Raw genomic sequence first — 60,948 nt, forward strand, 5'->3', positions numbered from 1 at the left:
AATTGGAGATGCAGCAAATACACAGATGAGATTAAAAGAGAGATGAGGCACTGACATTATTCTTTTTCCAGCAGGAGTAAACAATGTAAATTTTAGACTAATCAACCTACTTTAACATTACCAGAAGTATTTTTGGTGCCTGAGATTAAATTCACAGCAGCAGGACAGTTAGCACATGCAGTGCAGTACTGAATGGAAAGCCAAAGCTGGGGGCCAAGTAGTTTATCTTACATTTAACAAAATTCACAAGATCCTTCAAGATCTTTCCTCCATAAAAAGGCTGTACCGATTACATGAATGCTCCCTAGGCGCACTCATATGGATGCAGACAAAGAACGGATTCACAGCCTGAGACACTCAGAAACTGAAAAGCACATTCACAAACAACCCAGTAAATCGGGTTTAAAATAGACTATAAAACAGATTTCAGTGAATTAGAAGTTCAATGTGTTCATTCATTGACATACACTTTCCAAAGCAGCATATTCACAGATTAAAGCAGCGCCAACCTCAGTGTACCACAAAAGGTGTAATTACCTGGCAGTAAGTCACATATATTTTCTATGGCAGGTAACTAAGGTTTTTCATTAACACCTGCGTAGGCACCACACACTTTAAATGAGATGAAGGTTAAGCTTCTTAAATTCATGTAGAAAAACAACGGCACATTGCAACACCCACATGGTGCCTCATCCCACGCAGCCAAAGGACCAGGATTTTCTTCACTGGGATCTGGTGAGCGTGGGGACCCCCAGGAGAATGGAAGGAGGACAGGTGTTGCACCCAGAACAGGCTCTGTCTCTCCCTTCTGGCAGAAGACACTAAATGGACATGATTCGGAACTACAGTTTTAGCCAAACACCAACACGTTTCAGCCCATCCGAAAGAACCAAAACTATACAGAAACATGTAATCCACATAACTGGTTTCCTTTTTGTGGTAGCTTTTCTGAACCCTGTAAAGAACATTTCCCTGCTAAGAAGTCCTGCTGGTTTCAAACTAGAGAAAATTGACAATGGTTTCAGAAGACTCCCTGAGGCAGTTTTTCCACACACACAATTTCTCAATGCAAAATTTCACTGCCGTGCCTTTACCCCTTTGCCAGTTCTGTGCTCGTGGCACAGTCTTAACCTGCTCATACTTCTCAGAAAGGACAAGCACAACAAAAACTATCCATCATTTAAAGGAAAAATGCAGCTGGGACCAAGACCATCAGATCGATACGGGTAATGTGGTAATATCTGCTCTGTACTCAATACTCAAAAAAAATGGTGGTCCTTCTGCCCTCAGCTCTGCTGATTGACTAATTAGGCGAAGTGAACTCCTGGGCTATGGGATTAAACGTCAAACTGAAAACAGGTTCATGGAGCTTTTTCTTCTGATGGCATTTCTCTTGCCAGTGAACGGAAATCTACTCAAACTGGGGTCCCAGGCCAGGAAGGGAGCATTTTCAAAATGTAAATGAAGGGAAAGATAGTTTTCTCACCATCTGGAACATGAAGTAACTGGCTGGAACTACTCAGTGCCAAGTCAGGCAACATGAGGAGAGGCCTGACAAAGTATTAAGAATGGCCATATTCTCTGTGAAGATTTAACTTTAAATGGATCCAAGCGTAGCCAGAAGTAAACTGCAGTATACCTGTACAACACTGATGAAGCTGAGGCAGGGATGACAGTAGCAAACTTTTCACCCAGGAGAAAAGAACACAGCTGCACAGCTGGGCACCAGCAGGAACAACACAGTCCTGATTGTGACATCATTATCACAGGCCAAACAGATGTCTAAACAGAATGGCAAACACTTCATAAAAAGAAACATGCGATCAGAAGAGCCCAAATCATATTTGCTGTTTATCCCTATTTTCTTTCGCCTGCATGAAGCTTTCCGAGTTGGCATTTATGCAGTGTCTAATCTCTTTTAGGAACTAAGATAATCTTAACCTTCCTTCCTGAAATAGGTAAAGGGAGACAAGGCCTTCAGCACACTGAATACTCCCCTTATTCCCATAGCTCTACACCAACTCCTTCAGTCAACCAAGTGTACCTACAACATTTCTAATCACTATTGCATGTTCAGGATCACATTGTGTTAATCCCAGCATTTGAAGTTAGAGATAAGTGAAGTAATTCAAAAGACTCAAATACTGGTGAGGTTTTAAATACCATTATCTATCAACACTATCTTAATTTTACAGGGTGCATGCATACGCATTGTAAAAAAACCCTTTGCCCTTGGGAAGGACTGCAATTTGCTTTAACGTCATGGCATCATGGATTTTCTTAATCTTTCCTCAGAGCGTTGGAATGATTCTATAAATTTCCTGACTTATCTTGCAAATTAATTCAGGGCTGCAAATATGGCTCTAGAGGCTGATTCTCGCTATGTCTTCACTCAGTTTAATTATGCTCAAGGAAAAGCAGCAGCAGCAGCTGCGGACAGAATGCTGCTGCTCTGCCAGGGTAGTGTTCACCATCACTGGGAATAAGAGTAAACGCACTGCAGATGACAAGATCTGACTATTTTAACAAACCTCTACAAAACAACTGGAGAGGGCACTGCAAGTGCAATGGCAGGTCCATATACTCTAATGCTCTTGGTCTACAGATATTTTTAAGTCTTGGAATAATTCATGGAGAAAAGGCAAATGAAGTTCAGTACCCCAAATGGTTTGTCTGACATTTTGCAGTTTGGAAAAAAGACACATGACAAAAAGCTACAATCAGCAGTTTGGCATTGGGCCATACAGCAATAAGCACGATGGATATTTCATTTGGCTCCATCAGACACTATCCCTATAATAGAGCTATCAGCACCTTAGGAGCAAAATGTCTTTTCTGATGCAATTTTCAAGGTCACCTTTGTAGCACGCTAGAAGTTTTAATTGATGAAAACTTCTGTTGCAGGTCATCTGCCTCAGTGGGATTCTGATTCTTCAGCCTGAATTGTAGCCTGTCCCCATTTTCATGCCACACTGATGTTTCCATTGTCCACATTTGTCTCCCATGCAGTTCATTTGCTGACAAATCACCCTCTGAGATTCGTGATGCTTAAACAATTTTCCACCTGCTCCTTGAGTTTTGTTTCATTTGTTCATTAAAGAGCTTTTATAACAGTCCCTTTCTAGATGTTCTAATTTCTCCTTTAAATCATCTTTTTAAAATGGCTTCTCTATGACCTGCTATGTTTTTTAAAGGTACATAACTATTTATTCAGCATCATAAACAGATGTGAAGGTTGAATTAGGCTTAGCGCTTCTGAGATCAGAACTGTGACATTCTTCCAAGCTTCTTAATCTGTCCTGGTTACCACTTTTTCACAAGTCCAGATCTCAAACTAATAGGCAGAGGGAGATGAGGCAATTGTGAGAAATAATTTTAGAGCACCTACACCTTTACTTGAGGCAAATCTGTGTAATCGGGAAAACTTCAGTGATGCAAAGTATAAAGAGCTATCTGTGTTATGCTAAAGAAGTGTACAAAACTACTATTTCTGAAGCTGAGCAAATGTCACAAACCAGGGGCCTGGCTTGCATGGGCACTATTTTACTTGCCCTGGCAAGAAAAAGAAAACATACCATTTTCCTATTGTCTATACTAAGCAGCATTTGTCGTTAATTATACTGGATCAATTCTACTTGGAGAGACCTCCAGCTCCCAAGGAATAACCACTCTGCACCATTCAATATTGATTAAAAACTGCTTCATTGCAACAACACTTGTTCAAGCATCATGTGACCAATCATCTCATCTAAAGCCAAATCCATTCCCCAGGAAATCCTATTTTCTAATCCTTTATACTATACCTCCACTTTCATATTTGTAGGGCAGAGTTCTGAAGTTGCCGTAACACGTACCTTTCATTGCCAGCAGCTTTCCAAAACCTTCCTGATGCTACCCAAAGACAGGAACTGAACTCTGACCTCCACAGATCAGGATGTTTGCTATACCTGAAGCACACACATGATTACTCAGCATCACTGGGAAAACAGCTACTAGCTGAGCCCTGAGCAATGACTACCAATGCCTGTGTGTGGTACGATCTACAGAAAGGTGCAAACGCACCAACCACAAGATCACTTTGACAGTGACGTGCAGAGCGATACACTTCACAAATGCCTGCACCAAACGTATGAGGCTATTTAGAGCCAAAAGCTGACATTCTCTCATGGAATATTGCTTTTGGCTTAATTAACTATTGGGTTTTTAGCTACATCTACTGACTACTGTGAAAACACAATACCTATTAAAATACTTCAGCAATAAGGAATATAATCTGAATCCAAACCAAAGCAGATGACTTTCTTCCATATGCTCAGTCTTTTTGGTTTCTTGACACTAACAAAATTTGCCTTTTACTATCACCTATAATTTTGCTTGTTTTGCAGTCCTGAAGTCACAAACTCCCAGTAGTCCCCATTCTGCACTTTTTTTTTGGTTTTTTTTAATGACAGCCTGAAAATGTTTTTAGCTTAACTTCTTCAAGGTAAAAAAGGGTCTCAGTGAGCATAAGATGTAGCACTAAGGTGCACAACTTGTTTTTGTTCTTCCCCCAAATATAACCTGTCCCCTGTGAATACTCTTTCTCCAATGGAAAATACAGCCCAACAGTGAAATGCGAAGGCACAGCAGGAGATTCTGGAAAGGCAGTTTCTGATGGTGAGCAAAATATTAAGTGTAAAATTCACAACAGAATTTGTCCCAGTCACTAGCTCTTATTTGCTCAGTTTTCTCCTGAGGCTGATTTTAGTTCTCCCGTTCTGTCAGCAAAATTCCTACAGCTCTTTTGCAGACGATCAACTAAATTAATTCCTATAACGTTTAAAAAAAATCTAGGTGAAACCTGTTTTCCCAAAGAGAAACTGGGGGACAGGGGGGTGTGCTGGGGAAGGCTGTCTTCTATTATGTATGGACAACACAGTTGAACAATAGTCTGCTAGCTCAGTACGTCCTTCTGTTGCATTCTCATCCCTGCCTTTTAATTTACGTATTTGTTGTTTTCTTCAATAGCTTTGCTCAAGAAGTATATTGTCAAATCCTTGGCATTTACACCAGAGCATTTCAGCAACTCATCACATCACCAGAGGCTGAACAATGTTACATCTCTGTGTATTTTGTAATTGCTTCATAATGCATTTACACCAATTCCAACACTAGTCATCACATCCATTTAAAAGTCTCTTTAAAGAGCTATTTCAATAATAAAAAAAAAAAAAACAAAACCTCACAACATAATTCGAAGCTTTGAAGGACCATGAAAATCTTAAAGAAAACAGCTTCTGTAAATTTCCAAATTTATTTTCAAAAGAAAAAGCAGTTGCTTCTGCATATTGTGGTAAACTAATTCAATCTCAAGGACAGAATAATGTGTGTTATTATACAAGGCAAACCAATTTTAGAAAAACAAGTGCTGAGACATTTTTGGCTGAGTTGTGGCACCAAACTATTAGAAAATAAATGTTAAATCAATTTAAATGCTAGCTCCTAGTACAATCTGTACAAGGCAGCATTTGCTGAGCTAACAGTTTACAGACAGATTCATATGTTGGTCAACATTGGTCTGATTCAGCATATTATCCAACAATCGATACTTCCCTTTTGTGATATTGCAGCAATTCAAAAACTGTATTTGAATGCCACCCACTTCTACGCATTGCCAAATCTGACCCCATTCCACATTAGTCACTGCTTTTTAGGCCAACTCTTCTTTCCCATGGGTAACATAGGTTAATCACTTATCAGTTACATCCATATGAGACCAAGAGTTGATAAGACGTTATAGAATCATAGAATAGTTTTGGTTGGAAGGGACCTTCAAAGCTCATCTAGTCCAACCCCTGCCATGAGCAGGGACATCTTCACCCACATCAGGTTGCTCAGAGCCCCATCCAGCCTGGCCTTGAATGTCTCCAGGGACGAGGCATCCACCACCTCTCTGGGCAACCTGGGCCAGTGTTTCACCACGTTCCTTATTTTCTTCCACCAGCCATGGAGAAATACCCCACTGTAATACAATTATATAAGGCTGCATATTGTTCTTGCTACTACTACCTCTCAAATGCAAACTGGTCAGACTCAGTTACACTCTAAGCCCTGAACTTGCAAACAATGAGGAACAAGTGCTCCTTCCTCAAAGAGAAATGTTAAGTGTATTACATACATTTACATATATATGAGTATATAAATATACACACACAGATGTATGTCTGTATCAGGACATACCTACTCAAGTATAAAGCAATATCAATGCATGACTTGAAAGATTCAGGACCTTTATTTGACAGTTTTCACAGTAGTGTTTAATAAATAAACAAATGAACAACCAACCAAACCAACCCCACCTCCCCACAACTCAGTAAATATTCCACCAGCAACGCAAGACCACCACCTCCACATGTCCACACTGAATGCCTGGAAATATTTGTCATATACTCCAATTAGCAATTTTCCATAAAGATATCTGAACATCACTCCTAAAATCTGTAGCGAGAAGCTACTTCTGCTCATTTCTGAAAATCACAAAGGGATGCTTGTATTCAGGGGACGTTACTGGATTATGTTCCTTTAACTACAAATTTACCATAGCAGTAAATTCCACAGTTACAAATACGTGCATCTCCTTAGACACCTGGGGAACTACTTTCAACAAACCTGTGAAACAAGAGTGAGCGCAAACCAACTGACTGCTGCAGCATCAGTAGGAGGGAACTGTGCAGTTAGATGAATTCTAAAGATTTTTCAGGTGTTTCAACCTGTTAACTGTGAAGCTACAATCAGTAATTCCTCATGGTCTAAATGATAAAATGACTGCCTTATGTGATCCTTGTCATCTTCAGGTATCAAAACATTTTCCAGAGGACACTGGTATCCTTTCATTTCACAGGTGAAAAGCAAGAAGTGTGCAGGTTAACAACAGGCACCCACTAAGTCAATAGCAAAGTTAAAAAACAAAACAAAACACAAAAAACCTTTCTTCTTCTAGAAATTCCACTCCCAAACTTTGCATTTAAGAACACAAATATTATTGGAAATACTATTTTGATGGAGTCTACATCAATTTCTGTGACCTTTAAATTCTAATACTAACAGCATGGGCATTTGAGCCTCTGCTCCCACCCTTGGCCAGCTATTTGATTCATACATCAAGACACATAGTGGCGTATTTTTGTAAACTTTTTCTGTTGCGCAGACTTCGGAACTGATTTGGAAGGAATTTTTGCCTCACAGCAAAATTACATGCCAGATTACAATAACATCAAGTGTGCTTTACTGAGCTTCCTTTAAGGTTTAGAGATGGTTTTTTCCTCATATCTATCTCAAAAATAACTATTATTTTCCAAGCATCACAATTCTTCCATAAGAGTGTTTTGTTATCTGCCATTCCTAAACCCAGCATATATATGTGACTTCACATTCATCTATACATGAGACCATGTACATAAGAAACCACTTTAAAACAAAGAAGTACCTGAATCCTTCTTGATCCTACAGATCAGAATCAAAATTAAATCCATGTTTCCAAACACACTTCTCAAAACAAATATTCCAGCCAGGGCAGCTTTCCAGACATATTCTCAAGGTCCATCCAAGAGCAGGAAGAGACAGCAAGGCTACGACATAAATCTAATGTCCATCCAGGAGATGTGGCCAGAGACAAAGTGGCAGACAGACACTAGCACAGGTGTGCCCAGGACTGAGCTGAAATTGGGCTCCACAGCAGGGGTGTGGGTGAAGCCTCCAGGTGAGGCTAGTCAGGGTCAGTTTGAGCTATTAGCGCCTACAGAGTTCATGGAATCAACATTTGCAACAATTAGGATTTTTCATTGTCTCTTTTTTAGGAGCTCAACTTAAATATGTGATTTTATATTCTTTTTTTCCAGCGAGAGCAGATTTATGTTTAGAGCAGTGAGGGGATCCTACAAAGTGTGTCTCTTTGCTTGCTTTGAAGTTGATCAACATCACCATCTGCCTTGAGAAATCTTAGCCTAGTTATTTACTCTAACAAAGAGAAGAATGAGAAGTAAAAAGTTTGCCCCATCATTCATCATTTATACTCACCAAATGAATGAGAAAAAAATAGAAAACCTTTAAAAGTTATGCATACCTGAGTACTGAATTTGGTACTGTGGGAAATTCATACTTGATGTATGCTGGAGTGTAAAGGGGTGAAATTTTTCAGCCATTTATATATAGTCCCATAGGTTCTATTAACCCTGACTCCATCCAATTAACAGAAATGACCTATCAGGAACTAAGAGGTATCATCATATTAAAAGTAAAATTTGACCTTTCAGGACATAAATAGAAATGGTTGATTCAGTATTGACAACCTGCAGAAACTTACAGGAAATCCAAGGGTTTGGAGGATTTTTTCCCTTATGTGTTAATTCACATAATCTCATGAAGAACATCTGAGTCATTCTGGAAATCCATTGTGTGTTATTTGCTGGACAAGAGTTGAAACAATTTTTCTTTAAATTTTAAATCACATCAATTTTTTAAAGATAGATCTTGTTGCTCCCTTTGGCAGTGCAGTGAAACAGGCATTGACAGGCAGTGAGGGCTTCGACATGGTTTCAAATGCATAATTTCATAATATAAACTACAGCAGACTGGTGCTAGAGCATTCATAGAGCACTCGTAACAGAACAGCCCCTTTCCACCTCTCTCTACTTGCCCCCCAGTTCAGCAGTACCTGATTTGTCTGTGTGACTTCTGGATAGTTTTATCATCTCTGAGCAATCCCAGGCAATCCAGTTACTTTGATTAATTTTTAATCTTTTCCAGATTATACCTTTTTCAATAGTTCACCTTTATGAAGCAGAAAAGCGTCGTTTTTAATGACTGCCAATTTATGCTGCCATTTTAATTGCAGAGTGTGTTTAAGACTCTTGCCTGCCAGCATAAAGGCTCAAGCCTTAGACTATCCCATCAGCATCTGGAGACTTTCTTTAAAAAAAACAGCAGAAGGGCTGCCTCAGGCAAGAGGACCTGTGCATCAGAGCTCAGCAGCAGTCTGCTTCTCTTCCCATTAGTAATGTTTCAGGAAAAAAAAAAAACAACAGTGTTGGAGCAATGCAGAGCTTGCAAATAGAGGAAGAAACTCAAAAGCACTGCTCCAAAAACCCTTAAAATGATCAAAATGATCTTAAGGTGGTTTTGTTCTGAATAGCCTCAATGTATAAGAAGTGGCACTGGCTTTGGGACCAGTTATTGGTATAGCTGAGGGTTCTCAATATTTTCTTGTGTATCTCCTGCTGACTTGTTGGGCATATCTACAGACTTTCCTATGACTGGTACAAATGCAGCTGAGGAGGAGCTTCCATTTGTAGGAGCAGATTGGCACATCTCCATCGGACTGATGTTAGACTTCCTGACTTAATCTCTTTAGTCAGATTTACACTAGACGGGGCTGGAGGATGCCAAGTCACACTGTAAAAAAAATGCACACCCTGAAGACAACATGCAGTTGAAGTATTCTGGGGAGCACTGGTCCTTTGACTTTCAAAGTGTAGTTTGAAATTGCTCTTCCTTAGCAGGGGACAGAGTAAGTTCCTTGCCTCCCGAAGGTCTCCTTCACGCAATGTTTCACACATCACGTCTCTGCCTTTCTCACTAACTGGACTGAAATACATTTATACATGGTCTAGTTTTCTGTGGGCTTTAGCAAATGACCTCATAACTCAATCGGCCAAACAGAATAAACACACAAGCAAAAAATGTTCCTCTGCCCAGGAAACCAATGCAGAAAGCTCAGGAAAATCCATTTGCCTTGGCAGAAAGGACATTGCTTTATGTCCCTGTGTAGTAGGAAGGTGGCAACTTTTCATCATATTTCTTTCATTATATTTATTTTTGGCTAAAGGCTGTGTCAGGTTCAAAAGGGAGCTACAGACCTGGAATACACAACTGGCTCTAAAAGCAGCAAAAGGTAGAAAATAGTATGGTGAAAACCTCCAGCAGTAACATTTCAGGTACGGGATTGAAAACAATCTGCAATGATTTGAGAAAAGGTTAGTAAGTCTGCAAGGGAAATGAGCCTTAAAAAACCTTCTGAATGGTACTCAAATACCCAATCTGTCATCCTTTTCTCTTCAAAATGAACTCCCTGCAGCAAAATTACATAAATTAGGGTACTTGGAAACTGTACATATTTTATACAGGTAAGTGTCTTTACAGGTGTCCCTCCTGGTAGCTAATGACAACAAACTGGTTAATAAAAAATTTCATTTGAAAAGACCAGCTGGGCTTATATTAAACATTTCTTCTGCGAAAAATTTGGGCTTAAAATTTCAAGCTCATTTAAACAAGAGCTTGCTTAGAAGAATACTGTGAGGAAAGAGCAGGCTGCCCAACAGCAGGCTACCCAAGTACATCCCCCAGCCCAAGAGCTAATGTACCAGGCTGGGAGGGCTTATTTCCCCTGCTTCCATCTCCAGTGACATGGACAAAACTCCTCCCAAGGGTATCTCACGGCAGCTAAAGTATGCTCTGATTCACAAACAGCATTAGATCCATTACGCTGGCCTTTGTGCATTATATGCCACAGGATGATATTTTTCGCAATGAGCTCCTACCAATTTACTTCAGTATCAGTAGTCAACAGATAACTTCTGAACACATAAATTTCTTCCTACGAAAATTCTAGAGATTGCATTCTAGCTGATTAATCCATGAAGCTGAGAGATGCCAGTTTTGGCTGAACAGCCCATTCCTTCTGAGTTAGTTTTGTGGCGTTGTGACTGTCACAGCCTCTGTACAGCAGGTCTTTTAAGATGTTTACAATTAATGAGGTTTGATTTCAAAAGGGCAATACCATTCCCTGCAAATTTTGGTGTCTATCCAATATAACTAACAGTAGCCTTAGAAAAGGTTGGGAATTAGTTTACATTTTATTCCTCAAGGATTTGTAATTCAGGAACTTGAGAGCCGCCCCTTCCCACACAGCTGTAGCCATGCCACATTCTCTATTGCCTCTAATTCGATCACGTTGTCTCTATTAATAAATATTCCATGAAAAGCAGACACCAGGAGGTGCTAATTTGCTGTGATCCCAGTGAGCAAGGCACTCCGACTTTATGAATTCTCACCTAAAATGCCATTCATTAGAGCTAACACTACAAAGAGGATAGTATAGATATTCTTAGTTCCTCTGAGACTGTGGCTCCCCCGAGCTGTGTGGTGTTGGATGAGTCTCCAACCGTGGCACAGCACACCATGCCGATGCTATCTGTAGAACGCTTATCCCACTTTGGTCTTTTGAACTTGAATAGGATTTTCTGAAAAGGCAGCAATTCTGTTTACCATTCTTATTATCAAAAAAAAAAAAAAGCATGTTTACATCAGAACTCATTGCTGCACTTTTAGTTACAGACAAGGATACACAGGTGGTATAAATGCCAGTACTGCCCGCAGGCTCCTTCACTACAATCAGCCAAGTGAGACTATCTTGCAGCAGGGGATATGTGCAGCACAACACAACCACAAAATCCGAGTTACAGGTGGGGCACAGGGCAGCATAGCACAGTCTACACTTACACAGGTTCACCCATGGCAGCCAGCCTTGGGGTGCCTGTGGGCCACAGCCATCATCCTAAAACATGGATGTGCACCTTCTGGGATGGATCTGCCTCATCTGCACCTAGTTTGGTGAGCACAGACAAACCTTTCATCTCCTGTCAGAGCAATCACTTCTATAGTGCTACTCTTAGGCTTCAAAAATATTATGAGAAGATGGCTGCTTTGGCCCCGCAGTTTTGACACCACATCAAAGAACCACAAAACCTTTCCTGAAGTCCAAAATAAGGTGTGATAGCAGCTTTTCATGCTTCATCCTGACACCAAGATTGTGGTTTCATGGTCTGAGTAGCTTCAAACAAAACTACTATTAGTCATTATTCTGTTGGGTTAGAATTCTTTTCAAGTGTGTACAGAAATAATCAGCATAGGTTACAAGCAATAAAGCTTTCACAGTATATTAATCCCTTTCTCAGACTGATAATGAACCCTGACAGCCCTTTAAATCTCAAATCACTTGTGAGAAAGAAAAGTATTTACTTTTAATGAAGTGCCAAAAAATTACTCAGGTGGTAGAATGGGACATGAGCTTTAAATACTTCATGTCTTGCTATGGGGAGAAGCTGGGGACCCCTCTCTGCATGTGCCTAAGCAAGCCACACCTCCACAATTTACACTGCTTGATGCAGAAGTGCTTTGTAGTGACACACTCTGGTCTGTATCTGCTTATTGTTGAGATGGTAGGAATAAGGAAAAGGACGGCATCTTTTAGGTAAAAGTGGAATTATGGGAACCACACAGGGAAATTCTTGGAACCTTTCTGCCTGCCATAGAAATACAGGGTGAAATGCCGAATTGCCAATTACAAATGGCAATGGCAAAGCCATCACAATATTCAAAAGCGGAGACATGAAGAAACAGGATTCTGTCTGGCAAATGAATGGAAAGTAATGTTCACTGAATAAAAGGAGCAGAAAAAAGAAGACGCTGAAAAGATGAAAATACAAATCAAAGAGCTTTGTCAACAGAGAGTAGTAGTGGCAAAGGAAACTGCTGACAATTTAGCTTAAATTTGAAACTATGGATGAGAGTTAAATATTTAAGAAATGTAGCATCCAGCTTCTCCTACTTAGACCACCAAAGAAGTCAGCAGGTTTTCAGAAGGATATGTCTCCTACTGAGACACTGCAATTAAAAAGCTGCTTCATTTCCAAAAGCATTCTGCAGCTCATAGCACCCACTGCAAGAGAAGATGCACTAAGTGTATCTTTGAGTAAGATCCAAAATAAACAAGATTGTCTCTGAAAATCCAAAGGAGTGACAAGGCTCACTAAGATACAGGACATATTAAGCTCCTTTTAGATATTTCTAAATGCAAAGGCTTTTGAAGACAGCGTATGAGTAAACCAGTTCCTGAGGAGGAGGCCAAATGCAGACTCCAGATCTGGATCAGAGATATTAAAATGAGGAATTTAAAGCAGGACCATTAAAATTCTATCTGGTGCAGCTAAGAAACATTTAATAATCTCATACAGAAGACATGACCTCTACATCACAACATTTCTTCACCAACAGGGCTGACAGCCGTCTTTGTGTGGTGTCACTACGGTTGCTGACAGTCTGCTCTGCTGCTCCTGCAGATGCTTTGACCCTTTTCCCAAGCAGAGAAGTGATACACTCGGTACAAAAGAGGAAAAGGGTGGTAAGAGGAAAGTTAATGTGATGACAATCCATTAATAAGTCAAACACTTCTCTGCTCTCTCCTTCCCAAGACTTTTCCAGGGCCCAGGTCACCACTGGAACAGCGGAGTATGGTGGGACTATTCCTGTGTGCACATTTTTGCCAGACTCCATCCAAAAATCACTTTCCTCTAGTACCACAAGGCATGTTTTCACGTGTTAGAAAAGTACACCTAACTCTTTATGTAGGCAAGTCTAGTGTCCTCTTGAACATAAGTGTCAGTAACACACTCTTATATTTAGTAAAGCCCCTGAGCTGAATATCTGGTTGGAATACTGAGCAGAAATACACATGGTTGTGCTGCTCTTTTGTTTGTTTTTCCAGAAAATCACAGGACATCTGATGCTTTTGTCACATTTCACCAACTGATTTGTATTAGTGACCTTTGTAAAACTCCAGCTATACTTTATGTAAAGCTTATGGAAGTCCCCTAGGATTAATTACCTCGCTCGAAGTCCAATTTATTTAGCAATTAGGAAAAAACAGACAGTACCTGATAAGTTTGCTGTTTTGAAATGAAAGGCCAGAGTCCTCAGGTCTGTTCCAAATCTAAATGCTAGTTTTAGAAATCCAGTATTTGAAAGCTTCTCAACACATACTTTACATTGCAATGTTTTTTACATCATCTAGCCTCCAAATAACTTCCCTGGTTCAAACTGTGAACATACTGATGAAAAGAAACCAAGCTACCAGGAATGTAAATTGTTTATATGATAAGTTTTCAAAATTAACTTTTCTTTCTCAGTCTGAATTTGGCAAACTGGTAATTGTGATGCTGTGTAAAATACTGTGACACCACTGAGGAACCAGCAAAACCACTACCAAAGAGAAACCTTGTCCTATGCAGAAATCCAGCAGCAGAATCACATGCTCTCTACAACATCATGGGGACTGAAATTCACTGTAATAGAGTGTAATCATATGATAAATGGATGTCACATATGGACTGGGGGGTAGGATCTCTCAGGCTCTGTAATGCCAGGAAGCCTCCCCAGTTCCCAGGAAGAGGAGACCTGTAGCCTGCAAAGCCCCTCAGCTGGGAAATGCTGGGACAATGAAAATCCCAGCTGTGCACAGACAGCTGCCCAGGTCATAACACAGCCTGTCTGTCCCAGAGAGCTGCTCTTTCAGCACATTTACACCAGAAGTCACAAGAGACTACTGTTTTTGATGGGACTTCTCATGCAGCATCTGCAGCTGGGAGTTCCTCCTGCACATACCCCATAACTTTAGAGTCCTTTCACTACTGACGCAGCCCTTGTTATAGTGGAGCAGGTTATCAGGACAGTTCTTGAGGCTCTAAACCCAGCTTTTAGCTTTCACTCCGCTCATGTGGCTGTAAGGGCAGCTATCAGACCAGTGGTTTCACTGTTTATTCAACAACTGTTCAACTGCTCCAAAGCACTGCCTTGCACAGCACATGCAAATCACATCATTTCACAATATTACTGGCGCTTCCTGAGAAACAGCTTAGCACATATAGTACAATTACTTGGAACATGATGGATGAACAAGTGCTATGCAGAAGCTACATACTGAGCATGAACTGCAGGTCTGGAGGGGCTGTAGTTATCAGGGCTCCAATGCCAACTTGCTTTAAGTCAATGGGGATAGACTGTTCTGCAGCAGCTGAGGTTTTTGGCCTAAAGGAACATAAATATTTGGATATCGTATTACTTAACTCACTAGATAACTTAATGTGAGACAGCTGAACAAAGTCTTAAAGAGATCATGCACATTCCTAATGTAAAGCTTGCAAGAGCTCTTGTTATTGTACTTGCTCTCTTTGAGGGATATCTAAGGTTTATGTGGCTCATTTTAGGGATCTTTTAGATGTGGTTCTGTTGTACACTGTAAGTTCACTTTGCCTCTCCTTATACGTACTATATTTATGTTTTTTTGTGACAGAATTCAACCAGTGGATTGTATCTGATTTCCTCATTTTTCATTTGGTTGCACCTTTTCATGATATTAAAAATCCCTTAATGGCTTTCCACCTATTACACTGGCTGTTAAAAGTAAAGCCAAGCAAACTATTTGCTGTGAAATTCTTAATGCTGTCTGCTGGCTACAGACAGTGGAGACTCTCTGGCCTTCCACAAGTTTTCTGGAAGAAATGTCCCATTGGTGGCCCTTTTACTGCAGACATATTGCACATTATTTTCCTTATCTATCTCCTTCTTCTAGAGGTAAGTGCCCACTAGCTTATGAAAGTAGAGTCTTGTGAGTGTGCATTTTAGGCCACATATTTTAAGTTTTCCGCAGACCTTCTACACTCTTAATTACCTCTACAGCCTCCTACGGTCCCAACTACACATCTTGGAATATGTCCGCTAATGTAAATAAAACCGGAGGTGCAGAAGAGGACAAGGGATCTGCTGTGCATTTCCTTTCCTTCTGGAGATTCAGAAGCAAGAGAACTGCTCCCTGGGGATCGAGTGCTTCAGAGCAACAAGGAGGCAGCATTAGCAAAGGACACCAAGTCCTTAAGGATTCACTGCCACTTTTCTGCTCTCAGTAATTCCCTGAGAGGGCAAGAAAAGCTGATTTATGGCTATTCAATGTTTGACCCTCCTCCTGCTGGAGCTGCCACAGCAGCAGATCTATAGACAATAGCCTGGGAGAGATCCACGGAGAAAGGTCCCTGGGAAAGCAGCTCCCCCTCCTTCTTCCCCCTCCTCTCCACTGGGAGGTTTTTATTTTGCCTCTGTAGCACATCAGGTGTAGGTAGCTGCTGCCTAGCACAGACAAAACTCAAAGAGCAAGTGAAGACTGGGGTTTTACACCTTTCATGCTCAGACCTAGTAACAAAGCTGCTCTGCTGATTCAATGCCTTCAGTGGGGGAAAAAAAAAAAAAAGGCTGTGCTCTATTGTCTCCGTATTGCACTGCCTCTTTAAAATCAGAAATGCATGGACAGCTTCAAGGTGCCTCCCACTGAGAAAAGGCTTTAGATGCATGCACAGAGACAGCGAGCCATCCTCCCCTGAGCTGCAGGGCAAACCTGCTTGGGAGAGAAATGATCATTCAGCGAAGTCCTCTGGCTGCTTTCAGTGATCCTTTCTCTGCTCCAGTGACACGTTTGCAGGGGAGAAACGTGGAGGGTATCCCCAGGGTGCCTGAGACCTCCAAGAAGATGAGAGCAACTGCAGGTACAGTTAGCTGATAGTGTTATGTCAGTTTGTGGATGGTTGGGTTGTATTTCTTTATTTTAAAGCCCACTCTCGGTATTTCGCAGGGAAACCTGTATGAAACAGGTACTGCATCTTGCTTTGACCAACATACAGATTTTGCATCCAAGTATTTAATACTTCTCTCAAAGGAATGTTCACATTTCCAGGCAGCTGTGGGCATGTCTTGTAAAGCAGTCAATTGTTTGAACTGTTATTTATTTTCAGGCTTTGGCTTTCTGTTATTCTGTTGTTCTGCAGCTCTCAGTTTGAAAAGCAACTTCTGAAGACAGAAGTTGTACAAGAGAGTTTCTCTCAGAAATTCATTAGATGTTGGTACATCAGAAGCTGAGGGTGGTTCCAGAGAAGGAAGGGAGGCAACAGCTTCACTCTGCAGATTGTCCTTTGTAGCCATGATGGACATTGTTCAATAGCATTTCACACCCTCAAGACCTACTGCCTCAATACAGAATAAGTGGTAATGCCCCTAATTCTCTTCTGGGATGGGGTGGGACTGTCCTGACAGCTGAGAGTCTGGTGTGAAGATTCCCAGATGTGGCACAGGAAGATGCAAGAAGACAGCCCTCTCAGCATTTTGATACAGAATAGAGGCAAAATTGGGAAGCAGATTAGATTTTTCTTTTTTCCCTTCAGTGTGCAAAATAAATCAATTTTTAACATTTGGTATAACCACTAGTAAAAAAAAATGGAGCCTGCTCCTCCTTCAAAAATTCAAGGCACTTCATCCTGCTTAACGAAGATGTTCCCTTTCACTTCAAGAGTCTCTTTGTGGAAGCACTCTCCCTGAGAATGGCAGTTTTGCCATCACAGCAAAGCCCTACAAGCTGGTTCATGGCTCAAAATCTTGTCTGTACAAACTGGCAGAGCTCCACTGATTTGAGAGAAGCAATAATGGATAATGCTGGCAGAAAATTTGGTCCCCCTACTCAATTAATAGCTGCCAAAAGGGAAAGTGCTGGCTTTGCTATTTTCTTGGGTCTTGGCAACTCTTACTTAATTAAGATATGTATTCAGAAGCCAGAACATCAGCTCTCTTTTTGTTCTCACCTACCACATAGCTCTGAAACATCTAGCATAAAGCAAAAACTTTGTCCAAATGGCATATCAGACACTTTCCAGCAAATTGAGGTGTCATCTCATTTTAGTTTCTTTACCTTGCACAGAACTGACAGCACCATGGGCTTGAAGGCTGGCAGGGTTCAAAGTGGATTTTACACTCCTATAACTTCATTTCACTGTGTGCTGAAAATAAAATTTCATCACTGGTAAACAAAACTGCTGGGTGTAACAACCAGTCTATTATGCAACTCAGGGGACTTTATGATAACAGAAGCATCGTTTCACAGGGTATTTCTTCCCACTGTGCACAACCAGCAATATTGCTGTGAAGCAATAAGGTGGGTCTTGCTTTCCCTCAAGCACAGTATTTCTGCTGTAATTTCCTCTCAGGAAATGTTTGCCTCTTTTTTGTTCCCACAGAAGGAGGTAAATGAGGCTGTTGCTCTATAATCTCATGGGGACACAGACAAGGTGACTCACTGCTCAGAAGGAAACTTTGGATGAGGTCTCTCGCTTGCCACAATTGTGCCCTGCCACCCTGGGTAATTCTAACACGAAATCAAGGGCCAGCCAAGACCCATGTCAAAAGAAGACACACATGGCCATGGAGAAAGCTGAACATAACCCGAATGCTACCATCAACCTCAACTTTGCTCCAATCTACAATCTCAATGATGGGGATTTAACCTCCTTGCGAAACTTCTCCTTCCCTTTCAATTTCAGTTACAGCGATTACGACCTGCCACTGGACAGTGAAGATGATGTGACCAAAACCCGCACTTTCTTTGCAGCCAAGATTGTGATCGGGGTGGCTCTGGTTGGCATCATGCTGGTCTGTGGCATCGGCAACTTCATCTTCATCGCTGCTCTTGCCCGCTACAAGAAGCTGCGAAACCTCACCAACCTGCTGATTGCCAACCTAGCCATCTCAGACTTCATTGTGGCCATCGTGTGCTGCCCCTTCGAGATGGACTACTACGTGGTACGGCAGCTGTCCTGGGAGCATGGCCACGTCCTCTGTGCCTCAGTCAACTACCTACGGACTGTCTCCCTCTATGTTTCTACCAATGCCCTCCTGGCTATAGCCGTTGACAGGTAAGTGGGGTGGTATGAATGCACGAGGGCATTGCCAGAGCTCCTGAGGTTGGCTGTCCAGATTTCTAGGTTTTTAACATGCTCAGCTGTTCTGCAGGATTTGCTGATATCCAGGTAGGTACCGGGTATCTTGTTTCATAAAAATTTAATTACATGAGGTCATGACATCACCCCAGAGAAAACTCTGTGGAAATTTCTTGATTGAGCTTTTCCCATGAAAAGAATGCTGATTTATTTAAAAAAAGAAAAACAAAACAAAACAACAACCTCATAAAGATATGCTTGATTCAAGTGTAGGAGAGGATTTATGGAATAAGGGAAAGAGGGGAAACAAATCAGAAACACCCAGAGATGAGGGTGTTTAACAACACTATATAATTCTGATCCAAACCATATGTCTCTAAGGAAGCTTCACTACTGACCTACTGTGCTGGTTTGACTGAAAGAAAGTTAATGTTCTTCATGCAGTTAGAAACTTTTGTTTTTCATATCTAGCACAGTCATTGCTTGGATTTAGTTTAAGAATAAGATGGTAACACCCCAGGACAGAAATAATGTTTTTCTTCAAACAAATTTACAGTGTCTTTGAGTTGGAACAAAGAGAACATAAGAGCTTACTGTTATCTTAGTTGTTGTCTGGGAGCCAAGGTTTTTCTGAGCTCTCTGCCCACAGGTGCGGGCAGAGGAAGGGGAGCATGGATGGGGCAGAATCTTGACTGACATCCAGACTGATCAGTAACAATATTCCATGTCTGTAGTGTCATGCTTCATGTTTAAGGAAAGTCAGGTTTTTCCGGCTAGGGAAACCCATTCCAGTTCTGCTCCATTTCAATGCAGTTCTGTTTGGGAGTTTTCTTTTAGTTCAGCCTTTTGCCATCCTGTCATTCTGCAGAGGCCTCTGGGCCTTTCTGCCTTTTTCCCTCTTCCCCTGGAATTGGCTGTTCGTGACCAGGGTGCTGCTTCCTGGGGCTGCTTGCTCAGTGTGGACAGAGTTCATGAGGAATTGCATTGGGTGTCTTTTACCTTATATTCTATTTTCCATTTTATACATAGTAGTAGTAGTGGTGTTATAATAGCATAATTTTTTTATTTTATTAAACTGTGTTCATCTCAGTCCATGAGTTTCTTCCTTGTCTTTTGATTCTCTCCAGTTTTGGGGAGTGGCATGGCAGTGAGCAAGTGGCTATTGCAGTTTCAGTTACTAGCTGGGGTTAAACTGCAACACCTACACAGCTTTTCTGAGTCTAACCTTTTCTATAAACAGTGACGTAAATACTCTTCAGCGAGAGAAATAATTGACTGGTGATACAGAATTTAACAGGTGAGTTTCCAACAGGGTTGTTGCCTTACAGGATATTTCTTTCTCCCTCGAGTATTTTTCCCACCTTTTCTTTTGCTGAGAAAGTGAGTAAAAGACAAGACTTCTGTCTCACCTGCAAAACAGAGTTCTTATTTTCTGTCATGCCACACTGAGAAAACCCAACAATCATTACACTAACCACTCAATAGTACTGAGGTCTTAGCTGGATGCTCAGTGACTGTGGCCAGCACTCTCTGCTCTATTAATACTCTTCTCTCACACTCTCCTCTCTTTACATGCCTCTGAGGATGGCACAGTGGCAAGCCAGGTCATCATTTATGGCACCCATATTTATGGCATTGTCCAGAAAATTATAAAATGCTACACCAACCCAGTTTAGCAGTGATTCTCCTACAGCCTTCATAATGGGGTAAGCAGAGCATAATAATATCCACCTGCTACACTACCTGCTTTATGCTGCAGTCCTGAGATATTTCTACGCCTGCCTCTCACTCCAGGAATTTTAACAATCTAATTTAATTGTATTCTTTCTTCTGACTCCTATTCTCTTAGCCTCATGCACTGCAGACTCTGACAGACCCAGGCACTGAGCATCAGCTTCATGCTGACATAAGTCTGATGTGACTGACTCACAGAAAGCCCACAGAGTAAACTCTTTACAGAAAGGCCATCACAACAAGTCATCTTTTGTGTACAAACACAATATACATCTCTGTATACCCTCTGCATATACACACTGTATGATTCCCACCCCCCTCTTCCCTTTTTTCCCCCAATTTCTCTCATGTGCCATTTTATGCTCTAGTCTAATGTTGCATAGTTTTCAGTACCTGTTCCAAAAGACAGCTCAGGAGCAGTTAACCCTGCTGATAGTTGTATAGATACAGCTTGTTTGCGGCTGATTCAGCTGTCACTGACGTCAACAGAAGTCTGTGAAATGACACTGGGGAAGTTCAGAGATGTTTGCCTGTTGTGTGGGAAAGGAAAATCAGCTCCTATGAAACAAATTTTAACAAGTGTCTAACAAAATAACCTTTGAACAGCAGCTGAGGACTTGGGGTTAAGCTTCTAAACACCATCATGTATGCATTACCATTTTCTACTGTTTATATTTTTTCACTTCTAAAAAAATTTATTGGAAAGCTCTGCTAGTGCATCCCAAGTTGATGAAGTAACATGGGTCACTGAGCCCTTATGCCTGCTAAGAAATCAGAAGATTTCTAGCCTATCTCCCCACCCATCTTTAAAAACAATCCTGGAAATGATTAATCACTGAAGTTTGTTGTAAGAACACACTGTTTTGGTTATACTGCCTTTTTTTTGTGAGCTTTTGACTTGGTCAACAAAGAGAAACCTCATTAATTTAACTATCAACCATTCCATGTTGGTTATGTCATGTGGATCATTGACTTCAGTTTCTAAAAAAGAATGGGCTCCTAACAAAGTCTAGATCATTTAAAAGGGCTCACTTGTGTACAGAAGGTGAGCCTGTCCCACAGAATTTCCTGCAGGTGTGGCCCTCTTTCATCTTGCTGCATGTCTGTTCGCATGAAACATAAGAATCTCACATATTTAAGGCCACATCTGCACCAGAAAACAATGCAATGTGAAAGGAGAGGATATGAAGAGCAAGAGTACATGCTAAGGGCTCAGTGTCCATGCTGTAAATATTTGGGGGGGTTAGCTTTGGCTGGGTCCCCTGGATCGACACCCATGGGTGCCTGGTGTGTTCTATGTACATTTTTAGAGAACACCTTCCAGGGCCGTTTCATCTGAACCCAGTTCATGTGCTCCAGGACCACTCCATAGTAACAACCCCAGTGTGATAAGCAATGACAATCAGGAAATCTACCACAAAAGCTTCCTTCTGACTCTCTTGTAGAGATTTACCCTATCCAGCCAAATGTTCTGCTGAGCACATATGCATAGTTATGAATGCATACACATACATTATCCCACAACATTGTTTCCACAGGCCACAATCTAAAAATATTCATTTATCAGCTCCACAATGAGGCAGAGTAATTCTGCTGTCCCTTGACATCTAGCCTGCACTATTAAGAGCAATGAACAATTCATCTGCTTCCAAGATCTGGCTGATGAAAAGTGCTGCTGACTTTCCATTTTATTTTCAAATTAATATACCCTGTGCATGCTATTTATGTATAGAATATAAACACATAGAAAAGCCTCTGAATGAATGAGAAATTCCACTTTTTAAAATAATCTTTTGTGTTAAATACAATTGCACTGGGAGCTCGAGATTGTCTCTGATAGAAATCCCTTTTTAGCAGAAATATCCTAATCTTTCTGGGACAGTGTATGCTAACGAAAGCTCTTCTTACATCTATAGCTTCTTAGAAAAACAAGCCCCCCAAACTCCAAACAAACAAACAAACAAAAACCAGAGTGAATGCCACAATTCACTGTATAATGAAGAAAAGAAAGTACTTTGAAAGCTCCATTCATCCTAACCACAATCAGATGTCTAAAATAAGTCACCTTAATATCTGGTAGGTGCCTGTTTAGCATGAAGGCAAAGGGACTACATCCCATGCAGGCTTTTGTATTTAGACACCGAGGATGTTTTTCAAACAAACAAACATAATGACCACGAAATAGCTTGAGCTGAGATACAAGTATACCTTTACTCTCATCTTGTTAATACGAGTACTACTATACTGTGACATAATTCGATCCTTAAACGTACTTCTTTCCAGCAGGCATGATCTTGATATTTTCAATATTTTCATATTTTCTTGATATTTCCCCAGAAATCTCAGCTTTGATTTTTGTTATGTCATGCCTGTTTGGATTCTATTTACAAATCATTTTTTGTTTGCTGGTTCTCCGTTCCCCATTCACTGTTTCTCCTCAGTTAGAGAATAAATTGGCCCTGGCACCTTTTTGACTGAATCAAGGGCAATTGATGGATCTTGCAAGTAATATACTTCCCTTTCTCCACACTTCTTTGTGAAACACTGCAATTCACCTTGCAGCTTTACAGCCATAAGGAGTGCAACTACCTAACTCAAGTTTTACGTTTTGGCACATTACTTAAGGCAGCATATTTAAGATTAATTAGCAACAGACACCTCCTGCAGATGAAACCAAAATTTGCATGGGCAGAAAATGGATACAGAGTCCTTTGCTGGCTGTAACTATTCATTAGCACCACTTTCAGCTCTTTTCACCCCATGAAAGAATCAAGGAAACAGTACAAATATCAAAGAATTTCCAGATGCTATACCATGGTACATCCTGGATACGACTTCACCCGCATATTGTGCTAGGTCCTGCAAACATATTTGTCAGTAATAGGAACATTCCCTCTCTTCCTCCTCTTCCAGTATTTCCGTAACTCCCAGACCTGGTTCTGTGTTAAGAAGCTTGTGATACAAAGTTACAACTTTTTCAGCCTGATCTTGTTAACAGGTGTAAGACTGAAATCTTAAAACCATCTTCAGTCATCCTACCATACACTCAGATTTTCAGACTGCCAAGTAACCACTGTCCTACTAAACCCTTCGGCTCACCCCAGAGTTTCTGACTAGATTTAGGGACTTGGCTCAAGGTTGATACTTCACAAAATTTTCTTAACTCTCCTCATAGACAAATTTGTCATGCTCTCTTTAAGAATGACAGCTATTTCCTTCTGCCCCATTCTCTCCACTTGTATTTTGAAGTGTGCTCTGACTAACAGTGTTTTCAGACTTCATTTTGAATGTTTCTGTCTGTTCTAGGTATCTGGCCATTGTTCACCCACTGAAACCGCGTATGAATTATCAAACAGCAACCTTCCTAATCGCTTTGGTCTGGATCGTCTCCATACTTGTAGCTATCCCATCTGCATACTTTGCTACCGAAACAGTGTTATTTATAGTGAAGAACCAGGAGAAGATTTTTTGTGGTCAAATTTGGCCAGTTGACCAGCAGATGTACTATAAATCATACTTCCTCTTCATCGTTGGCATTGAATTTGTTGCACCTGTGATTACGATGACTTTGTGTTATGCCAGGATCTCTCGGGAGCTTTGGTTTAAAACCGTACCAGGATTTCAGACGGAACAGATCAGGAAGAGGCTTCGATGTAGAAGAAAAACCGTTATGGTGCTGATGTGCATCCTGATTGCCTATGTTCTCTGCTGGGCACCCTTCTATGGCTTAATAATTGTCCGTGACTTTTTCCCCACGATCTTCGTGAAAGAGAAGCATTATCTTACTGCTTTTTACATAGTTGAATGCATTGCTATGAGTAACAGCATGATAAACACCCTGTGTTTTGTAACTGTAAAAAATAACACCATAAAGTATTTCAAGAAGATCATGTTGCTCAGATGGAGATCAACATATAAAGGAAGCAAATCTAGCACAGATTTAGACTTGAGAACAAGTGCAATGCCTGTCACAGAGGAAGTAGACTGCATAAAACTGAAATAAATTTTCTGCAGTTTTAATCTCACATTTTTTGGAGAGGAGGTAAAGAGGTCATAACGCCTCCTCAGAAGCTTCTCCCTTGTCTGTGGGAATACCCACCATTGGTGAGAGCCCTTGAAAAGCAGCCTACTATGCATTTCCACCAGAACTCTTTTCACTGGACTGCTCTATAATCCCGTAACCCAGACTGATGCTGTGCTTCAGTTCACCCATCTGTAAATTTGGGATGTAGACACTCATTTTAGAGTTGTTTAAGGTGAACAAAAAAGCCTATTAATGCATTAAAGCATATTACAATGATGGAGGAGTTGACTGCTGATCCAAGCAATGATGCCTCTTTGTTTCTTCTTAGAAGAAAACTTTTAACCCCTTTGAGCTTATTATTTGTACCTTTAAGCTATTTGGTGTCCTTTTCCTTCTGCTCACAAGAGGAACGATGGCAAAGAAGCCCACGTTGCTTCATGTCACTTTGTCCTCTCAGTATACTCCTCATGATGAAGCTCCTTGAAGTCTACAGACCACCAGCTTTATACTGTCCAACATGCAGCATGCTCTTATGAAAGACACATTCTCTACAAAGCTAAGTACTGCTTCACAGTCTAGTGAAAACCTCAAGTCTCTTCCTGTGACACCTTGTTTAAAAATATTTTATCAGCATTCCACTCTGTAATTTTTGTAGAGTGTTACTGTGTTTATTATGTATTTGGAAGTGGCACAGCTGCATATTGAAGTGACCTGTTCCCTTCTCTCATCTCCAGGCACTATATGGCCAGCTTTGCTGCCTTGAGTCACTCAGCTCTTCACAGAATCAATCCCAGAATTGTAGAGGTGTGGAACAATATCTCCAGGTTGCCCAGTCCACCCTTCTGCTCAAAGAGTGTCAGCTAGAACAGGTTCCCCAGCATTGCATCCAGTTGGGTTTTGACTGACTCAATGGACAGAGACTCCACAGCCTCCCTGGACCACCTGTGCCAGTGTTCAACAGCCCTCCCAGAAAAAAAGTGTTTTCTTTCTGTTCAGATGGAATTTTGTGTGTTTCAGCTTGTTTTTCAGTAGGACTCACCCTGCTGAACCAGGTCTAGACATCTTATCAAGTCTGTGTACACCTTCAAAATAAAGTACAAGTAGGGCCAAAAAAGCACAGAGATCTTGAGACGATCTGCCCTTCTGCAAGCAATGGAGACAGACTCTAGGCTTTGGCAAGCCAGTCACTGGTTGAGGTGAGTAGCTCATTGTCTGGTCAAAGGTGAAGGAACAACTCAAGATGAATTCTGCCTTGCCTCCCCCAGTGCTGTTTTTACTATTCTGATTTTGTGCAACTCCAGGACTGGTGTTTCTTAAGTGATAAATGTGCTAAAGCAGGTAACAGTTGCAGTCATACCTATTCATTTAAACTACACAGAAGATATCACAGACTCTAATATATTGATTGAAATCAAGTATTTTCTATCGTGATGACAAATGCTTCCTGTTTTAAAGTATGTGGTATCAGCTACTTTTGGAGTAAATGGCTTTTGTAAATAATTTGTCTATTTGTGAATTTAAAGTGAAGAGCAAATCCTGCTAATAAAACAATAAACATGGAATCAATACCAGCATTGTGAATTATTTTTTTGTATTTTTATCCTAGCGATAATTTTCCTACCCAAGTGACTAATGTGAATTATCCCATTTCTGCAAAGAAAAACTACCAGGCTGACCAATTAAATTTAATGGCAAAAGGATATTCAAAGCCATTAAAGTGCTCAAGTCCTCTCGCCATTAGCTGCTCTTAAAAATACACATGGCAGAGGATCTCATAATTTGCTCTGTTAAGCAAAACAATTACTGAAATAATTATTCAAAACGACATCTTTCAATATGGATAAGAACTAAATCCATTTGTTTCCCAGCTTGGCAATGAAATTTAAAGATCTGGGAGTTGCAGTACTTCATCATCAAGAGGCTTTATCTTGTATTTTCTCCTGATATCTCATGGTTTCTTCTAAAACTATGCACCCATATTTATCTCCTGAAACCTGTACTAGTTACTGGGGATTAGCTAGCAATACTACCTGTTATTAGAGTGTCCTGATACTCCTTCTATCTATTAGTTTTCTTTGTGCAATAAGGCAAAACAACTGACAACTTTCCACACCTGGAAATCCACCCCAGGCCGACTTATTACCAAAAAAACACAAACAAACAAAAAAACACAAACAAACAAAAAATAAACAACAACAACAACAACAAACCCACCAAGCAATATAGTACCAAGCAAAAATTGGGGAAAAAAATGCCTTAAAATTCTGGATATCACTTTGAGAGCTCCAAGACAACTCTTCTGATCCAGCCTGCCTAGTGTTCTCAGCCATCACTACACACCCGTCCCTGTGAAGGTAAAGCAGTAGCTGCAACAAGTCCTATTGCAGATTTAGCTTTTGAGATCCACAACATTGCAGTTATTTTGACACATTGAGGTTTTCCCAGCAGCAAAGCAGTGTTTCAGCCTGAACCACCATATAGAGCAGCAGGAAAAATTGTGCTTTGCCCTCAACTGCATTTCTTGTGAGCAGCATCTTGAGAAAATAGAGTATCCCACTGAGGAAGGGCAGCGGTCCCCTGTTCCTGGTCAGAGCAGCCAAGTAATCACATCACCCCTAGCCTGTACCTGCACCAACCCCCAAACTGGTCACAGGCTTCACTTTCAGGGACCAATGCCTGCTCCTAAGCTGACCTCCAGCAACCAGGGGCCCAGGACAGCAAGGCCAAGGGCCTTGCATGGGGACTGAAACCCCATGGAGCTTTTGTGTCCCCACAGAACTCATTTCATCTACAGAGTGGCAGGGTATGGCCCCTTCCATCGGCCAGGGCCTGCTTGCCACCCATGACTGCACTTAAACAAAGAATTTAAAAGACTCTTAAAGTCACTTAAAAACTCTCAAGTGTAGAAGTGTGCAGCACAGACAGGCCCTGACCTGAGTGGCTCCCTCAGGCATGGGGGGAGCAGGTAGGCCATGGACCAACCAGAGCAGCCGAGGGAAGGGGCCAGACCCCACACTCCCTGTAACTTAAGTGAGTTATGCAGGGAAAAAAGAACAGAAAGGCTTTTTTGTACCCACACAACTCGGGCTAGGGAGCGTGGGTGCCAGTGGGTGCTCCAGAGATGGGTGCTCCCTCAGCTCCCTGTCAGGTGAGGACTACCCTGCTGCCTCCTGCCCAGACCCTCCCTGCAGAAGCTTTCTCACTTACATTGAATGGCAACATTTAGTGAGGGAATTGAACACCAACTGCACCTACCTGGAGCTCTGCTTGCAAGAGTCACGCTTAAATTGAGAAATAAAAGCGCAAGCGAGGAGGAAGGCAGCATCTGTCGTGGACCAGCACCCACTTCCAGCACAAGCTCTTACCCACTGGACCACAGTAAAAACTGCAGCGAGACCTCCACAGCTGCCAGCTGCCCACTATTAGTTCCAGAGGCACAGCAGCAATGAGGATTTTGCCATGCTGGAGCTGGGGGATGCATCAAGGATGAGGAGTGGGTGGAAGTGAGGCATCTTCCTTAGGGCTGTTAGTAGGGTTTGGATAACCATGCAGTGAAAAAATCATATGCCACTGGGCCTAAGTTGTGGCTTGCTCCAACTTTTATTGCAAAAAGCAAAAATGTGGTGCTATCACACTGGATTCCTGCTCTGCTGTCCTCCTGTGGCACAGCTCCCTAAACCACAGGCTTGCTTCCTTCTGTAGCAGCTCCTCCAGGGATAACTGAAGGTAAAATCCAGTCCCAGCTCCTTCACATTGGCTCTCTGAAAAACAGAAAAACACGTGTAACTGGAAATTAATATGGTGATCCCAAACAGCTAAGAAAAAATAAAGAGAAGAAAAAGAAGTTATTCTCAGCTATGGGCACTGAGAAAATGAAGTATGCATTTTAATAAAGCAATAGCAGGAAAAGAAACTCCAACTATTGTCCCTCTACCAAAGAAGAATGACCTGCACAACCCCAGACCAGAGTGGGTCACAATAGCCAGGACATGAAACTTTCCTGAGGACAGAGTCACTCACTCAGGAGCCCAGACTCAACTGCACTCCTTCTTTCAGCCTGGCAGCCTTTCCTGTGGCAACAGCACCCTCCAGCTGCTGCTTCTGCAGCACAGCATCACACACTGATTGCATGGTCCTGACAACTTCACCAGCCTAGGGACAGGGACATGCAGATATTCCCATAATTCCCATGCTTCCAACAAGTAGCAACAGATGCTTCAGCTCTTGTCTCTCAGGTACCTGGGCACTTATGCAACACTTCTGGTGTCTGTATTCTCCCTCGATCCCTGTGCCAGCAGGGCTGTGCACCTCACTGGGTGCTTGGCCCACCCTCTTCCAAACACTCAATATCATCTGTGCTGAAAGAAAACAACAACAACAACAACAACAACACAAACAAAACCAAAACATGCCACTGAGCAGAATAAAGCAGAATTGAGACAAGTCAGTCACTACTGAACTCAACAGAGCTCCTGTTCTCTCTACACCCTGTTAGGATCCTGTTCTACAGACTCTACCCTAAAACATGTTGCCAGTAAAAGCCCCAAAACCACTGACAGGACAGGGAACACTGTAGATTCCAAAGTGACCTTCCTAATGCCATCCAGAACAAGAAAATGAGTGACAAAACCTGACATGAAACCACCAAAATAATCATGAATATTAAGAATCAACATTGAGCACAAAGTTGCTGAAAGCACAAAGTCGCCTCCCTCAAAACCGGGACCGGGTAAAACTGACAGAAGACACAAAGATGGTAACATTCCCCTGAAATAGACATTCCTGAGCACAGAAGGCCACGGAGAAACATCCAAACTCCATGTGAACTCATCCACCTGCTCATCTGCTGGTTCCAGCAGAAAAAAATGTGGCAGGTAACACAGGGAAAGTACATATTACAAGAAGCACATTGAGGCACAGCAATAAAACATGAGCGTACAGCACTCCAAAAGAGGTAAACAGTGAAGTACTCCAAAAAAGCCCGGCAGCGGAGTGCTCCTCCAGGAGGGCACAACAAATTACTCAAAGAAGAGTGATGCAGCATGGAGAAAGCCTCCAAGAAGGGCCTTCTGGGGTGCCAAACACCAGAATACAGCAAATTCTGCAAATGGGTACTTTGAGCTAAAGCAATGAGCAAGGCAATGTACTTTAGACTACACCCTACAAGACCTTCAAACATATAAGAGCAGGGAAGGCCCTCTGAAAGTGAGTCCTCTCCTCCCCCTGCAAGCAGCAGGGATGGAAGAGCAACAGGCACCCACAGCATGAGCAAAGGCACATTTGTGACACTGCTCTGGAAAGCTGGCTCCACGCTAACTTTTCAGTCAAGCACCACTAAGCCGGGCAATGCCAGAACTAAGCCTGCTCAGGTAGCTCCTGCCTGGCTTAGGGGTGATTTACATACCCTTTTCCCCATGTCCAGCACAGGAAGATTAGAGCTTAATGAGCACGAAGCCTTTGGCTGGTTTCTGCCCCAACTCCCACCAGATGTAGCTCAGCGCATAGGCCAGGCTTCATTTATTGCACACAAATAATTCTGTCTGAAGAACAGGTTTTGAATATGTTTATGACCCTTCTTATGTGCCCATTCACAGAATAACAGAATCACAGAATGTCAGGGATTGGAAGGGACCTCGAAAGCTCATCCAGTCCAATCCCCCTGCCGGAGCAGGAACACCCAGATGAGGTTACACAGGAAGGTGCCCAAGTGGGTTTTGAGTATCTCCAGAGAAGGAGACTCCACACCCCCCCTGGGCAGCCTGTTCCAGTGTCTGTCACCCTCACTGAGAAGAAGTTTCTTCTCAAATTTAAATAGAACCTCCTGTGTTCCAGTTTGTACCCATTGCCCCTTGTCTTATCATTGGTTGTCACCAAGAAGAGCCTGGCTCCATCCTCATGACACTCACCCTTTATATATTTATAAACATTAATGAGGTCACCACTCAGTCTCCTCTTCTCCAAGCTAAAGAGCCCCAGCTCCCTCAGCCTTTCCTCACAAGGGAGATGCTCCACTCCCTTCATCATCTTTGCTGCCCTGCACTGGACTCTCTCCAGCAGTTCCCTGTCCTTCCGGAACTGAGGGACCACAACTGGACACAATATTCCAGATCCCAAGGTTTCCAAATGCCAAGGGGGGGTTGTAATGACCTCTTCTGACTGTGAAAACCGGCAGCACCTGAGCTTCTGAACTGCTGAGACCTCACGCTTCAAACCCCTGGTGTGACGCCCATTTCCACACCCTGGAGCGCAGGGCAGGGCCGGGCACAGGCTCCGGAGGAAAGCGGCTTTCTCCCCTCATCAGTACCTCGGAACAAGGTGTCTGCTCCCGCGGTCGCCATCCCGAAAACGCCCTTCTCCTCCTCTTTCCCCTCATGGCCGCTCGTGCCTCTGGCGGCTCCTCAGGCAGCGCCTCGCGGCTGCGACCGTTGGTGCCAACGTCCCGCTCGCCTCGCGCCGGCAGTTACCGCCCGAAGCCGCGCGTGCAGCCGCCGCTGGCGGGAGGGGCGGGAGCAGCGGCGGGAGCGCTCGGCGGTAACCGGACAGGGGCGGGGACAGGGGAGGGAGAGAGAGAGCCCGACTCGGGCAAAGCCCGACAGGACGGGCAGGAACGGCAAGTCCTGCGCGGCCCCGACGGCCAGACCTGGCCGGTGAGGGGTCTGGAGCACAAGTGTGATGCGGAGCGGCTGAGGGACCTGGGGCTGTTCAGCCTGGAGAAAAGGAGGCTGAGGGAAGACCTTATCACTGTCTGCAACTACCTGAAAGGAGGTTGTAGCATGGAGGGGGTTGGTCTCTTCTCCCAAGTAGCAAGGAAGAAGACAAAAGGAAAGGGCCTCAAGTTGCACCAGGGGAGGTTTAGATTGGATAATAGGAAAAGTTTCTTCATGGAAAGGGTTGTGAGGCACTGGAACAGGCTGCCCAGGGAAGTGGTGGAGTCACCATCCCTGGAGGTGTTTAAAAGGCATTTAGAAGAGGTTCTTAGGGACATGGGCTAGAGGTGGGCTTGGCAATGCTGGGTTAACAACTGGACTCAACGTTCTTAAAGGTCTTTTCCAACCAAAATTATTCTATGATTTTTTTCTAGATGGAAAAGATTTCACCAGTCTATTTTATTCAGCACTAATAAGCATATATTACAGGGTAATACGATGCAGAGACTACAGGGTGAGGTGTTATACTCCGCCTTTTGGAGGCAATTGACATAAATGGTCAGAATATGCATTTTATTATTTCACTAATATATTTAAACTATAGCCTGAACTAATTCAATCATGGGACTATCTTGACTCAGCCCACTCAGTTGTTGTGCATTCCTGACTTACTGAAAAAATATTGCGTAACTTGACATTTAAGGGTCTGCGGAGTGTCTGGTCTCATCTGTGCCTCAAACAGAGTAGTTTTGATCAATATTCCAATATCCTAGTTACCAGCTCATCCCTCCAGAAGGTTAAAAGTATACCCTGCTGTTAAGGAAATAATATAGAAACAGGAAAATACACTTAAATAGAGATAACTTCAGTCTACCAGTATAGAACAGTTTGTTTATGGCTTTGACTTACCCAATGCGCTGCTTTGGTCACACTTTTTTTTTTTCAGTCCTGATATCAGTAATGAAACTTAATCTATCATGCAAAACCAAGAATTATTTCTAAATTTGCTTTTGTGATTACACATCTGAGAGTCTTCAGTGATAAAAAGCTATTTCTACTTTCGAAGTAAAGGCTAGTCGCTTAAAGACCCATGCCCAAAATAATGTTCTAATACAGAATGCATCGTCATGGTCACAGAAATCATCAGACACTAAAAAACACTACTAGATTCTCTCTGTATGAAAAAGCTTTGGCAAACAGTAAGTATGGCCCAAGAGAAGCTGATGTTCTCCAAATTTGGAACAGTTGCCCATTGAGAATGTTTATATTTTCAGCATCTACAATTTCTAGGAGAAGAGTCTGATGCACAATCGGCAAAAGATGATCCTGCATCCAAAAGCAGCCCAGTGCCAGGTTGCAGCAATGGCTGTTTTCCTTTAAGCAGAGAACATTTTGCTACTCAACTGACCAGCTTGAGTGTATTTGAACGTCTATTTTCAACCACAATTGGGCAGATATTCACAGGGGAGCCACAGCCACACAAGAATTCTTCCCTTGCTAAATTTCAGAATTGTGTCCAAAAAATAGTGCCAAATTCATGTGGCTCCAATCACCTGCCTGCAAACACACTAAAACTTCTTAACCTTCTTGAAAAGTCAGGAATGTTGTGGACACACTGAAGATCTTCCAACAAAGTCTTCAGAAATCACAGAGACACGGTTACAAGTTTTTTCCCCACAGTGTGTTACGAGTTTAATTGTGCAAAAATAAAGTCATCAAGACTACAGCTTTGTTGTGAACTGAACACAATTCCAGTGATGTGCATGTATGGAAAAAGGTACTACTGTAATTAGAGCAAATAAACCATAACTGTTGTTGAGACAATCCGTGGTGCAATACACGGAGATTTAAGTGATTTAGACAACCTGTATTTAACTACTGTACATCACGAGAGTATCAAATAAATGATGCCTAAAGGAAAGCTAGTGGTAGACTGATGAAGTTTGAAACTGCATTAACTCAAAAGAACATTAAAAAAATGGTTTAGACATTCCCAGTGATGGCCAAGAATTAGTCCATGATACTGCTGTTTATATTGCGTTTCAACAAAACAAAGGACTTTCCTAATGCCAATATTTATTTAAAGCACAGGAAAACAAAGCACTAATAACCTTTAAAACTGTATTTGAAACTGTGAGACACTAACAGCATTGCAAAAGAAATAGATGAGGTAAAAAACCCCAACAAACAAAAAAAAACAACAAAAAAAACCAAACAAACTCCACAACACTTTCAGAGCTCAGCCCTCTGGCTCCACAACTTAAAACAAAACCCACCAAAATAATACACAAGGACAAGAAAGGCGTTGCTGAATCCTCTTGTCCCCATTAAAATCTTCCTGTCGTGCCTCCATCACTGACAAAAAAAAGAGTCTTCAAAGCAATTCCTCTCCTTGCGCACCCATGTTTTAACACTACCAGATCAGATGTTGGTAAGGTTGTTCTGTGCAGCTACTTTTTGGTCTTAACAAATGTATGTGCCTCTTGCAAAATCATTTCAACATCTTAGTTATCCTGGTCATCTGAACTTGGTTCCCAGTCAGAGTCTTCATCAGTAGGTTCGCACTCCTCCTCTTCCTCATCGTCTATAAAGCTGTCATTAAGATCATATTCATTTGGGTCATCATCATCACCAGCTTTCTTGACAGCCCTTTTTCCTGTAGGGACAAAAACATCAGACATTCAGGAATCATAAATACAGAAAGAAAGAAAGAAAGAGACTTTCCAAAGACATTCTAGTTAGCCCCTCTCCTCAAGAGGAGAGAGGAACAATTAAAGCACTCTACCCAGGGCTATTTTGATTTTCAAGACTTCCATGAAAAGCTGTGCTATCTCTGACACTTACTTCAGCACTTACCAGTCTGATTACTTCGAACGTTTCCCTTACTGGCTTTTCTTCCAGTGCTTGGAAAACAGTATCAGGCCTCTTCTGATAATGTGTTTCGATATCGGAAGATGACAATATCAGATGTTTTGTGATAACTCCTCTTTCCTTGAGTAGTGGCACACACAATTTTCCCAGTCGTCTTCCTGCTATTTCTATACCTAAACAATTCATCTCTCTTGCCATTTAGCCTCTAGCTATTGCTATGCAGCTCTTTTGACCCTACATTTTATGCCTTCATTCATACATACTTTCTCAGGGCTATTTTGCACTCATATCCTTTGCCATCTGACATGGCTTTTAATCCTCATTCACTCCCTTCCCGAGCCTCAGGTGCTAGAAGGGAATCTGCTAGAACACTCGTCTCCTACGTTCTCAACTTGGATCCATGCTGAAGGGTCTGTTCTTCCTTTCTGAACACTGGTTAAGGCCATGACAAACGCTCCTCTCCAGAGCTGAGTGCAGCCTGTTTGCCAGTTCAGTCTATTCCACTGTGTTGCTTTCTAATCTGCTGTCCATCCATCTTCTTCACAACTTACATCTTGTGATCAAATTGCCTTCTGCCTTCATAGTATTTCACAATACTCTGTACTGGCAGGAAACACAGACTAAGAAAGCTCTATTGACGACAAACAGATGCTGTTCCGGCATGTTCCTAAACTTTTAAGACAGCTTGTTTTGCAGTATTCTTTTAATTGCTTGAATATGTTGGCACATTTAAACCAAGTCCCAGAGGCCAGATAATTCTGCTATTTGAAGAAGCCTTATCTAATTGACTTGGTAGTGTCTATACAAAGCTGCTGCCATGGCAGCACTGTCTTTTCCTTTTATTTATCAGCAGCTGTGAACCTTCAACAAGTTTATTTCCACTGCTTCCTGATATTGGTAGATGTGTGCAACCCCTGCTCTACAAGGTCACTTTGTCTCCTTTTTTTCCTACCTGTCCATAATTCCTAACCAGCTACACTGTTAATATTCCAATTGTGTTATTCTGCCCTTAAGTCATACCTCTGAGTAAAACCATGATCATTCCTCTTCTTCCCAGCCTCCACCTTTTGCCTTCTTATCTCATCTAGGGATAAATTATCTACATGAGATCATTGACAGGTTATCTGTTGAGCAATTCTTGTCATCATCCTTCATATGAAACTATAAACACATTTTCTTTTTTTTTTTTTCCCAGCTACAGACCCCAGTCCAAATCATTAACATTTGTACTAACTACAAGGGTTTCTCAGCAGCCTCTTGCAACCTCAGGTCAGAGCCCCAGGCACTCAAACTCTGTGTGTGGTGAACAAATTAAAACACAAGTACCTTGTGTAGTTAGATCACATCCTCTGTCAGGTATATTTTTCAACGAGTGGGAATGTTACTATTCCAGAATTATATTATGGTCTGATTAACATTTTATACTCTGTAGCAACTCTCACCCAAGATTTTCAAAAGCATTTACAGCATTAGTCAAGTTTCTCAAAGATACACGATTTTATGGATGAATTGTGCTACGGAGGCACTGACTGACCTCCTAGAATAACGTAAGCCATATGTGACACAGCCAATAATATAACTGAGAAAAATCCTACGGCTAGCAATCCATATTCTTTGAAGAACCAACTCTGCACCACCTAGAAGAAAATCCTGAAAATGCCAACAGCCAGTTTGAGCTGGAATCCACTATTATGCTTGCTAGTTTATTGTTTACCAGACTTCAGAGGAAATTAATCATGTCTGTGTTTACCGGTACCAGCAGAATTTCTTACAAGAATCATAGACTATGGTCCTGCAGAGTGAATTATGTCTTGGAGGGGAGAGGTCAAAACAAAGAGGCTAACTCCAATAAGAACAAAATCTCTCTTCTCAGCTTACAACAATAGTAAGCTCAACTGCTTATCAAAGAAAAGCTCTTCCTCACTTTCACAGCACCGTGGGTGGTATTTTACAACAGAAGGAGGAATTCTGGCAAAACACTGATTACTTCTATCAAAATGGTTTGTTTGAGTCTGGGGTGCTGGTTTGTTGGGTTTGTTTGTTTGTTTCCCTACCAATTTAAGAGGAGCACACTACATTTTTCCTCTCCGTACATCAAAGCTTCTAGATTTCAGCAGTGAATGACGCACTTCCTTTAATGTCTTCACACTTCACCTCTTTCCACTATTCAGCCCCACAGCCCCTAAAGCTGCTCATTAAGCACAATTCTGCCTTTTCCCTGGCACCATATTTATCAAGATGACCCTGAAACTTTCTCTGAAATTATCTGCTTCGTGTGGGAAGAAAAAGCTTGCTGACCACCCCTTTCAAAGAGTTGTATTTGGAAGTGAGCTGGTCAGCTTGCTAGAAAACCTATAAAGGGTGTGTAGAAGAATCCTGCATAGTCCACAGCCACAGCAGATCAGTCATCTAGGCAGAAACAACATAGTGAGGTCATTCAGGAGTCTGTTTTTTTCTGGTTTGTTGGTTTGGGTTTGTTTGGGGCTTTTTTTGTGCGTGTGTGTGTGTGGTTTTGTTTCCTCCCTTACAACTATTCCCCCAGTAATCAGCCTTAGATTATTTCTCAGAACATAGACCACATTCTCTACAGACAACTTGCAATCCCTCTGGTAGCAATTAGACTAAGGATGTTAAAAACCAAAAATGTCAAATGTCACGTAGGCAGTACCCTTCTTTTCTTGGCTGGTGGAGTTTAAATACACTTGTATGGAAATGAATCCCGCTGTGCTTAATGGTGCAGTTATGGCAAACAGCATGAAAGAAAGGTTAATGGAGCCCTGTCTGTCTGTGTGACCTTACATGGCTTAGTACGATGGCCTCGGATGTGAACAAGCTGAGCCCAACCTTTCACAAGCTTTGCCCTCAAGAGAGTTAAGCCAGCCAGTCAACAAGACATTAAAAAAAGAAAAGAGCAAATACGAACAGCACTTTAATTAATGAATTCCCTTCCTTTCCCCTGTGCACAGAATATCAATTCCTCGCTGGTTCATACTTAGTAAGAGGAGTTGAATTTAAGACACTGAATTTCACTTCCATGCTAAAAGTTTTACATGCTTACAAGAGCAGCACTTTTCCATCCATAGTCACACTTCGCTGGCCACCTGCCATGAACTGTACACGCATCATCTACTGTTTGGATAAGGAAGGCGTTCTTAAGAAAGACACAGCTACAATGTAAAGCCCTCAAGATACAGACGTAGAGCGAGAAGGAGTTTAGACATGCATACAGTCCAGCTTACTTCATTATAAAATCCTAACCCCTCACTGCTCTTACAGTGCTGCTAACAATCCTCGCCGCATTGTAACACACATTTCAAGAAAGGGGACAGTGACCAAGATGGGGCTTGTACTTGCATCGTGAAGCAAAACAGACAGGTAACACATATGCCTCAGAATATGCTAGTGCACGCATTCAGGATAATGAAATAAGAGACAGGAAATAAATTTCTCAGTGGAAAGTATAAAAGCAACTTCTTGCATCTACCCACAAAAGAAATGGAGGACAAAACACATTGCCTAGAAGACTAACTACACCTATTTGCACTTTTATTTTTTTTCTCTAGAAGGCAGATGTCTCTATTTTGAGCACTTTTTTAGGAAATGCCCAGCCACACCTTGGTGATCTAAAGGAAGACAAACCAGTTCCCACTTGGGATGCAGCAGTTCCACATCCTCACACCTTTTTCATGCCAGTGAAAGTGAAGACGGCCTATTAACAAACTTTCAGACCACTCTTTAAAGCTCATTTTAAATTATTTTAGAAAGAATACGAAGCTTCACATTAGGAAGCTGAGACAGAAGAAGCCTAGAAACAGACCTAAAGGACATTTAAAACTGAACTTTATGCACCTGCAACACCTAAGTTAACATTGTTGGCAGCAGCAAAGCAAGGCAGGTGCTCCACTGGTAAACGTACAATTTATGGTATCAAGAGAGACTACAGCTCGCCTGTGCTACTATATAATCCTCATTGATGACTAGAAAGTAAAGAAAGAAAGATACATGCAGAGTTTACAGCAAGACCTGCCCTCAAGTCAAAGGCATTAACCTTCTTCTACACTTCAGTCCTAACAAGAAGCCAGTACCTTACCTGAAACATCGATTCCTCATAGTAAGTATAAGAAAAGCACATCAGCACATGCACAGATATCACTTGAAAGTTATTTAAAGGTCAATGCAACACAGAAGAGATTTCTCAATGTTTCAAGAGCAATCAATCTTTACAGGGCAACCTTAACTAGTTGTAGATGAAATATTGGATTCCTTTCATCCTATTATGACCCCTGTGGAAGGAAGAATCAATTTAGCCACATGCCTCTCCTTAAAACATTTGTTTGTTTTCTTGTTTGCTTCCAGGGAAGTACAGGAATGCTTGTCCAGGAAGTCTGGCACAAATTCCATTTCAGCACTATTACTTGTGAAAAACTAAGCAGGGTTTTACTAAAGTAACAACTACTTTCTCCTCAGGTGAGTATTATCAAGCATCTTCAGCACTATTAAATGCCCAAAAAACCAAAGCAGATCGGTTGCGTCCCATGCTGATGTGCCCATTCATAACATTAGAACATACTCACCATTCTTTGAAGTTTGATGCCGGGTTCTTCTTCCAGTTTCTAAAGAAAGGAAAGTTATTAGTCAGGACAGAGTACAACCCCACAGAAGGGTTAGTCATAGAGGTTGCTACAACAGAAGACTGACCTATTAACATAAAAGCTGTAATGACCACGATGTATTTACAAGTATAAAAACTACTCTGCTGCCCAAAAAATCCTTTTCTGTTTTTGTACTGAATGACTCCTGCGAGATTACCCAGATGAACAGTTCTTACATTTATGAACCCTGCCATCTGTAGACAAGTGTCATAAATACTGTTTGGGTTTATTTTATGCAGAAAAGTATTTGAAAGCATTTAAATGTTTTACACTACTGTTTCCATAAATGCAATTTCGCCTTAATGATGTCATAATCCTGATTCTTTAAAGTAAAACACCTTATCATTACATTTCCATAACTGTTCTGTTCTTAAGTACGGTCTATTGCATTGGGATTTCAAGTGGAAGAAATCTCCAAGCCCAATAATCAAGAAAAAGCACAAAAAATACCAAGTATTTCTTTGGATTCTTGAAGAACAGACAAAATGTAAACAGTACATTCCCCTGTGTTTTTCAACAAGACTAGTTACTGGAATATGAAAGACCAAAAAATTCCAGAATAGAAACTCAGATTCTGTTTTAATTACATTTCTGCTACACCCCAAAAAAACTACAGAAATAATTTCCTGCAGTATCCACTTGAAATGTTGAGAAATACTTCAGTAACACCTAAATATATTCCCTGTTTTCACTGTAATACTCCAGTTCTGGATGGGGGAAGTTGAATACAGAGAACCAGTAATGTCACACTGCACCATGAATAGTTTTCAATTGAACCTATTAAACTCATGAAAATATCCACTTGCCATGCAGCATTTTTGTCAATATGCAACATATAAAGCAAAAAACCACATTAATTGTGTCTCACTTCAGCTGAAAAACATTTGAAAAAGTGAGTGCAAGTTTGCAGTGGCCAAGCGACCTTCCTCATCCCAGACAAGGGCAAGACTGCATACTTAGGAAGAATAAGGGTGCAGGTCAACACAAAATAAGCTGTAAATGCAGGGTTTTTTCACTTAGAGTAGCTGAAAGCATTTTAGTCCAAATTTTTTGTATCTGTTCCTGGGTTTTTTGGTTCCTCCCCCTGCCCGCTTTGAGATATCTTGAACAATTTGCCTTACCTGGAGGGGCACTGTGCTTGTATTCCAGCTTGTGCTGCGGATTCTTCCTGCAAAGAAGAAAAAGAGTAAAAGCTGGATTTGACACATTGTTCCATACTTAATAAACCCAGAAGTCCAGGTATTTTGTGGATAATTTTCATTTCTTTTTAAAATAAAATTCTGTGACCAGTGCCTTACTGCAGTGCCTCAGCTCATAGAATGTAGGGCTGAAAAAATTCACGTTAAATAAGAATTTCTCTTGTTTCAGCATTAAAAAAAGATGGCTGATCAAAACGAAGAGAAGGGATGAGGTAGTTTCCAAAGATGCATTTGTTCAGCATACTAAGAACTGATCCAGTTACTTAGTCTCCTTACAAATAAAACCAGAACATAACTTCTGGTGCATGAAGTACAAGGCAAGCACAGGTCTGAGACATCCAGGCATAGCTTCTATATTCTGCAACACCAGGGTACAAAGGAAGTAGTTTGTGAAAATTAAAGAATTTGGAAAGAACTGCTTGTCTCAAAGGATCACAGGGAGAGGCCACAGAAGGATTCTTCAGAGATTACTCATTTCTGCAGTACACTGCTGCAATCCAGCAAATTCCATTTACAAGTGTGTATGTCTTCTATTAAAAAACAGCATCAAAGCAATCAAAGAAAAATTTCAAGTCAACTTACTCTTGGATCTGCAATACATGTTCCCCTCATTCGGGCTGTGATCCAGGTCATTAATACACTCATTTATCACTACCCGCCTCGTTATCCAATGCTGCTCTAATGTTTTAACTTGGTCCAACTTACATGGTGCTAAACTGTCACGTTACAAGCACGAGAGGCTTTTCTCAGGGCTGCATGTTAAAATAGTTTCAGCTCCATTTATTTTTGTGCAAAAAAAATTAAAAATTTCTATAACTCTGGAAGAAAGCCAGTTCAGTTGTCTTAATTTTTGCCTCTGAAAATAAGCAGCAATTAAATCCCACTATTTAAGAATGACATACCATGTAACATGGCTTGAAACTTGAGATGAATTTCTGCAATGGCAGAAGTTTTTTGTATATTTTAGAAAATATCTTTGCTCTGAAAGCTGCCTTGTAAACTACTTGCTTATTCATGTTTTCTTATTCTTTAAAAGCAGAACACAGTTACTCTTCAGTACAAAAATCTTATTTTTATGTCAAATAACTTGTGACGAATTCACACACTTCAAGTTGATTTACACTTCTAGAGCTACTGCTATTCCAAAGTACATTGCATGTGCATTAGAAGTGATAGTTATCTGAATAAAAAAAGGAAGTACAGCTTTCTATTAAATAAACTGTACTGAAATAAACACAATCACCTACTTCACTGTTTTACCATTATCATCAGCATCAGACTATTTGATCCCATTTAGATCATTCAATTATGCTCCCTTCAGTACCCACAAAGAGGTAAAGACAACAAAAATAACAAGAAAACCCTTCAAATTACATCTGTTGCTCTGTTGAAAGAATTATCATTGCTTTGTGGATGACTCCTTTCCTCTACCCCCAAAGAATGAAACACAGACTAAGAAATGATCAGCTGACACAGCACAGAGGTTTGTCTTATCGGGAAGGAGAGACAGTTTTGGTTTTGTCAAAGCATCCGTTGTACTCCTGAAAAGTATATTGGAAATGTAATTACTGGTATAACCCCAATTTTCTAGTCCTGAGATGAGAAATTCATCTTCTAGATGTTTTCCAGAAGAGGAACAGTTCTGCATTAGCAGAATATAACATTGCTTTTTCTTAAAAGCTACACTCAATTAGGATCCCCCCCACTTTCCAAGAAAGAGGAGAAAATGTTTCTGCTCAGGCAAATCTTTATTAACAGCAGCCATTAGTTTCAATATGCCCCCTCTGAGTGCTATTGCATCAAAATATATCCTTTTGTCCATTGTGTAAATTACACAGCAGTCATTAAACTCTGCTAAATAAAAGTGGAAAACCTAAATGCTGAGAATCGAACTGGAATAAAATAATCTTTTTAAGAAAATCAACAGTGCTTAAAAGAAACCGCAGTCAGCCATAAACTGGATTTTATTGCTGTTACCTAAATAATGCTTTCTAACAAGGGAAATACTGATTAAAATAGAGTTTTTGTATAAAACCTCCACAAATGCTTTATCAAAATTAAAACTAAAAGTTACATATCAAGAACAGCATCTAAAAATGTTTTTTAAAGGCAGCAGTTTGTCCACAGAAAATTTCAGAAGGCACTAAGACTTTAGAGAGAGCTATAATGACAGGTTACACTCAAGATTTAACATCAAGAATTACTCATCATTCTACTGTCATTTTGTAACTCCAAAGGAGAACATTCTTAAACTGTAAAACAAGAAAAGCCATTTTGTACCATCTTTCTTACCTGTAACAAGCCGTTCCATATGGACATTCAGGCCGGTTATCATCGTTATCCTGAGTTATGGTCTCTGTTTCATGATAGTCATCATCATTAGGGTGACTGAACTGCTGAAAGTGAATGGGATTCTTCCTGCAAAAGACAAATATGTATCGAGAACTGACTGTTCCATTTAAACACAAGAAGTGGAGAAAAGAAAGGCGTTACTGAATCAGTGACAACTTATTTTTCTGTGGTTACATAAAGAGGAACTTTTAATATTTAACGTTATGCAGAATGTAAGAGCTACTTTGAGGATAACAGAAGGAAAGTTTTGTCTCAGCACATGCTGCAAAAGAAGTTAAAACAGGATTTTTCCTGTTTGCATCAGCTTCAAGTTTCAGACCTCCAACACATACACAATTGCCTGTTGTAGCCACATAGCATTAATCTTGCGCAGTGGTGACTCCCTCAGAGCTACCAAAGGGCTACAGAAACTGCAACAGAAGGCTCAGCTCAAGTTGGAAGGGCCAACGCACGGCAGCCAAACAACTGCGGTATTGAAGATGCCCCTCACCCTCCGTTTATCACACGTTAGCTCCAGGCAACGTCTCAACTATATTTGCTGTTCTGTACACAAGTGTCTATTCACTTGAATGCTTCAAATGCCAGCATATTATTCCAAATGGCGCAGGCTACCAGACATAAATTACACTGCCAAGTTTGCCTTGGCTACCACGGTGTTTTATCTGAAGTATCAAATTACGAGGATGACATGAAGTTGGACCATAAGACGTGACAGCTCTGTATGCAGTTGGGTCACAGCAAGGCTACTGATGAGAGCACGTTATAAGCATCCACAACTTTTTGCTTTACTACACTTATGCAGTTGAATCCAAGGTGAGCAAGCAGTGAATACAAATATATACATAATTAAAAGAACACTTCTATTGTTTCTAAGGAAGAAGTTCGAATACACACCATACTAGACAAGGCAGCCACAAACACCATCACTTAGAGAAGAGTTTGATTTCTAAAACTCCTGTAAGTGATGTTAAAAAGAACACAGAAAACCAGGTTGCAACTTCAGGAGAAATTCATGTGACAGATCAAAACACACCACAAACATTACATCAAAGTGAGCATACTGATACAAAAAGCAAATTATTTTTTCCCTCTATTATTTCTTTTAGAGACACTTTTTTCCAAGCATAATATTTAAAAGCAAGAAATGTGCGATATTTTAATAAATTATTTGCCAAGAGACAGCCACAAAAGACTTCAGTGATTGACCACGCTAATTCCCAGAGTACATAATCTTCAATGTGTTTGGGGAAATTATAAAAGTGAATTGCTCACCTCAAGCAAGAGGAACGGCAACTTCAAACTACAGAGTAATTTCTGTTTTAATTTACATGTGTTACAGCTGCATTTAGGAATACAAAGCCAGGAACATCTATGTAGTGAGCTACACACAAAACAGCTTCCTCGTTGATCACAGGCATTTTCTGCTTTACATTCATTATTATCTCTTATGAACTTTACATGGAACAGCCAGTGTTAACTTGAGCATTTCAGCTACCACCATAAGAAAATAAAAGTTTCTGTTACAGCTTTTGCAAAATGACTTCTTAAGCACTGTGAGTGCCACTCAGGACTCCTTTTAGGCACTCAATAAAGATCCAATATTTAGTATTAATATTTTAAATCTCCATTTTCCTGGTACCTCTCACTCAAGAAACTCAACAAGCAAGCTGCAGATAAACTTCAATGAGCTACTGAGCAGAAACTTAGGGTCCCTTGGACCTATTTACATAGGCGACAGACTTCTTGTCCTGGTCTTTTCTGTTAATTTCGGCAACCCGGAGGGTAAGTAAATACTGTTTCACTAGAAATCATTGCAAGGCTGCTTTTCCCAGTCATTTACTCTCCCACAAGTTCTCAGGAAATGTCACACCAAATTCAGGCTGGCTGCCTACTTCTTTTCCCATTTAAAAATTAATGGGATGAAACCAAGTCATTTTAGAAGCTACTTGCTTTGTTTTCTAAATGCATAGAGCTAACTTATTAGCAATACTAGCACGAATTTTCAGTCATTTGAGACACAATTCATCTTCTCAAAAGGATACTAGTGTTCTGTGAAATAATTATTACATTTATTCCTGCAATAAGATACATGTAGCATCATAGTCACCAAGGCCTAATAGCTGTCATTCAGCGAACCTAAAGTATTTTAAGAGATATCCATTTCCATTCAAAAATTTACTTTGAAACCTACTTGGACAACACCAAACAGCCCTTATTGGAGGATAAAAGTGAAAAAAAAATAAAAATAATATAAATAAAGTAGTACAGGAGGAAGGAGAGAAACAAAAGGGTCATGATGCACACTCTTGACAACAAGGCTTCAGGATTTTTTTAGCCAGTGGATGCTGCTCCTCAATTTATACATTACCTGTGAGCATCTTAAATATGTCCTAATTCAGATGCTCATGACTAGGAGAAACATCATATTTTATCGTACCTTCATCTGGATAATTTGTACTTATTCCACTTCTATGTGTTTTAAAATGACATCCAGCAAAATAACCTAGAAAAGCACATAGCTTATATTAAGCAAACATTTTTCCTTCTTGCAAAATTCTAAAGCTTCTTCCTTTCATTAAGGGTTTGGTTTCAAAATTTTTAATAGGCCCAAGAGATTTGAGATGTAAGAGCACAACTTCTATTATGCCATGAGTTGCTCACTGAAGTTAATTAGTTTCACAACAAAACCTCACTGCACAGGAATGTTATTCATATCACCAAATCAAAATCATTTAAGCTTTGCTCACAGAAAAGTTAACCAATTAAAAGGCTATTAAGAATAAAGTTTTATCAAAGATTTGCCTTCTCATAAACATAGAGAGTTACTGCCACTTTCACAGAAGCTCTGAATTTGTGTACTCATACTCCATGATGCAGAAAATGATGCAAATAAAAATTATGCAAATAAAACTGGTAAAGTTCTTCAAAATCAACGCAGTCATCTCAAGCAGAAGTTCAATATTGCTCAGTGGAATATTTAAGACAGTTTTTCATCTGTGCAGCTACTAAAAGCACCTTAAAAGCTTTTTCTAAAGTAAGTTTAACTGATTGGGTCAGGATCCCTGGCTCTTCACCATCACATGCAAAGATCTCTGCCATCTCCAGGGCTTATTTCCTCAGCTACTAAAGAAACTGGTAGTGAAGATGTAACAAATTACCAAGCAAAAGAACTCAAGCCTGAGTGCCATGAGGATGGAGCCAGGCTCTTCTCGGTGGCAAACAATGATAGGACAAGGGGTAATGGGATCAAGCTGGAACACAAGAGGTTCCACTTAAATTTGAGAAGAAACTTCTTCTCAGAGAGGGTGACAGACACTGGAACAGGCTGCCCAGGGAGGTTGTGGACTCTCCTTCTCTGGAGACATTCAAAACCCACCTGGACATGTTCCTGTGCGACCTCACCTAGGCGTTCCTGCTCCAGCAGGGGGATTGGACTAGATGATCTTTTGAGGTCCCTTCCAATCCCAAACATACTGTGATACTGTGAACTGCATGCAAGATGTTTGTAAGTTCTAAATTGTAGGTCTTACTAAAAGAAAGGACTCAAAAAGAGACAGATGCAGGTCTGCAGCTGCCAAATTTACAAGTTTAAAGTGAAACGAAAAAATACTTAATTTTCATAAACAAAGAGCAAAGAGCACACACAAATCCAAAGGTTGGTTGAGCGTGTCCTGCTTTGACAGCTATAGGAAAGATTTACATGCACCCAGTCAGCAGAGCACTGTATTGCAGGCTAGCAAAAGGAGAGAGTTGTGCACAAAAACTGCGAGCCATGGTTTTAGGGACTAGAGTTCCAGTCTACCACACCTCTTCTGTGCAGCTCTTGAAAAAGGGGTTTGGGTTTAGATTTATTTTTGATTCCCTATTCTTCTAACTTTGGAAAAACAAGCAGCAGATAGGAAAATTAACACGAGACTATTCGAAGAGTAGGCTCCTTGACAACAAATACAGTCACATATAACACACACAGAGCACTTTGCCTCCTGGTGGTAACAGCAGTTTATTTGAATTTGGTAAACTTCATGCTACCTCAGAAAGAGAGCCTGATGTGAAGGATGATGACAAGAAGAAACCCTGAAGCAAGAGGTGTGCATCAAGTGTGATTGTTTCCAAAGCAGCGCTTTCACATTAATAAATGAAGACATAGACCTAGGTGTTACAAAACCATTTCCTAAATGCTTAAGATATGTGTTAGAGAAATATAATAAAATTAATAGAACTAACATTTAATCTTTTCCGTTTGTGCTGTTTTACTAGGCACCTACCAAAGGTGCCAAACTCATATCCAGAAGACAAGTATCACTTAATAGGAGTTTACAAAATAAAGACTAGAACATTAAGTTATTGCATGAATTACGTTTCATGAACAAAAAACCTTACCTAGAAGAAAACTTCAAGGAAATTTTACAGTTACCAAAGCAGCACTCATTTAAGATGTTGGTGCTTACAGCACATCTTGCTAGAAGACAATTTTTGTACGGTTAAAGTAATGAAGGAGGGAAACCAGCTACCCATTGCACTCAAAAGAGCACTCAAAGCAGCTCCTCTTCCTCAGCAACTCTAAAAACTAGTTATTGCTCAAGGAAAACACTGCACAATGGAAAACTGAATATGCTACCAAGGTGTTCCTTCAAAGCGGATGTTCATATCATGCTTACGTACACGTTCTGTTAAAAACATGGGTAACTGCAACAACTTGCTATTCTAACAGAGCTATCCCACCATGCAGAAAGAGTACTTGGTGGTCTTGTACTAAAAGCAAATGCTAAGACAGACCACAAACCATATCTCTTTTGCTGCAAACAGGCATGTTTAGTCTCATAACATTTCCTGAGGATCAACAGTGATGGTTTTGATACTTAATCTTTAAAAATTTCTCCAAAATAAGATTTTGGAATGTGTTATTTCAGAGCATTTTTTCTTATAATGCAATACTTTCCAAAAGTACCGCTGCCGAGTGTTTTGGAATAAACATCCAAGAAGAAATGTGCACATGCACATTTCTTATTCCTTATTCTTTGTTACCTGTAATTAAAATTTGCCTTCTTAAACATCCTTCAGCGTATCAGAGTATTAATCAGCTTTACCCCCATGCAGGTGAAAACTTGTTTGAGCAAAATTAGAAGTAGCTGAAGGAAGCTAGAGGTTGCATTTGTACTACTGGATCAGCTTAACTGCCTAATAGACATTTTTTCACCATATTCATTAAGGCAAAAATTGAGATATGTGAAAGCTACACAAAAATTGGAAGTCTGTGTTCATTAACACAACAGCTTTACGCTTTTGATTTACAGAGTTATCTGCAGCATTAGGCACAGCAAACATACACAAGAAGCTATTTACTGTGCTTGCTTATTTTCTAAACAACCTCACTGTTCTTCCCATTGCTCAAGCCCCTCAGGGGAAGAGGAAAAAAAACCCCACAAAATATTTTTTTTTTAAAAATAAAACCACAGGATGCCCTGTTTCCTATATTACCCTCATCTTTTGTGCTTAAAATGTACATGGATTTACCTACATCTCAAAACCTTCTCCTAAATGCAGTTCCCAGGTCACTGGCCATTTGCTCGCCTTAAGAACACCTCCCAATTTGTGTCTTCCCCTCCATGTATCACCACATGGCACTCCAGATCTTTTCTGGGCAAAAAGAACTAGCCAGAGATCAGGCACTCAGCACTGATGTTTTGGAACTTCACTGGAACGTTTGCATCTCACAGATTTGTCAAACAGATCTTTCATTGTGAACTGAGAGGATATGAGTGAGAGAGAAAGTTCTTCACTTGTATTACCAAAGAAGCTGAGAAGATAATGGTTAACATGGAGTTTGTAAGTAAGCCTTCTTCTGGCTTTAGGGCAGGAGTGGAAGCTAATGAAGAAGAAAAACAAAACACCACAACTGGCCAAGTTATAATAAAATTAAGTCCTGACTATTTAAGAAATGACAACTAATAGGTATTTTAATTATTCAAATAACAAAACATGCAGTTACCTCAATAAATACAATTATCTTTCACACAAGTGAAAAAACGTGCCAATAAAACAAGCCTACAGGGTCTATGTTGGGCATTTCAGCCACAGACATTTCTTCTCCCTGCTGTTGCATGTACTGTACACACAGGTTTTTTATTTTCTTTTCGAAATGGACTGTTTTTCTCTTATTTCCTAGAACACTTCATCTTTTAATTTGCTGAAGTACTTCATCCCTTGTTTGGGCTATATTAGCAGCTAGGAAGCCATGCTGGCTCCTCCTGTCATACTTTTAAAATTCTTGTTATGCTATTTGTTTCTCATTAGTCTCTTGTTTACCCAAAATTTTTCCAATCAAAGCTTGTAACAACTTTACTGTTTTCTCTTCCACAGCCAATACATTATTTCTTAATAATAAGCTAACTTAAGCTGGTTTTAATTTTGTTTTACCTGTAACAGCCTGTTCCATACATGCAAGGTGTCCTCTTACGCTTGATCTGTTTGGAGCTTTCTGAAGCATCTGCACTTCTGGTTGAATCAGAAATCTCAGTCTTGTAATCCAGATTTGCATCAGGCTCAAGAATCCCTTCCTGGGCACCAAAATATTGAGCAGTCCTGCCCCCGTGCGCTTGTTGGCTTGCAGAACCAGTAATCTGCTCTTTTTTTTCTGGTTCCTCAATTCTACTTGTTTTACTGGAGATCTGACCTATTCTTTTAGAACATTTACTATGCAGCTGCCTATCACTTCTTTGCAGAGAACTTCCAGGGTTTTTTGTTCCAGTCTTGCCATTTCCTTCCATGTTTCTCATGGTACTCTCAAGAGGAAATCCAGATGTATTCTGTGGAACAAGGTTACATTTTGAAGGACCTGAAAATTTACGCTCTTCAGAATTAAAAGCTTTAAGGTCAAACTCTGTCTCATCTCATCATTCCAGTTTTCAAAATCACAGAACAGCTCAGCTTGGAAGGGACAACTGGTCCAGCCTTTAAAATCTTCTACTCCAAACTCAAGTTAGCTCCTAAATACAGCCGCTGAATGAAAGGTTCAAGTTAAAAACCCAGGCACACATAGAATTTAAAGAAAAAATTATACTACAGCACCTGTCCTCAGTTTCAGTGCCCTCACACCAGTGTCAGGCTCCTCTCTTACCACCTCAGTTTGCGAATATTCCTTTAGCTTAAATTAATTTCCAATTAAAAGTACTGCTCCTGAAAAATGAATGGGGGTTATACATGTGAAGATATAGTAGACTCTAGAAGAACATACACATTCCTGTACAAGGATCAATTTCAATCCCTTAAGTACGAATGTGTAGGGTATATGTATTTATTTATGTATACATGAGAGATATATGGGAATTCATTATACACACCTTGAGCTTAATCCCAATCCAATTAATCTGAAATGCTTCAGGTCATGACTAAATCATAAAACAAGTTTGTCAGTAGATACCATCAGGCAATAATTTCACTTTGGACAAATACTGCATTTTAAATTTTGGAAGACATGTAGGCTTAAAATAAGAGTCATGTGTTTTAGAAAACAAATGAATACGTAACCAAAACAGGAACATTGTCCCAACAACCAAGACATTACCTGGAAGCGTACCTATACAGAAGGTTGGACTGCTCTGACACATCATAGAACTATTTGAAGGTCTCTGCTCTCTACATTTTATTACTAGGTTCCCCCTGCAGTAAATGTATATTTAGTTTACATGGGTCTGTTGGGCAGAGCTTGCAAATCAGCTGGTGGCCTCCTATTTTGATCCTTTCAATGCAAGTCTCACAAAATGTTAACCAAAACAATTACATTTGAGCAGCAATGTCATTAAGAAAGGGCAAAGTCAGCATTAATACGAAATGATCCTGACAGCAGCATATTTAGTATATGTCAACTCAGAGACACAGACGATTCTTTTACCAAGACTCCCAAAATAAGGCTCAGCAAAAAAACTGCAGCTTAGGAAATAGTCCTTTTGCAAATGAGGACTTAAGTTACTCTAATTTGCCACTCCCACTCATGGCTTCTCTACTACATACTTCAATCCATTGCCTGTATTGTATATAATGAGATTAAACCCTTTCACGTTTAATATGATCAAAAAACAGGTTGCAATCAAGGAAAACCAGAGACAACAGCACTATTGGCACTGATTATAACGTATATGTGATCTCACTGCCATCTGGAGGCTGCTGGCACTTAGGATTAAGATTCTTTTTACTTCCTACCATACTACAGATTTTCTCAGTTGCCTTAAATATGACAGGAGGAGTGATTTTGATTTTCATATCAAAATTCCAATCTTTTAGAGCTCTCTCTGATTATTACTTTCGCTTGCACTAACCCATTATTTTTTCTGCAAAGTTCTGAAAGCCATTTCTTACACTATGCTTGAGAGAAAAGTGATTTATGAAATTATTAGGAGAAAGTAAGGCTTCATACTTAGAAATTGCAAAATGAAATCATTCATTACGTAGTCACTCACCTTATGATCTGACAAAGAGAAAATAACACTGCAGCTAGTATTAATGTACCTGACCTACAACAGAGCTCACCACTCAGAACACTTTTTCAGATTGAAATATACCACTATGTTATATCAGAACTACCCTGAAGGGCATGCTCTCCATCAGGAGATCATTCCAATTAAGATTTAATTAAAAAACAAAAGTCCCCAACTGTTTTCAGTGTCAAAAACAATGAAGCATTCTAAATAATAGTTTTTTAAGTATTTTGTCAGATCCTATAACAGATCCAGGCAGTTCTAATACTAGAGATCAGAAACACCTCTCCAGGTTGTTCACTTAAAGGAAAAGTCAGAGAAAGCCTCACTTTGGTATCACCAGAATATGTTTTGTCTTTGATAACGATCCTTTTCATTATCAGCAGGGTGCTATCAGTAAACATTTAACTGCCTATAAATGCAACGATACTTTAAAGACACACAGACACGTTGGGCAGCTGGACTGAAGTGTCTGTTCACTCACTGCCACAGATCGTTCTGGATTTCAGATTACTTTCTCTTTTTCCTTTTTTTTTGACTCAGATTTTGAGTTAGTGACACAAGCACACTCCCTGCTACCTTTCTTCAAAATATAGCAGTTGCTAAGCCACATACCATAATCTTCTGACATTAAAACTTCAGCAACTAGAATGCTACTAGTTTGGGCAAAGTCCAGCGACACATTACGTCAGTGTCATACCATCACCTATCCCTAAAGGATTCTCAGGAAAAGAAATCACACATCAAGCCACTCCTAGGACCAGTATTCAACCATGTATTCCAGCTTCTTGCTGTGAAGCGGAAAGTCTGGTATTTCTGCGGAATGTTCAGGGCTTAAGTTCCAGATCAGGACAAGCATAGAAAACCAAGTGTCTGAAGGCCTCCAGGATCCTTGTTATCGAGATGTCCAACAGGCTGGCATTTCAAAACAAATCTTAAACAGTAAAGCACAAGTAGAACACGTATTTGTGTTGTACACTCAACCTTCAACATAGCATTGCCAACTACATTCTCATTTTTTGAAATACCATGGTTCTGCCCCGAGACAAAAAATTACCTGAGACGAAGGGACGTGGAAGGAAAGATGGCTCCTTTTCCTTTGATCTTGCTCTTCACCTTCAAAATCCTCTATAGTTTCTTCAGAAGCTAATCTTTTTTTCTGCTGCACATTTACTTCTAATGACTCCATATCACTTCCTGCCCTTCCTTGGCCTCCTTTCACTCTACTACCTTCAAAGAAAAATAAAAGGGTACTTTTGGAATGCAACTTCTACAGTGAAATCCTGACCAGATTAGAAATCTTAACACTCATCAAAACAGGACACTGGGAAAAAGCGTGAGAAATAGTAGCAGTTGTGCATGTGCTGCTTCAGCCGCACATTTTTCACTTCCCGATTATAGGAGTAAAAATCATGTAATAGAATAAAACAGATGCTTGAGGGGGAAACAAGGGAAAACAATAAATATGTGGCAAAGAATATTCTGGATTGACTGTATCAATATGACTGGCAATTTCATTTACACAGTAGGAGCTGATCAAGTAAACCAAACGTCCAAGGACAACTTTTACCACCTATCTTTCATGTAAATGTCACTTCAGATATACACAGAAACACAAATTAATTAGAACATGGCAAAATCAGGTTATGCCCGCTTGCCTAGTCATCCATGTCATGATTGCTTACTTCATCAGCCACTAACTGACAGAAAGACAGCAAACGTGCCTCTCTCTGGAAAGCTTAATATCTCAGAAAATTTTAAGTTCTCTCTACTGAAGTTGTATTTGCTGGATATACAGTCAGGAGACAGGGAAGGCCATTGTGCCGGTTTTGTTATAGCTCCATCTGCTGCAAAACACATTCAGAAGGAAGATACTTGATGACATTTTGCAAGACTTCAAAAACGTGAAGACTTAAAAAAACCCTTCAGAAAACACAGACATGCCAGAGACATCTATAAGAAGCAAGGAATTTTTCCAGCTGTTATTGTCTCACTTCAAAACAACAAATCAGTGTTCTCTTTCCAGTAGGAAGACATACAGATGAGAAACAAAAGGGCAGCCTTTTCATTTTATTCTCTACCTTTCCGTCCGGTACCACCCTAAAAAGATGCAAACCATTTCACAATTTTAAGGAAATAGGAGATTTGCAGAAGAGATTGGTTGTTTTATTAAAGCGGCCCATTTTAAGCTGGAATCATTATCTCACATAATGAATGTTTAAACAGCTCCAATAGTGTTTGTCTGTATCCCTAGCTCCTCAAGGTCAGGCCTTCAACATCACACAGGTATCCCTTACCCACACAGCTCCAAATCTCAGCATCTAGGTGATCTAAATGTTCAGTCTTTGAAACAAACATCTATAAGAAACATTATAGTATTTTGGAGGAAAAACCAAACCAACAACAACAGGAAAACCAAACAAACAAACCCAAACCAAAACATAAGAAAACAATCACACTAGCACAGAACTCAACGCAGCCAGTCGAAGTCCTCTGGCATGCACAGTTATGCAATTTTTGCATCCGAGGGAATAACCTAGCAGAGAACAGTCAAGGTTTGGTGGGGGGAGTAATGTTTCTTCTGCTCCTTGTAATTTTCTCAAAATTAGCTTTTGAGGAAAGGAACAGGCAGGGTAGCCGATGGCATACGACAGAGGTGTGGAAAGCCACAACTGCCCAGGTCAATCCATTCAGACACTGCACTCACTACAGAAGATATGAAGCAATTGGTCAGACACTACATGAAATGCTTCTGTAGGTCTGCTCAGGCATCATGAGCCAAATTCATCCATTACATCATCCCAACACAAATAGCAGGTGGAAAGAGAGGTATTAAAGAGTAAGTGTTGGACACACAGGAGCGGACATGCACACGTCAGTCAGAGTTCATACACTTGGACCGACTAACGAAGGAAGCTCATCAGTCACCACCTAAACCACCTCAGCCCAGAACAGCAAGCAGGATGGGGTGGCCTGTCTTCAGCAGAGAGACAGAAACACTGGTGACGTGTTGTTAAGAGTACAGAGTCATTTACCTTCCCCTCTCTCATTTCTTTAGTCCTCCTGTTTCATTGACAAAAGTCAGCGCAATAAATGTCTTGTGATAAGTTCGTCAGAGAACACCTAATGGCAGCTTTAGAAGTCTTTATAAGCTCCCAGGACCAAAGCCAGACATGCTAGAAAGTTTTCTTGGGATTGTGCCAATGCAGCACCCTCGTGTCTCCTATTGATAGCGACTAAACACAGTTTTCTGCTGCTGTTGCCACTGATATAATATAATATAATATGCTGGAGAAGTTTATCATGTGTTCAGCAACTTCCTTTTGCAGGAAGGCCGAGAGGCCATGCAATGCTATTTTAGCCTCATACAGGCAAGAAGCTACTATACTGCTATGAACTGCTCCTCCTAGGAAGAAACTTTGGACTAAGAAATCAAGTTTGGCTCAGTCACGGTTAAAAAACTGACACACACCACTACCCCAAAAAACCCCACCTTTACAACCTGTGAAAGTAGAAGAATCTAAATTTAAAAGGGCAACACCTCAGTGACTTAAATGTGAGAAGACTTGGAATTAAAGTTACAGAAACGACCTAGTATTTACATACTAAACAAAACAGGCAAGTTTATAGGAAAGGGCTTCAGAACGCGAGATGTTCAGCTGCCCAAAGAGAATATACCGCTTAGCATGAAAAAAAAAAAGAACAGAAAGAAAAACTGATCAGAAAGAACACTGTCGTACACACAGGACTGATGACACAGGAGACAACAGAAGTCAGTCTCTGTTAGCTGCCAGGCACAGAACATGGAAAAAGAAATAACAAATTAATACTTTGTACCATCACCATTATAATTTTTTAAAAATTATATTAAAGCACATAAATATACTACAAACGTACTACACATGTACTACACTGCAAACGTACCTCCTTCCATTACGGGTTCAGAAATCCTCTGAACCAGATCTGTTTCCAGCATCCAGGATGGAAGAACTCGCCTTCTTTGAAGAGATTTTGACTGTTCGCTTTCATTATCATCATCAAGAGGAACCTGAAACAATATTTACTGTTTAGTACCTTTCTCCAGTTAAAAAAAGAGGTGGAAAAACTAGAACATAATTTTGTACACAGTTATGACCTTCAAACACAGCCTAGATTACCACCCAACTTCTGGATGGTGCCCATTGTCTGAAATTTTTTTACAGTTCCTACCCACTCTGAAAAACAACATCTATGGAAACCTTCATTCAGTTAAAAAAAACAAAACAACATAAGCAAACAAAAAACCACACACACCTCCCTAGACCTTTCGGGTTCACAGAAGAGGTTTATCAGGATCCTGCTATAGTTTCCACACATAAAATAAAAGAAAGAGGAGGTTTAAGAAACAAATGCCTATTTGAAAACAAGCAAACTGCAACAAAACAGAAAAGTCTTGCTAGCATTCGCTCAATTCCTTTCTTCAAAAAGGAATCACACTCTAAACAAATTAAACACACTGATGTCACATTCAGTACACACTTACGTGTTGACAGTAATACTATCAGTTTGATAGTAAGACTGACATTTCATTTATTGTATAGTTATCTACCATACAATTATATTGACCATCATGTCTCTTTAAGCACTATGCTGCTGGATACACAACAGAAGACCTAAGAAAAATCCCACTGTCTCCATACACCATTTATCAGACTGTCTGGAAGCCATTTGACTCAGCTACATTTAAAAAAGCAAGAGAGGCTTGCTTTGCTGGACAGGACACGGGCTGCCAAGGAAAAATTGGAGGGTTATTCTTCTGTGTGTTCATAAGGATCTTGACAACACAACTCCACCACAGTTATACTACTCAAATTAAATAGGCTCCTAGTACACTATAAACAGATATTACTTACAGCCAGCACACAGCACCTATAGCCCAACTCCAGGCTCTCCAGTTATAAATTTCAGAGGCCTTTAGGCTAGTCACTCATTCCCCAAGGCATTCTCAGGTACTTACATGGCAGATACTGATACAGACCAAAGACCAGAACTGGACTTTGTACTGCAGTACTGAACTCAGCAACCATACATCTATTCCTGTAGCAACTGAGATTTTTGTATATACCAGAGAAACGATTACTGCGGCATAATAAGCATAAACACACAACAGAAATATATTTATATACTAGTACAGCATACAATCCCAGTCAATAAAACGGATGCTTCAAGCATAGAACTTTACCAGAGTTTACTTCTCAGGGAAAAAAAAATAAAAAAGTTTAGAAAACACAACACCTTCATTTTGTTTTCAACGCATGCTTACAAATATTAAATTAATTTCAAAATTAAGCACCCACCAAATGTCTGGAAGTAGCATTGTTTTTTCTCATTTCGGTGGCTCCCTGTTTCTCAGAGCTGGAATGTGTCGGTTCTGTTAGCAGTGGACTATAAGACATCTCAACAGGACGAACAGTTGGTCCTTCTTCTGCATCAGCCTCTTGATGTTTTTCTGAGAAAGCAAATTAATTTCTATCCAGTCAAACTCATCATGAACACAAACATGTACTTTCCACTTAAACACAGAAGTTAGTCTGAACATTTGCCATTAATACACTTCCAAACTGAATGTAAGGTACTCTTACATCAACAACAGAGAAAATAAAAATACCTTCTTTTCTACTTTCCAGTGAAAATATTTTGAAGCAAAGACTTTCCAATTGCTGCTAATCCCTATTGTACTGTGTTTTAAGTACATGATTTATACTAGTCACCACCATCATGACAAAACCTTGATGAAGCTGAAATTAAAGCTTAGGACTTGCTCTGCCATAAGTCTGTGCAACTTCTCAAAATTTGATTCTATACCAAGTCAAATAACGTTAAGATGCAGTATGCAGGACCAGATGCTGAATGAATCCAGCCCTTCTCGTTGTCACCAAAGGTCACAAGTCCATAGCTCTGAGGTGACACCACGTACTCAGGTGCTTGAAGCTGGTTTTAAAAGCTTCAGCTCTGAGCTACCACATTTGAAATGTTTTTAAGTCGTGAAAGTGCACCGAAACTGCAGGTGTTTTTCCTTTAATGCTTTGCCCTTCCACGAGTTGACTCACTAACACAAAGCATTAGTGAAAAGTCTAAATACTGCTGTATTCACTGCACAGCACCACTCGGGATTTGCTGTTGTCCCTTCCACAGCTTTTTGCACTACAAGGAAGTCACCCGTTGACCAGCCAAACTGTTCACTCCATCACAAACACAAGAGAATCATAGAATAGTTTGGGTTGGAAGGGACCTTCAAAGCCCATCCAGTGCCACCCCTGCCATGAGCAGGGACATCTTCACCAGCTCAGGTTGCTCAGAGCCCCATCCAGCCTGGCCTGGGATGTCTCCAGGGATGGGGCATCCACCACCTCTCTGGGCAACCTGAGATAGGGTTTCAACACCCTCACTGTAAAAAAATTTCTTCCTCACATGTCGCCTGAATCTCCCCTCCTTTAGTTTAAAACCATTACCCCTTGTTTTATCGCAACAGGCCCTGCTAAAAAGTCTCTCTCCATGTTTTTTACAGGCCCCTTTTAAGCACTGAAAGGCTGCAATAAGGTCTCCCCGGAGCCTTCTCTTCTCCAGGCTGAACACCCCAGCTCTCTCAGCCTGTCCTCCCAGCAGAGCTGTTCCAGCCTCTGATCATTTCTGTGGCTCCTCTGGCCCCTCTCCAACAGGTCCATGTCTGTCCTGTGCTGAGGAACCAGAGCTGGACACAACCCACCTCTGTCCACCCTCCCTTCCCAAACAGGCCCCCCCAAGCGCTTCTCGAAAGCTTTCGTTTCCGCATCGGCTCCCCCCGGACCCGGCCCCGGGGCTGCAGCCGGCGGATCCCGTCACAAACGCGACTGAGCTCGGGGGTTTGTCCGCGGCCCGGCGGTGGCCGCACGGTCCCCTCAGGGGAGCCCGGGGCCAGCGGAGGAGCCGCTGCCGAGGGAGGGCCCGGCCTCACCTCAGCTCAGCTGCGCGGCCGCTCCGGCGGGCACGGGCTCGGCCCGGCGCTCTGGCGTGTGGGCGCCGCATAATGACGTAAATCAGTACGTCACTCCCCTTCGGAGCGACGGCCCAAAAAGCGAAAGATTCGCCTTACGAAATAATAACAACAATCAGCGAGAGCGGCCCGAAGCGGGGGACATGCCGGCCGGCGGGGAACCGGCCCCGGGCGCTGCTGGGCCAGCCCGCCCGGGGCCGCGGTGACGCGGGGATGGACGGGGAGCGCTCGGCCGGCGGGAAACCCGCCCTGCGCCCCGCCGGCCGGGACAGGGGGACGGGGAGAGGGGGCGGCCCCGCCGACTTCGTGTCTCTGCTCCCCCCGGAGGTCACCGCGCGGATCTTCAGCGGTCTGGACGTGGAGAGCTTGTGCCGGGCGGCCGTGACGTGCAAGGGCTGGCACAGCGTCATCGAGGGCAACGAGCGGCTGTGGAGGCGGCACTGCCTGAGCGTGCGGGCGGTGTGCCGGCGGGAGATCGACTGCGACCGCGGGAACGGCTACTCCTGGAAGGTAAAACTAACGTGAGCAGCGGCAGGGCGTCCGGGGTTGGTAACAGAGTCCTAGAGTCATTTTGTAAGAGACCCTCAAGATCATCGAGTCCAACCATAACCTGACTCTGGCACTAAACCATGTCCCTAAGAACCTCATCTTTTAAACACCTCCAGGGATGGTGACTCCACCACTTCCCTGGGCAGCCTGTTCCAGTGCTTCACAACCCTTTCTGTGAAGAAATTTTTTGTAATATCCAATCTAAACCTCCCCTGGTGCAACTTGAGGCCATTTCCTCTTGTCCTATCACTTGCTACTCTGGAGAAGAGACCAACCCCCTCCATGCTACAACCTCCTTTCAGGTAGTTGCAGACAGTGATAAGGTCTCCCCTCAGCCTCCTTTTCTCCAGGCTGAACAGCCCCAGGTCCCTCAACCGCTCCCCATCACACTTGTCCTCCAGACCCCTCACCAGCTTCATTGCCCTCCTCTGAACTCTCTCCAGCACCTCAGTGTCTTGCAGCAAGGAGGAAAATACATAAAGAAATGACATCTGCACATCTCATCTATCCCAGGCTAATGGAGAATGGCTGTAACCACAGCATGGCTCAGTAGTGCATCCCAACAGCTGGATATCTGGTAAAATACACAGATGAAATCAAGCCTGGCCTGTTTCCTACCCAGGCCCACATCTGGCCAGCCCAGCACACCCCATTTAGTCCTCACACTGGCCCATGCAGCCTCAGCACTTATGTTCTTCACATCAAAGTCTGCATAGCCCTGGTCTGGTTGAAGATGTGCCAGCTCATTACAGGGGCACTGGACATTTAAAGGGGCATTTAAAGGTCCCTTCCAAACCAAACTGTTCTATGATGCTATGACATGGAAGAAAGCGCAGACTGCAGTAGACAGGGCCAGCGGGGAGAAGACAATGTTAGGCAGTGTGTGCTCTCTGGTTGTATTTTGTGGAAGCAGTCCTGCTGGTGAGGCATAACTGCCCTGAAATTCATCTTGGGCAGCTCTGCCTCAATATGCCTAAAGCAACATGCATTCAGAAGAAAAAAAAATGGGGTGGAGAAGAGGGAACACGCAGAAGCTCTGAGAAGCTATTTTGAAACTCTCCCCACACACACTCCCAGTCACAGCTGCTCTGAGGAGTGAGGAGCTGAACATGTTAGGAGATCTATGACTGCAAAGTCCAGCCTGCAAGCTGAGATAGGTCAGGAAAGGATTGGTTTCACAGTCACCACTCTCGACCAGCCAAAGGGTGATCCCCACCCCATTTTAGCTGATGTGTTTGAGAGCAGGGTGGCAGTGCAGGGTTGAAAAGAAAGCAGCAGCAGCAGTAAAACTTGCTTCTGGAATCTGGAGTTTCAGCAGTTGTTTGACTATGAGGAAACCCATGGGCAGGTAGTGGTTGCCCTTCAAATGCACAGATCTTGCTACTCTTGCATAGGAGTTTCCAGAACTCCCTGCACTGATTATCTACTTTATCTGGAGGGGATTTGAAGTAGAAGCCAACACACCATGTCAGTGTTGTCTTGTGCTGAAAGGCTGGCTGAAAAGAAGAATCCATCCAGCCTGCATTAAGAGCCCAAACAAGAGTTAAAGGTCACAAATAATCTAAATAGGAAGAGAATGTGAAAGGCACCTCTTCTAAGGAGTAAGATGAATTCCTGGTTTAGGGTTTTCATCTTGACCCTCAAAGAACTGAGGCAAGAAGCAATTCTCCACCCATCTTAGAAAAGCTGGAAGCGGACAAAGGTCTGCTTCTTGGCATCAGTGCACCTTCCTGGGCTTAGTGTCTGCATATCAAAAAACAGGTTCCAAATCCTTTTTCTAGCATTACTCTTCCAATGCAAAACTTACTTGTACTGAGTGGAACTTAAATCAGTTCATTTCCAAGATTTGAGCTGTCTGTTTTTCCATCAGATCACATTACTGAGGAACTACTGGAAAAGCAAAGTGAAGCAAGAATGGCTGAGCGGGAAATACAGCAACATTCCTTCACGAAACAGCTTGCCAGAGAAAAGCATGTATCCGATGGATGTCGACACATGGGGAGAAATCCTGGAAGCAGAACTTGAGCGGTGAGAAAGCAATGCTGGCTTCTGCAACTCCAGAACATTCTATCAACAACTCACAGACTGCCAAACTGTAAATATTTTGCTGTTGACTATCAGTTGTGTTTGCAAATGCATGATGGAAGTTTATATATTAAAAAAAAGTTATATCTTTTTATTATTTGCACTTTATCTGATTAATTTTATGTCAAATTCTAAATAAGACTAAATATTGAGTTGTAGTTTTATATTTGTAAATTTAATGATCTGCTGTATTGTCAAAAAGATGTTGATTGTAATTTCAATTTGCACTTTTTATTTTGGAAGAGATTACTTTAAAAAAAAACCAATGTGTTTGACTTGGAAGCTTATTGTATCAGCAGCACAACATGAGAGCCCACAAAGGGGCTGGGGGAGGGACAAATCCAGACATTGGCAAGCAAAGAAGAGGACAAGGCAGCCACATCGGGATCAGCTGAACATCCCCAGTGCCCATCTCAAGGGACGGAGCCCCTTCACAGGGATCTTTTCTGAACCCACACCCACGGAGGTGTTAGTGCTCATAGAGCTGCTTTTCCACTGCCCAGCTGTGGGATTTCTGAATTAGGACTCGCAGATCCAGGCACCAAGCAGGACTGAAGCAGCCACATAATTAACAGCCTCCGCGCCATTAGCTATGCACTTCAGGCATTTGCATGACAAGGAGTAGAGCAAAATTTAACGCTTTAAACAAAATAACTCAGATAACCACACACCACAGCTTCATATACTTTTGTAGTCAGGCTAAAACACATTCAGAATCTTAGTTTT

General features: G+C 41.3%; 3 protein-coding genes across 6 annotated transcripts; 2 read left to right on the forward strand and 1 right to left on the reverse strand.

The window, feature by feature from the left end:
• Nucleotides 1-18,000: 18,000 nt before the first annotated feature.
• On the forward strand, nucleotides 18,001-25,936 carry PROKR1 (prokineticin receptor 1). Of its 2 annotated transcripts, XM_082048655.1 has the most exons (3): nucleotides 18,001-18,599; nucleotides 23,664-24,093; nucleotides 25,116-25,936. In XM_082048655.1, the coding sequence occupies exons 1-3, from the start codon at nucleotides 18,103-18,105 to the stop codon at nucleotides 25,284-25,286; spliced, it is 1,098 nt and encodes a 365-aa protein (XP_081904781.1). In that variant the 5' UTR covers nucleotides 18,001-18,102; the 3' UTR covers nucleotides 25,287-25,936. The 2 variants fall into 2 exon arrangements, with proteins under 2 accessions (XP_081904781.1, XP_081904780.1); XM_082048654.1 differs by having other exon boundaries at nucleotides 23,664-25,936.
• Nucleotides 25,937-33,135: 7,199 nt separating this feature from the next.
• APLF (aprataxin and PNKP like factor) lies at nucleotides 33,136-57,699 on the reverse strand. 3 transcript variants are annotated; one of them, XM_082048583.1, is made up of 10 exons: nucleotides 57,550-57,699; nucleotides 55,913-56,064; nucleotides 54,501-54,624; nucleotides 51,634-51,806; nucleotides 48,520-48,908; nucleotides 42,043-42,168; nucleotides 39,673-39,719; nucleotides 38,474-38,512; nucleotides 34,920-34,983; nucleotides 33,136-33,684 (listed from the first exon to the last, which is right to left on the reverse strand). In XM_082048583.1, the coding sequence occupies exons 2-10, from the start codon at nucleotides 56,009-56,011 to the stop codon at nucleotides 33,657-33,659; spliced, it is 1,089 nt and encodes a 362-aa protein (XP_081904709.1). In that variant the 5' UTR covers nucleotides 56,012-56,064; nucleotides 57,550-57,699; the 3' UTR covers nucleotides 33,136-33,656. The 3 variants fall into 3 exon arrangements, with proteins under 3 accessions (XP_081904709.1, XP_081904708.1, XP_081904710.1); XM_082048582.1 differs by lacking the exon at nucleotides 34,920-34,983 and having other exon boundaries at nucleotides 57,550-57,694; XM_082048584.1 differs by lacking the exons at nucleotides 33,136-33,684; nucleotides 34,920-34,983 and adding an exon at nucleotides 34,990-38,182 and having other exon boundaries at nucleotides 57,550-57,698.
• A 102-nt stretch (nucleotides 57,700-57,801) lies between these two features.
• Nucleotides 57,802-60,477, forward strand: FBXO48 (F-box protein 48; the record flags this gene model as incomplete). Its single annotated transcript, XM_082048585.1, has 2 exons — nucleotides 57,802-58,098; nucleotides 60,008-60,477. 2 exons carry the CDS (start codon nucleotides 57,802-57,804, stop codon nucleotides 60,167-60,169), a joined length of 459 nt encoding a protein of 152 aa, XP_081904711.1. The 3' UTR covers nucleotides 60,170-60,477.
• Nucleotides 60,478-60,948: the final 471 nt, after the last annotated feature.

Source organism: Streptopelia decaocto (genome assembly GCF_964273445.1).
Source record: "Streptopelia decaocto genome assembly, chromosome: 3".
In the NCBI taxonomy this organism is placed as follows: domain Eukaryota; kingdom Metazoa; phylum Chordata; class Aves; order Columbiformes; family Columbidae; genus Streptopelia; species Streptopelia decaocto.

Bases quoted from the DNA above. Each gene is read 5' to 3' on its own strand.
- PROKR1 (XM_082048654.1), top strand. From the start codon at position 18,103: ATGGCCATGGAGAAAGCTGAACATAACCCGAATGCTACCATCAACCTC. The intron at 18,600-23,663 runs GTAAGTGGGGTG...TGTCTGTTCTAG, and splicing joins CTGGCTATAGCCGTTGACAG to GTATCTGGCCATTGTTCACC.
- APLF (XM_082048582.1), bottom strand. From the start codon at position 56,011: ATGTCTTATAGTCCACTGCTAACAGAACCGACACATTCCAGCTCTGAG. The intron at 51,807-54,500 runs GTACGTTTGCAG...TTTTCTTTGAAG, and splicing joins TGAACCCGTAATGGAAGGAG to GTAGTAGAGTGAAAGGAGGC. The intron at 33,685-38,473 runs GTGAGTATGTTC...TTGTCCCTACAG, and splicing joins GCATCAAACTTCAAAGAATG to GAAAAAGGGCTGTCAAGAAA.